At 43.4% G+C, this 72,089-nt stretch overlaps 2 protein-coding genes across 2 annotated transcripts in view; one reads left to right on the plus strand and one right to left on the minus strand.

Moving 5' to 3' along the window:
* Positions 1 to 3,300, minus strand: part of LOC310791327 (uncharacterized protein) — a 7,403-nt gene extending 4,103 nt beyond the window's left edge. Inside the window, exons 1-3 of the mRNA XM_083653017.1 lie at positions 3,174 to 3,300; positions 504 to 782; positions 1 to 257 (exon numbers count right to left, since the gene is read on the minus strand). The exon at positions 1 to 257 is cut by the window's left edge and continues 34 nt beyond it. Of these exons, the coding sequence (XP_083509143.1) occupies positions 1 to 257; positions 504 to 782; positions 3,174 to 3,240 (603 nt within the window). The 5' untranslated portion in view covers positions 3,241 to 3,300. The remainder of the gene's footprint in view (positions 258 to 503; positions 783 to 3,173) is intronic.
* A 12,350-nt stretch (positions 3,301 to 15,650) lies between these two features.
* On the plus strand, positions 15,651 to 29,228 carry apip (APAF1 interacting protein). The gene is made up of 8 exons (XM_083653021.1): positions 15,651 to 15,739; positions 17,103 to 17,177; positions 19,503 to 19,597; positions 21,298 to 21,346; positions 22,023 to 22,140; positions 24,596 to 24,731; positions 26,881 to 27,048; positions 28,224 to 29,228. Exons 2-8 carry the CDS (start codon positions 17,106 to 17,108, stop codon positions 28,321 to 28,323), a joined length of 738 nt encoding a protein of 245 aa, XP_083509147.1. The 5' UTR covers positions 15,651 to 15,739; positions 17,103 to 17,105; the 3' UTR covers positions 28,324 to 29,228.
* Positions 29,229 to 72,089: the final 42,861 nt, after the last annotated feature.

A 72,089-nucleotide genomic window follows, 5' to 3' on the forward strand; every position in this document is an offset into this window, starting at 1 on the left:
GTCTCCTAAGTCATACTGAGCATAAATGTTGACTTCGTAGCGGGTGAGAGGGGTGAGGTGGGTCAGGATGGTGCTGAGGGAATCCCCGGGGACGGGGATGGATGTGAGACGGAAATAGCCGTCGATGTCCTCTGCCGGGTTGCACTGAACCAGGTAGGACTGGACGTTAGTGGCATCGGTTTCCCACGACACCCTGAAGTCTCTCGAGCTGACCTCAGAGAAGGTCAGGGACTTTGGTGGGAGCAAGCCTGGAGAAGCTGGAAGGTAAATTAAATTGCTATTTTCGTTCAGAATCACCCAGTGAAAGTGAAAGTTGGCAGAAATATAAATACTCAAGTAAAGTACAGATACTCAGAAAAAATACTTAAGTACAGTACTTGAGTATTTATACTTAGTTACATTACACCACTGCTATCAGGGTTGTCACTCTAAATGCCTAAATGTAAATGCACACAGACTACTGTATAAATACATTTGGTGTGTATAAGAAAGAAGCAGCTGACCTAAGGTATGCTGGTAGCCGGTCAGAGGCAAGCTGTCTCCTGAGTCATACTGAGCGTGAATGTTGACTTTGTAGCGGGTGAGGCGGGTGAGGTTGGTCAGGATGGTGCTGAGGGAATCCCCGGGGACGGACATGGTGAGACGGAAATGGCCGTCGATGTCCTCTGCCGGGTTGTACTGAACCAGGTAGGACTGGACGTTAGTGGCATCGGTTTCCCACGACACCCTGAAGTCTCTCGAGCTGACCTCAGAGAAGGTCAGGGACTTTGGTGGGAGCAAGCCTGGAGAAGGTGGAAGGTAAATTAAATTGCTATTTTCGTTCAGAATCACCCAAATATCCTGCCGTGTGAGAGCTTAGCGGGATGATCCTGGTCTAAAAGAACAGTATAAATAGATGTATTTTTTAACATTTGTCACATCTATGCAAAAATACTTAAAGGAACACTCCGCCCATTTTCAACCAGCTTTGTATCATTAGAACATCAGTAGACGGGCTTGTCCGTCTGAAATCGTGTTTAAGTATATCAGAAAACTGTAAACGGTTTTGAAGTCTGTCATTTAATTTGACAGTTATTGAGTGTTAAAGTGTGGACCAGTGACATCACTGGTCCACACTAACTCTAATTAATAACTCATTAACTCAAATCAACTCTCAATAACTGTCAAACTATTCATCATTCATCTAGTTTGACAGTTATTGAGAGTTGATTTGAGTTAATGAGTTATTAATTTGAGTTAGTGTGGACCAGTGATGTCACTGGTCCACACTTTAACACTCAATAACTGTCAAATTAAATGACAGACTTCAAAACCGTTTACAGTTTTCTGATATACTACTGATGTTCTAATGATGCAAAGCTGGTTGAAAATGGGCGGAGTGTTCCTTTAAGTACAGTACTTGAGTATTTATACTTAGTTACATTACACCACTGGCTTCGCCCAACACTCTTGTCTAAACTTGCTGCGGAGTCTTTTGATGAGGTGTGGTCAGAGACAGGGCGAGTGTAATGATTAACTCGGGTGACTAATCGTCAGTGTGTGCGTTAACAAAGGCGAGAGACAGATTCATCAAATTATTTATTTTCATTAAAAGCGCACCACAAAGACTTTGACACACCCAATGAAACAGACTGTTCAATTTGCCTTGTTGTGCTTGGAAAGAAGCCATGGTTGGGGTTTGGCACCACGTTCGTGTTGCTAGCTCGTGAAAGTGGAAGTGAGAGACAAATAAGGCAACACGCTTTATCAGCCAACTGATGCAGGAATTCATTGGTGGAGATCGCTTTTTTAGGTCATTCAAATGTAAGCCTTATTTCATGTTTAAACACCATTGTTTCCGAAAATTTGAGTAATATTAATAAGGTGGCTGGTGGCGGTTCCGCGGCGCACAATCGCTGAAGTTCAGTTCAGTCGAGTGGGCGAGGCCGAGCAGCGGCCGAGCTGCGATATATCTGCGAGCACGTACAGTGTGCGAGGCCAGGGCGAGCCCGCAAAGTGGGCGGACCTCGAGGGCAAACCCAACAAGGCATGGGGTACGAATGAACGCTGCCAGTTGAGTGGGCGAGGCCGTGCAGCGGGCGAGCTGCGATCTATGTCTGCGAGCACGCGCAGTGTGCGAGGCCGGGCGAGGCCGGGCGAGCCCGCGAAGGGGGGGCGAGACGTCGAGGTGCAAAGCAACGAGGCACGGTACAAATGAACGCTGCCAGATGAGTGGGCAAGGCGAGCACAGCCGGCCGGGCGAGCTGCAGGCGAGGGACGCTAGAAAGGACATTTGTGCAATATTTCTGTGAAATGGTCAAATGGTATTTTTGTTTGTTTGTTTGTTTTGTTTGTATTATGCACAGATTTTTTTTCGCGTAATGCTTAACAGAGCCATTTGCATGTGGTCTGTTGTGTAATAAAATCCCAAAAAAAACTAGAGGGAAACGTTACGTCGTTAAATCATTGCAGACTCACAGCATCTCCATTCAGCGTTTCTGCCCAGTCATGTTGGGTATTGGCGATCGCTATGAAGTTACCGTTTGCCCGGACTTGTGTAGCAGCCCTTGACTGATCTTTGGTTTCACCTTATTCAGGATATACACATTAATGCACCTTCTGGAGGAGCTCAGCACATTTTGACAAAGACCTCTGTGTGTAGTCTGGGGGGGCCCGAGGAAACCTGCGCACCCACGGCGAAATACTACTCTGGAATTCTTGGAGATAGAGTTTAGGGCCGCGCGAGTTTGGCCTGAAACCCAAGGAGCATCTTAGGTGAGGGTGAGAGAACTGCTGACTCACAAGGTAAGCAAAAGGACAGCATGGGAATGATTTAAATTCCACACGTCTATGGAGGAGGCAAGTTATTTGACACTAATACTGACTACAAAAAACTACAATATGTCCTTAATAAAAGGCTTTATGGTAATGCTTTATTCATATTATGTTGTCCAATAATCAGTATTATAGATGAGAATGATGGCACAGATTGAAATGCACATAACGTTCCAGCAGCATTGGAAAGTGTCACACATTTCTGTCTGGATTTGAATCCAAAATTGACACTTTGCATCGTAAAGGCAGAATCACATGAACATCCAAGGTGAAAGACAGAGTGTGCCTATGTGAGGAACAGAGAGAGAGAGAGAGAGAGAGAGAGAGAGAGAGAGAGAGAGATTGAGAGAGAGACTTACCATTATAAGGCATTGAGTGAACAAGGGCCAAAAGTCCAAATGTAACCCCAAGAAGAAGAGTCCTCATGATGAGACCAAGAAATCAGTGATTTGAGCGATGAACTGATGTTTGCTGTTTGAAATCAGCTGCTGATTTGAGGCAGGTGAAAGCTTTGCTTCACTTTTTATACACAGCAGCAGAGTAGGACAGGTACAATGGTTGGCGTCGACATGCTGGAGGGCTGGCACACCTGTGTGAACACACCTCTCACACGCCCACAGCCTACGCACATTACAGGAAATGATGGTGCATGAGGAGTCACGCCATGTGAAAAGTTGGTTTGTTTGTTTCCTTATCTTTATTGGCAGTGTTGTTGGGGAAGACAATGATTTGCCCATTGTTATACTTCATATTGGAGGAAGAAGAATTTCAACAAGCTATGATCAAGAGAAATATTAAAATAATAATAATAAAGGTAATAATAATAATAATAATAATAATAATAATAATAATAATAATAATAATAATAATAATAATAATAATAATAATAATAATAACAACAACAATAATAATAATAATAATAATAATGATACTAATAATAATAATTACACTTTATAATGGTGTTATTCAAGTATATTAACTTATGGAAAAGGGAACAGTACTTTGTAGATAGGCTTACTTGGAATACATAAGGTGATATAACACTATTGAAATGTCTTCATTAAAACAGTGTTGTTACCCCGGATACAGTGTATGTATTAGGGAGGTGTTAGTCTCGCTTGCCAGACTAGGGAGGTGTTGGTGTGAGTGATCTTGGTTTGCTGTGCAAAAATGTCTAAAGGCTCTTTGTAACATTTGACTTGTTTATTTTTTTTATAGCCTGTTAACAGTTTTCTCAACATGACAATAAAAGTAAAAGCTTAAACCAGAGAAACGACTCCCTACCTAATTCAAGTTCAATCACGTTAATCTCTTGCAGCCATTTATCATAATCCTGTCAAAAAAGAATTTTAGAGGATGAACGTACTGTAATAGGATCAACAATCCATCATAGAATAAAATGATGTAAGACAAACTCAGGGAAGCAGACCAAAGCACAAGACACACAATAGCATATTTTAGCAAGACATATCAAGCCCTCTACATAGTTTATTGATTATTAAAGAGAGGGGGAAAGCTCTCATCAGTTCTTGAATTTCATTTTAAGACCCTGGGAAAGTAAGATTTGAGATATTAGAAGGCGCCACCAGTGGATGTGTGTGCAACTCTGAGAGGCCATTTACACCTGGCGTTAACATGCGTTTTGGGTGATCAGATTGCAATCTGATGGCAATTTGATCACCCAAAATGGATGTCCTCTCAATCATACATTGGCTGTATCCAGATTGAGAGGACACATTGCATTTACACTTGTGTTCAATGTGTACACAATGCGTCCCTGACTCCCTGACCACCTCCGGAGGTGGTTTGGCTGATTCTTCAATGTGTCTTGGGGTCGTTTACCCCTGGCATTTCAAGTGGTCAAGCACAATCTGATTGCAATCTGATGGCAGAAAACACATGTTAATGCCAGGTGTAAATGGTCTCATACTGTCAAACAATATGCAGGGCAGTGTAAAATCTGTTGACTCGCAGTTGTGAAAATAATAAAAATTGATTGAATATTGTGCTACTACTAGGGCTAGGCTAGTGAGTGTTGATGCTATCGTTATTGAGCACAGAGTCAGGACGTCAGTTTAACGTCCCATCCGAAGGAGGGTGCATTGGGAATTGGGATATTATTATTCATGAGACCGGAGGAAAGAGCACCTCCTACTAGTCCTCCAACACCACTTGCAGCACCAGGTGGTCTCCCATCCAAGCACTATAACCACAGCCTTAGCTTCCCAGGCAATGTGATTGGTTAGATTCGACCTTATACCAACAGCATAACAACGTGTGTGGTTCAGGAGAAAAAGCAAAAACAACACGCCCATCAATACTTTCATATCTTTATTTTCCCACGCCACAACAGCAGCCACAGGCACAAAACATTGATCTTAATTGTGTGTGTGGTGCATTTAAATATTGTAGAAATCATGATTTCGCCACATCACCAGCAAGATTTCATCAGCGATTCATCTTTGAATCAGCTCTTTTCAAGCATTGTGTGTATTATGGTTGCTACGAGACACTGATCTGACAGAAGCTGATGCGTCATATCCTGCCCTGGGGAAACGGGGGCAGGTTTTTTCTCTCTGCAACCTCCGTCATTTATGACTCACAAGGAACGATGATGTTAATGTGCAAACTCCGTGTGGGTGAGCACCTGTCTGGTCTTGCACTCCACACCCACAGAGGAAATGTACAGTATAATATACCCATAGAGAATCATCGTGGCAACGAGCACGATTCAAACGCACAAATCCTATGTTCACAAGCATTTGATACTCTGCAATAGTGAGCTCAGTGATTATGCAACGCGGTGATATTAGCTCAGGGATCAAATCATGCGTTCAGTTTGGATGGCTCATAGGCCGCAGAACAGACACACAACACAACACAGAGGTGGAGAAGCAACTTATTACAAGTACTCAAGTTACTGTAATTGAGTAGTGTTTTTGTGTACTTGTACTTTTTTGAGTCATTTTGAGTCATTTTTACTTTTACTCAAGTACATTTTGTTTGAAGTAATGTACTTTGTTACAGTATAAATTGCTTCAAGAGTAAAATAAATCCAAAGTTTCCACACAGGTTTTCTATGAACTGCGCACGAGAAACTGTCCAATCTATCCCTGCTACTGCCATGTGTTGCCAAGGAGCTAATGGTTGCTCAAAAAGTCTCTATAAGTTGGCAGTTGGCATCATATGCTAATTTGCATATGAATCGCCTACAGTCCCCGCTCGCAATGGAGGGAGGGGGGCTGTGCCGTGTGTGAGAAGCACTGTGATCGTCAAACATCTCTGGACGACAAGCAGGGCAAACTGCTATCAGCCATACCAAATGCTTTGGGATTCAACAGAAGGTGAACGACAGACAGACAGACAGACAGACAGACAGACAGACAGACAGACAGACAGACAGACAGACAGACAGACAGACACACACACACACACACACACACACACACACACACACACACATACACACACACACACACACACACACACACACACACACACACACACACACACACACACACACACACACAGACACACACACACACACACACACACACACACACACACACACACACACACACACACACACACACACACACACACACAGACAGACAGACAGACAGACAGACAGACAGACAGACAGACAGACAGACAGACAGACAGACAGACACAAGCAGACAGACAAGCAGACAAAAACAGACAGACAGACAGAGAGACAGACAGACAGACAGACAGACAGACAGACAGACAGACAGACAGACAGACAGACAGACAGACAGATACACACACCCCCGCACGCCCACAAAAAAGTAAACTAGGTAACTTTTACTCATTTTAAATGAGCTACTTTTACTTTTTACTTTTACGGGTTAGGGTTAGGGTTGTAGATTTTTTTAATCAGTAGATTTTTTAAATCAGTCATTTTACTTACAGTAAAAATTCATCAAAGTAACAGTACGTCTACTTGAGTAGACTTTTTGTGTACTCTTCCCCTGGTCTTAAGAGACTAAAGTTACAGTAATATAGAGCTGAACAGTCACATGACATCTCTTGCCCCAGAAGTGAATTTCCCATTCATTTTCTCCATAGACATTTCAAAAAAATTCTTATATAACGAGTTTGAAGACTGGAACCAAGCCAACCCGTGACCTACTGAATCGTGAGTGACCATAAAACATTTCAGTTGGAGCAAAAACAAAAAATAATCGAATCTTCGACCCCCTCCCCCTGAAACTTTTATTAACATTTTATGTTTAATGTCATTTGTCTCAGTCTTTCCTATTTTATTGTGAACTTGCCTCCATGTCCCCTCTGTCTGTCTGTCTGTCTGTCTGTCTGTCTGTCTGTCTGTCTGTCTGTCTGTCTGTCTGTCTGTCTGTCTGTCTGTCTGTCTGTCTGTCTGCCTGTCTGTCTGTCTGTCTGTCTGTCTGTCTGTCTGTCTGTCTGTCTGTCTGTCTGTCTGTCTGTCTGTCTGTCTGTTGGACAATCAATCTGAAACTGCACATTGGGCTTAAGACTGATAATTTAATTTTCCCAAATTTGAGCTGTTTTTGTGCACACATCATCACCGGAGGTCTGCACGTACAGTATGTGGTGCGCACATCCCCGGCAGGTATGAACTAGTAAGGCATTGAATAGCTGCTCCCTGACTTGAGCGAGTGCGTTTACATGTACATGCAAACAATGAATGGATAACTGAGAATAATCAGGTAACTGGCAATAATCTGATTTCCATGTTTACATGCACTTAGTAAATAGTGTGAACTCACCTCAATGTGCATGAGTGGACATTGACGGCAATGAATAAACCTGATGACTCAGCAGAAACCTAGGTGTGTTTATCAGTTTTCTCATAAACTGATAACGGCCTTTATCCGGCGGGTAAAGGATGATGTTTACATGACACTTGAATCATCAGGTAACTCTAGAAATCAGCTAATAAACAGTTTATGAGTGTGCATGTAAACGCACTCATTGTTATCACTGGTGTTAAGATTATTTTCTCCAAAAATACAAGCAAATTCACAGACAGGCTGAATTTAAAAACAAGCGTGAATTTGCAATAGCTGCGACCACATAATATGTGAATTTCCAAAATGTAGGATGGCAGAGGCAGCCCACCCTATACTCTGCCTCTGCCATCCTGTATTTTGACATTTGCCCTCCTTTTAGCCAATTGGCAGGAACACATATACAGTACACACACTTGACCTTTATGCCAAATTTCGCCTCCTATAGGGTGAAAACTGTGGCCGCTAAAGGGTGGTGAACTTTTTGTGGACCGACCGACCGCCCAACCCCCCAACCGCCCAACCGCCCAACCGCCCAACCGACCAACCGCCCAACCGCCCAACCACCCAACCGACAAACCGACAGTGACTTAGCTGCTGGTCGCAGATACAATGGAGTCCAACGGTCTGAACATGAGGCCTAATTTATGCTGTCTAATGAATACATAAAGGCAGTTTATGGATCATTTTCAGAGTTCATATTTCCATATGCACACACTGATACAGACACGCACACGCAGCACACATACCAGATTTGCAAGTTCCAAAACAGGTGCACACTCAACACACAGGAGATGGATATCCGCCCCTTTTTATGACTCTGTTGTTCCAGTTTTGTCCAGTTACTATATTAACATTTCCTTATGTAAGAGTAGTTTCTCTGGGTCTCATCTTCTTTAAATTGTTATTCCATAGCTGTGTGTAATGCACCCTGTGAACTATCAGAGGCTCCTCTAGTGTGTCCCTTCACCTGATGAGGGCCTGTCAGCCTGACGGTGGTGGGGGATACCCTTTCTTAAATTTAGCCTTTGCTAAGTTGGCCCTGTTTCCACTATTGTCCCTTTATGTGGGTGGGAGGATAGTAGGGTCACAGCTCAATGTGTAAATATTGCTACTGTGACTGATAGTATATTAATTTATTTTGATGGTGTTCACTTTTTTATAGAATGAATTCCATTCAGTTCTATATTTCCTTTCCCAATGGGAATGGTAGATGTAACTGCACTGATTTACTATATCTACTGTATTTACTGTGGTTTATATGTCTTTTCATACCTTTACACATTATGTCAATGACACAGGTGTTTTTCATCTCATCTCATTTCTTCATGTGACTGCCTCATGATGTGACTGTATACTGCTATATCTAATACTTTAGTCTGATGAAGAGCATCTAGCTCGAAATGTCACTTTACTTTTCTCTGGTGCAATAAATACCGTCAAAGGAGCCCTGGAGTGTGCGAGCAGTTTTGATTCTTTTGTCACACTCAACACATATGGTCATCATAAGGAAAGTAAATCAAATCTGGTAAACAGTAGAAAAACTGCAGAACTTGATCACGTCTTTCGAGGGCACGTCCTCTGGGAATGCGCAGACTAATTAGTAGTCATGGTAACGCTTTTGACAATTTAAGTTCAGCAGCTGCTCATTCAATCTAGGAATGGGCCGTTTCTGATGGCTTCTGTGTAATTACTGTAGCATAATAACTGACTGTTACTGCGCAAGTATCAGCGCTAACAAGGTAACAGTCTCTCTTCAGAAAAGTGTGTCCGTGCAGCCTCCATGCTTGGTGCATCTCTTCCTCTCATGAGACCTTAAATCAGGCATGTCCAAAGCCCGGCCCTGGGGCCAATTGCGGCCCGCGGACAGATTTTAAGTGGCCCTCGGCTTGTCTCTCAAAATAGACTATATGTGGCCCTCCAGAGTCCACACAGTATTGGTGAATCAAGCAAGTTCAATTTGCATTTTTTCCCCCTTCACCTAACGATGACAGCTCTATCTTACAGTTTGTAGACAAGCAGCAGGTAGGAACAGCACATGCAGAACTAATGTTTTCAGATATTAAACAAAATACAATTGTATGTGATTTTTTATTTTATTTTTTTATAACCCATATGATGCGAGAAGCACCTGCCCCCCCTGGCATTTTCACTTTATCTAATCTGGCCCCCATTCAAAAAAGTTTCGACACCCTTGCGTTAAATCATCATTAAATATATTCAAGTAAGCTGAACCTCGGACGCAAAAACTTTACTTTAGTTTACATCAGTAACTGACACATGCACTCTCTCACCTCCCTCCCTGGCTGGCTGTCATTCCACCGTTGCTCCAGCTGCCTCGAAAGCCCCAAGGCAACAGAGCTCAGTGACTTCTGCCCCCTGCAGCAGTCATGTCATGTCTATTGTCTATCATGAGGTATCAAGAGAAACTAGTCGTAGCCCCTCATCACCTCCACTTTCCCACTACCACACTTCAGTTTGCATATGGCCCCCGACAGACCCACGTACGGAACACACAGTAGCACTTCCCACTGACATCTCTCACCTGGACCGGTGGAATACACATATTATTGTCGCTGTTGGGTGAGAACCTTGCATCTCGAAAATGTTTTAAGAGCTATAAAAAACAGCGCTGTTTTTAAGCTTCTATGCAATTTTATCCAATATGGTTTAGAAATGGCAAAATTTTCTGAACCTTTGCATTTATACAGCTCAAAGTAGAGAAAGACAGGAAAGTTCGACAAGTGTCACTCCTAGGTCTACCGTTGTTCTCTATTTATGGTGATTAATGTTCATTTTCACTGTTATGCAGATGATAGGTACATATTGTATAAAACCAGGAGACAACCAGCACTCGTGCTTAAATAAGTCAGATGTTGCTTTGTTTAGCCCACCAAACCAAGCAACCAGATCAATCAACAACATTAAGCCTACTGTAACGTAACAGCCAAGACTGGGTGCGGTATTTCATTCAGACTTTCAATGATCAGATTAAGATGGTTGTTCAGTCATGTTTCCTTCAGTCAAAAGGTATTCCTGAAATACAGTATATTTTTATTTATTTATCCCTCGATGACCTTTAAGCTCCCCAGCCCCAGCTACATCTCAGACTTTTTAACCCCTTATCAGCTCACCCCAATCTCTTCAATAATAGTACAAAAAATAACACACTTTTCCACTATCAAATAGTGTCGAGTGAATATGCCAAATGACCAAATTGTGCAATCAGAAGTTCAGCGGTTCGATTCCACCTCTGTTTTAGCAATGTCTGTCCCAGGCTGCGGTTTCGACTTCGTCAGGTCCGGTACTATGTAAATACATACAGTATGAACTACATTTGAATAGAGATCGCTTCATTTTACAGGTCCAGTACCATGTAACTACATATGAACGCAAACATTTTATTTTGTAACTATCGGTGCAATTAATGTGTAATTACTTTGGTGTTGCGTTAAGTTACCCATTATGTATCCCCATGGGGAAATTCATCCTCTGCATTTGACCCATCCCCTACTAGGAACCTTCCTAGAACTAGGAGCAGTGGGCAGCCGCAGTGCAGCGCCCGGGGACCAACTCCAGTTCTTTTGCCATTGCCTTGGTCAGGGGCACTGACAGGAGTATGAACCCTAACATCAGTGTTGGGTGTAACTCATTACAAAAGTAACATATTACATGTAATATATTACTTTTAGCAGTAACTCAGTAATATAACTAATTACTTATAGATTTCAGTAATATTATACCAGTTACTTTGTCAAGTAACTCAAGTTACAAATTCAGTTACATTTGATTAATTCAAAGCACCGATTTAAAAAAGATACAATAATTTCCCAATCAAACTGTGTGTTTTTATGCAAATAACCACTATAGATGACAATAACAAAGGAAAATAATAACATTTAGAATTTGGGATTGTTTACACTGATTTCAAGGCAGTTGAAATTATTTTTCGGGATGGTTCCACTGCGGCGATGTCATTCTGCTGCTGCTGTTGTTTTGGTGAAAGTAATGCAAAAGTAGTGTAATAAGTAACGAGTTACTCTACACAGACAGTAATATTGTAAAGTAACTTATTACTTTCAAATGAAAGTAACTAGTAATAAGTAGTATATTACATTTTGAGAGTAACTTGCCCAACACTGCCTAACATACATGTCTTTGATGGTGGGAGGAAACCGGAGCAGCCGGAGAAAACCCACACGAACACGGGGAGAACATGCAAACTCCACACAGAAATAACCTGGGACAGACTGGGGTTCGAACCCGGGACCTTTTTGCTGTGAGGCAACAGCTAACCACTGAGCCAATTACAAATATTTCATATGTTGTTAGGGACCTGTGAAATGAAGAGCTACCAAAAATTATTGTCTTAATGTAAGTAAACAACTGGGGAAGTTTCATGGTGATATCTATTATTAAAAATTACCCTATTGTATTCACCTGTAGTGTGTCACCTTAAATACCTTCTCAAAGCAAACAGAAAAGCCTTTTTAAAATCTTTATCTTTGAAGCCTTTAGCCCCACGTCTTTATTCAACTGTTTTGTGTTTATTTATTTATCTTATTTGTTTGTAATATTGTTTGAGAAGGTGCAACAGTAGGCTATATATTTTATTATTATTATTATTATTATTATTATTATTATTATTATTATTATTATTATTATTACCTTTATTATTATCATTATTATTATTATTATTATTATTATTATTACTTTGTTATTATTATTGTTATATAGTTATCGTTAACACAGGCTGTGCCTTTGCTGTTCTGTGGCCTGCATGTTCTTGGCCAACTCCTGTTTTCCCATGGCCTCATTATCATTGTAGGGCCTACATGAAGGCCTAAATTGTAGGCCTTCAAATGCTGGAACAGTTGGAGCACGTACTACACATGCAGCAAAGCTGAGGAGCACATGTCTACGCAGACACACCCCGCCCCATCAGCTGTTCTCACACAAAAAGAGTCGCAGCTCCAAGCTGCAAGCCGTCCTCCCATGAGGAGGGGCTGATTTCCCTGGAAGAGATTGAGCAAGTGGGGACTCTCCCAGATAGGGATCTAAGCAAATTAATGTTACAGATAGCACAACATGTTGAGACAAAATGTCCAAAAAAGTGGAAAAACGAGCACACTCTCAGAGAGTCAAACATAAGGGTCCGGTGCAAGGCACAAGCAACATTTTATTTACCTCAGTCCGGGGTGGGTACAGCACAAACAAGTTTCGGCACTAGGCCTTCATCAGTGTAGAAGGCCTGATGAAGGCCTAGTGCCGAAACTTGTTTGTGCTGTACCCACCCCGGACTGAGGTAAATAAAAAACGATAAAAGAAAGGACATATCGTGTGCTGGCTTGTTCTACGTTGAGACAAAATGTCCAAACATCTGTGAAATGCAATCACTTTGATTCTTGAGATTCTACAGGTACACGTTGCAGTGGTCTAGTCTACATTTCCAAGAAAGCATAGGACATCTGATTCAAATCTAAAACAACATTGGACAGAATCCAAGCAGGTTGGTCTTCTCATCCAAGAAGGAATAAATGCTTCACTTAAATAAAGTGAAGGAGGGGGGTGAGGATGGACTCAACGATGGAGGTGTAGAAGTGCACCATCGTTGCCTTTGGCACTTTGGATATCCTCTGTTGCTCCTTCTTGGTCAGAGCTCTGATGTTCAGCTCCCATTTCAGGTCCTGGCTGATGACCTGAGGACACCAGGAAGTGATGGGGGAGGAGGGTGGGGCTGCGTTCCTGCTGTAGTCCACAACCATCTCCACTGTCTTTTGAGCATTGAGCTCCAGGTTGTTTTGACTGCACCAAAAAGAAAAAGAAAATGGTGTTAGTTCATAAGACCACATAGAGAGTTAGAGTGGGTCAATTTACCACAAACTGTTTATTGTTTATTATTACTATCACTCACACTGCTGTATATATAAGATATTAGAACACGGCTCTCTTGAATACTCGATTCTGATTGGTCAATCAACAATATTCACCGGTCATTATTTCTCGACAACCGACCGCTGCTCTGCCACACCTGGATTAATCAGTTGATAAGAGCCTTTTGTCAGCAAGCCACTACTAATTAGGCCAACCAGTTGCAGCTGTGGTGTCTTGTGTGCCAATTACGAATGAAACCGCTTTGTCGTTGAAAACGCTATTAAAAAATATATTTGAATAATTATTTTTGTCAGATTATTGAATGATTTAGTTGTAGGCCGTGTTCTAAGCGGGATAATGTATATTGAGGCGGTGATTACTGGGAAATAATGACCTTCAGGTGAACGATTAAGCCCTCCGCTACGCGTCGGGCTCAATCCACCTGTCGGTCATTATTTCCCCCGTAATCACCGCCTCAATATACATTATCCCTTACATATTATATACCCCACATATTCACTTTTATTCAATGGTATACTTGACAATATTATTATATTCAGTAGGCTACATAACTTCTATTATATTCTATTCTATTCTATTGTTTTTTATGGTCTATTCCTATGCTTCATATAATGTCTCTATGTTTATATTCTTCCCTTATCTGAGCGTGAGCAACTGTATCATGACTAAATTTCCCCTTGGGCATCAATAAAGTTATTCTGATTTTATTATGGATAGAAATGTGACGTTTCTCCTGCCAACCCCGGGAACAAATCTCACCCCAAGCTATCTGCTCCAGGCTGAAGTCAAAATTTGGCAGCCCTGCATATTAGCTATTAGGTATGATTATGTCATTTTGAAAAATATGTTTTAATTAGATGGGATGACATGAATAAGTCTCTCTTTACTGTCTATGGAATAAGCATAACGTTGGTACAAAAAATGCTCAGTGTGGACACAGTGGACACTTTGTTTCCTCCAGCTGTCACTTTAGTGCAGAGCTATGAAAAAAGGTATCTCAGAATTTCAATAATGAGAGACTAGAAAGAAGGTATAACAAACTTTAATAAATGGACAAACAACATTTAGATTTGGCATATGACTCCTTTATGATGTGATGTCGCTCCTCCTGAGCAAGAGGAGGACGTCAGTGATGTAGTCAGTAGCCTATATACATGAGGGTATGACTGGAGGTTGACATGAACATGACCATAGTAGACTTAACGTCCATGCACAGAGAGGACTCTTCACATTGAGTCTGTTTGTATGTATAGTTAGTTAGTTAGTTAGTTAGTTAGTTAGTTAGTTTGTTTTTCTGTGTCATGCCATTTCTGGCCCATCCCACATGGGATTGCAAGACACTATCACACCAAAATATATAAACATCGAGCTGTACCTCAATATACAAACAAAAATAAACAAAGTATATACTAGATACACATACACACACATACTGTACATACATATCCACATATACACACATACCCATGCATACATACATTTTATTTTTTTTACATTGCCTTTTCCTGATAAAGAGCTTTATTTCTCATGTCCCAAGCTTTTTCCAAGTAACAAGCCAGTCCAAAAGTTTCATATGTAAACAACCAACTCAAATTATAAGTGATTTTGTTACATGTGGTAAATGTGGGGAGAGGGAATGTGAGGGAGGATGTGAGAAAGATCCAGAGTGCCTTTGTGCAAAGAGAACCATGCACCGTGGGAGGATAACTGTCCAAGAGAATAAGCAGCAATAATCAGGGAGAGATCTAAGAAGAGATCTAAACGTGAGGAAGTGAGACGAGAATTAAGCTAGAGGATAAATCAGTCAGGAAACACGATTAATTTTGATAGTGTATAAGGATCAGGTGAGGTTTTTAATTAACTGATACTGCTGGAGTGGAAAAGAAGTCGTAGAAAATTGATAGCTAATTGTGGATGCAGCAAGAACATTTCTGGGTGCTGTGGGGGAGCAGGTGTGCAAGAGCTGTTAAGCTTTTAAGCTCTCTCTCAAACATCTGAGAAAGAGAGAAGTTCTAGCAGAATGGGAAATATTATTTTATTTATTTGGCTAGTTCAGTGTAAATCCAGTAGTTGGCGGTAATGCCACGTTTTGGATGCCAACCGCCATTAAAATCCAGAGAAGAAGAAGAAGACGTTCTGACTGTCGCATGTTGATGATGACACGTGTCAGGCTGCCAGCTAAAATTATTTCCTAGTACAGTACTTGCGAAGCTTTTACCAGGCTTCAAACAACATATTAGGTAAGTACCGCTAACCTCTGTAACGTCATATATTTTCCATTGCATACTTGAACGAAAGAGGCTAAACCACAGCGGTTATGCCGCCGCTCGTCCCAAGTTGTTGTTGTGTTGTTGTTAACTTTGGCTCCGAAGGCACGAGTTGTTTTTGTAAGAACGTTAAAACCGCCGCTCGCATGTGGTAACTGTGAGGTAACTACGAGTAAACGACATTTAACGTAGGCTAAAGTATTGCTTAATCTCAAACGGCATGTCGAAGTAAGGTAACGTTAGTTCATATTGCTCACAAACAACAAACGCCATGCCTACATTACCGCAGACGGATCAAAACAAACCACAACAAGAGAGACAGCATGTAAGTCTCAACGCGAGACTCCTCATCAGTCATTCAGAATGACAGAATGACTGATGAGTGACTGAATGACTGATGAGTCTCGCAGGCATGCAGCAGAGAGTGTGGGAACCGTCTATTGGTTCCCCGAAGACAACAGGCGATCCAGATTTAAAAGCCGACATTGGCATGCGGAAATTTGAGTGGATCCTATCTTGACTTCTTGGATGGCCAGCAGCATGCAGCAGCAGGTCATTTCAGTGATCAGTTCCTCCTCTGTGGTTGGAGGTGTTTGTTCTTCAGGTTCTTCAGTGAATGGTGTTTCTGTAGACTTTTTGTTGGAATGGGAATTTGCATAGCCCTCCCCATGTCACATAATGTCCCACGCATCTCTGGTCTAGTTCTACCAGCTGAGTGTGGTGACATGTAGCCTAATTTGCATGTGAACAAGGAAATGATTTACTACTGTATCAAAAATTAGCCCTGGGCCTGACCGCCAGAGCCAGGAAGAAGAAGAAGGGGAAACATTTTTTTGTTGTTGTCTTACTAACATCGAGCGATCGCTACGTTTAAGCATGCCAATGTGGTGAACAAGCGAGTTTGTGTGTGGACTTGGACTTACCGTTACTTTGACTAGCCTATATTTGAGGTGAAATGCAAACGTTGCCCATCAGAAGGTAATGATAAGAAGAACACAACTTATACTTTATGATCAAATGTATCATCTTAAATATTTCGGCGACCCTCTGAAATCGGAAATGCGTCATTCCAGCGTAGATGCCATCGCAGGTAACAAGAGGACTGATTTCAGGGGGGAAATAAATGCAGGAAAGCCTAGATAATTAGATAATAAAAAAACAGCATATTTGCATATTCCAAATCCTCCATGATGCATTAGTTTCACCTATTCTGTCACCTTGAGAGCACCAATTCTGTCTCATGTGGCACTAAAATAAATATTACAACAACCACTTTGCAGAGTTTTTTCTCTCTCTCACTATGATGTCATTAAAATGTACGATTTGTTCCTTTCAGGAAATGTCGTCTGCGTGTGGCTCAAGCAACGGCTTCCAAGATGCAGGTCAAGAGTCTGCGGAGAAACAGGCAAGTGTTTGGGTCCACTTAAAAAAAAAAAACAAATCAAAGATGTCTCAGAGGAGGGGGGCATGGTGGTGCAGTGGTAAGCGCTGTCGCCTCACAGCTAGAAGGTCCTGGGTTCGATTCCCACCTGGGACGCTGTGAGCGCTGAAGGAATGCGTGCCCGTCCGCATGTCCTCGAGTGCCCGCCGCCCGGGTGGGGTCGTCAAAAGGGCCTTTCTGTGTGGAGTTTGCATGTTCTCCCCGTGCCCCCTGGGGGTTTTCTTTCCTTCATATAGGAACCCCTTCACCAAAATATGCAATATCCTGGTCGCTGATGTGGTGCCTCCTCTGGTCGTTAGGGGCGCCTGTTTGGAGGGAGGGGAACTCGTTGGAATAGCGTGATATGTCCTACCGGTGAAGCTTCCCCTGTCAGGTGAAAAGAAGCGGCTGGCTAACTGCCCATGTCTCGGAGGAAGCATGGAGCCAGTTTCGGCTCTCCCCAGATCGGCAGAGGGTGGAGCAGCAACCAGGATAAATAAATTAAAATTAGCACTAATGGGGGATAAAAATGGGGGGGGGGATTATCAAATATGTCTCAGAGGGAAACCACAAAATATACTTTGGTGTTTCCATTACATTGATACAGTAGTAGTGCTACAACACTACTAGGTTTAGATTAGGGTTTGGGCAGTATCCTCGAATTAAACCTTCCCCTCCCCAAATTTGACCACATTATTTGTCGCTCATGAGCTGTCAAATAACGCGCAATTATGGCTGCTTGACTCGCTTGTAAATATTTTCTTTTGACAGGTTATTCATTTGACAAATTACCCATTGTTTACAACAAGTTCTTTCATCACTTTCATAGCATCTTCAACCACACAGACAGTGGTGCTGGAGAAAAAATCTGGCGTTTATTAGATACAGCATAACAGTCAGGTGACTGTCACAGGTGTTCTACTTGGCTGTGTGACTAATGCATTCCAGCATCTGAAATTCATTCCAGCACATGAAATAAAATGTGTGAGAACTACGGATCCAGTCACCTTCCATTTGTGTGTTTGTTCATGCATGAGCCAGTGATAATCTCACACGCCACTAATTGGATTTTGGTTAAACTCCTGGTCGGTGCGTCTGACGCAACTCACCAACTCCACCACTCTCCCTGTGGCACTATTGACATTACACTGACTCACAGCGGGGGCGCTATGTTGTTTAGTGGTTACTGACTGGCAGCATTTTTGGGAGCTGGCATGGTTAGTGTTTTGCCTAGTTGAACTTTTGATGTGAAGTTCTCATGAACGCTTAGTGTTTTGGCAGGGTTTTTTCCCAGCCATTATAATACTTGGCACGGCACCTAAGAGTTTTTGCACCACAACGCCCACGCCGAATGAACGGGAAATATGAAAAAGAGAGAAAACGTTTTCAATATGCAGCGTTCAAGCGGAAAAAAAAAATGCAGAGGACGAGGACTCATATGGACGGCATAGCGCTGCAACGTTACACGTGTCTTCCCCCAGTGGCGGCATGGAGAACCACGCACACAGCGCTTATGCTATATAGTAATATATAGTAACTGACTGAATGATTATAGAAATATATTCTAGGCCGTGTGTCTGTGTGCCGTAAGCATTATGATTCAGCTGCAGCCACACTGATCCATCAGAAAGGCTAGATTTCTGTCTGTTGGGTTGTTTTGGAACATCAACGCTATAAAAAAAAAATCCTCTGATTTGTGACAAATCCGTCACAGGATGGGTTTAGCACCCCATCCTGGCTCTCTCGTGAGGGAGAAATCCACAAACGCTACGGATTAGCCTCCTGAAAATCTGTGCAAAGATCGGCGCGGCCTGGGGTCCTTCAGGCTAGAGCGAGGTGCCCGGCGCAGGCGAATGGCGTGCAGCGCACAGGCCCTCTTGAGGCGTCCTTGAGGCATCCACTCTGCCTCTGGATTGCCTTTGCCCCCGTGAGGGTCTGGTGAGACGAAGGAGGAGCGCGGCCGGGAGTCACCCACAGAGCCGAGATCCTCCATGCACCGAAGTGCCAATACTGCGGCGTAGCACTAGCTCTATTGCAGCGGATTGGGCGTTCTCGCTTAGCCCTTCCGCGGGCAACGTTGCAGACAGAGTAGGAAGGCTGATCCGTGAGCGGCTTCTGGGACGGGGTCTTAATTGGCCTCGGCTGGGTCTATTTGGGCGAGGGTGTATGATGTTGAGAGACCCGAAACACCTCACGACCCCAGTTAACATCACTGATGACGCGTCCTAGCGCATGCTGTAGTGTGTATTTTAAAGCATAGTGCTAATAATACCATGTGTCTTTATTCTGTTGTTTGTGTGATTGTTGCAGGAAAAGGAGCATCCTCGCGCGCTCATCCCGGAGTTATGCCGACTCTTCTACCAGCTGGGATGGGTGACGGGGACAGGCGGGGGGATCAGTCTGAGACACGGGTTTGTCTGCAGAGCTATTTTCCTCTTTCCCATCTCCACCCAGACTACTGACGTTTCTTCCATTACTTCACATTTAGTTGAACTCATCGCTCCCAGTGGCTTGTCAAAATCTCTCGGTCGAATACGGCTGTGGAGATGTTTTTTCCCTCCACAAAATTGATTTGTAGGCTACGTTCCAAAATTCTCAAAATATCCAATGAGGTTGACGCGAGGTCAGTTTTAACATCGCTCAAGGAAATTAAGTCGTTGGAAAATAATATATGTCTCCACTGCAGTGCCGTGGTTACAGACTAAGCTTTTCTCAAACCGCTATATCAGTTCTTAATTAGTGTTAATTACTACTTCCAATCTATTTCATCTCCTGTATTTTTTGTTGACAGTGAGGCTTATTTCATGTAGTGCTCAAAACTAACCCGGAGCTCATATAACTCGACTATGCAAGAGAGGCTTATTTTGGGCCATTCTTTGGGCAATTTAAATATATTCAGACATCTGTCATCTCTGTTTTGAGTTGGGAATAGGGCCATATGATTTCTGCAAAACGGAAAAAAGGGACGGAATCATGGAATATGGTAATAAAAATGGAATCAACTGTAAAACATGGAATATTGCAGAATTTTCCATCATTTGTCTGAAATTGATAAAAGTAGGCCTGATTATCAAAATAAGAAGTAGATCTAATTATCGTAGTCACCTAAATGATTTCATAATTGTAAAATAGGCCTAGAAATGATTCAGTTTTCGATTGGGGTGTTTTGAGAGGGGGGTCGGTCTTGCGTGGGACCCTTACTACACCTCACAACTTAGTTTTCAACTTGAGAAACATGTCGAAGAGGCTGTTTGAGAGAGCCAAGTCGTCAAAAAAAGAAAAAATATCAATCCAAACGCCTTTAATTCAAATTAAAATGGAAAAAACTGAATTTGGGAAAAAATACAACAGAATTTGGAAAACAATTTCTGTTTCTCTAGTTGGGAAGCATCTGTTTTCACTGTTGCATTGGCCTTTTTGAAAGTGAGCTGGAGTCTGGAGGGGCCTCGCCAAGCCTTCCACTGCAGATCAATACTCATTTAGAGACAGGTATGATGCCAGATAGCAGAAGCGTAGAGTGATGTTCTACCAGAAGATCAATGGCAAAATGTGAAGGCTCTTTGACCTTCAGGCGAAAAAGTCAACTTCACTTGAGGGGATCAAGTGAAGTTGGCTTGTTCTTAAGTCCCGAGGAAGGAAAACTATCCTCCAGTGAGCAAACGGCGGCTTAGGGGAGATATGTTGTGCTGCTGACACATTGTGGGGGTTTCATATGGTCGACTTTAGCGCCGGCTAAAAATATACAATCTAGAGGGAACACTGTCACAGAAGTACAAAACAAACAAACAAATAAATAAATACACAACTTTTAATAACCGCCTTTGGGATTGGGGTTCTTTTTTGATGGTTGAAAAGGCTTGCATGAGCATTTCTTTAACAGTTTGTCTTAGTTTGAGCTTGGCAAACGCCGTCATATTTTGGTTTGAAGCAAAGAAGAAAATAGCTAACAAGAGTCCAGGTTTGTGCCAGCTTTGGGAGGCCGTGATGCTCACTCATTTCATAACAAACTTGTCTCCTGTGAGAATGACACTGGCATCCCTAGTATTTCTATTGTCCTCAATCCCTCTCCGTGATATTAATATACTCGTGTTGTTCCTTGTCTCACCTATAGAGACGAGATCTACGTTGCGCCATCAGGGGTCCAGAAAGAGAGAATACAGGTGAGCGGGTTGAGGGTTTTCACTGTCCACACTGTGCAGCTTTGTTCTACTCATTAGCAGTGTTGGGGGGTAACTCATTACAAAAGTAACATATTACATGTAATATATTACTTTCAGCAGTAACTCAGTAATATAACTTATTTATCAGTAGGATACCAGTAATATTATACCAGTTACATTGCCAAGTACCACAAGTTACAAATTTAGTTTTTTTTTTATCAAACACATATTTAAATAAAGATGCAATAATTTCCTAATCAAATTGTGTGTTTCTATGCAAATAACCACTATAGATGACAATAACAAAGGAAACCGATAACATTTATTAGAATTTTGGATGGTTTACACTGACTTCAAGACAGTTGAAATTATTTTTCGGGATGGTTCCTGGGCTGCGATGACATTCTGCTACTGCTGTTATTATGGTGAAAGTAATGCAAAAGTAGTGTAATAAGCACCAAGTTACTCTACACAGACAGTAATATTGTAAAGTAACATATTACTTTCAAATGAAAGTAACTAGTAATATGTAGTAGTATATTACATTTTGAAAGTAACTTGCCCAACACTGCTCATTAGAGATGATGATTCACAGTTTTGATTACAGTAAGTGGGATTCTGATGATGACGTTAGCATGTTTTTTTTAACTTAATAATAATTGTTTCTGTCACTCAGCCAGAGGACATGTTTGTGTGTGACATGGAGGAAAGGGACATCAGCTGTCCGCCTGCCTGGAAGAAGTTGAGCAAGAGCCAGTGTACCCCGCTCTTTATGAACGCCTATACGATGAGAGGTGAGACTCTCTGATACACTCACCACCACTCTGGGAATTACCGGTAGTGATGAAATCCATCAATAAGGCAATGCCACTGAATGTTTGTCGTGAAGTTTTTATTTTATTTTGTAATTTTCAGAACATCAACAAACAAAAACAAACAAACTCAGATACGGGAAAAGAAAAAGGGGAAAAAAACAGACATATACACACAAAAAACTAAAAACATAGATCGACACTCCAATATCAATGTGGTGCCACCAGCCGCTCAAGGTGCTTATGTGCCTGCAAAATACGCTATGTAGGGGATCTCACACAAGGGGGTCCATGAGAGACCAGCGGGGCGAGTCACCCGTCGCCCCTAACCTCATCAAGGTAGACCAGAAACGGGTCCCAAATAGTTAGAAATCTCTTAAGTGAGTTGGTCCTCAGATACCTGAGTCTCTCCATCCGTATAACAGAGATCATGTCCGCCAACCACAGCTGAAAAGAGGGTGGAGAGGGGGACTTCCATTCCTGCAGAATGAGTTTCTCGGCGACAATTGTCGTTTGTCGTGAATAGTTGGATTTTTAGAAAAGTGGTGACGCTGTGGGCTGTCATAACTCAAACTGTACATACAAACAACAAAAATGTTGCTACAGTTCGCTAGCTAGTGAAACAAATCTAACCTGATAGCGGGCAACTGCCTTTTCTGGCTTTTAAATGAAAACTATTTCCTTGATTAATCACTCGTATGGACAGTTACTTTCTAATATTGCTACAAAACGATACAATGATCCAAATGTATTTCGCCAGCAAATCCTGGCAGAAAACCAAAACAAACCCTGAACTTCTCTTTCTGGGGGGCTCGTGCAGAAGACCAGTTTCAAACTCAGAGCACAATCAGAGCGAACCTTGGCTCAGCAAGGTCTCATTATCCCGTTGTGATGAGAATTTATCGAGACTTGTGTTGTTTGTTTCACCGCAGCTATGCAAGATTACCCACACCATGATGCACTGCTGCACAGAGAACGACTTGGAAAACATAGCAAAGTTTTCTAAAAGTTTTATGTTGACTTAATGTGGAATGTTTTTTTTCTCATAAGAAATTATGTGACAAATAGTGATAGAAACACATTTATCTAATTAATAAGATTGCAAACTTTCCTTTTTCTTTTAATTGTGTGCAGCTGTTTTTATCATATATATAGAAACACTGTTTAATAGCCAGAATGGTTTTGTGTGTGTGATAACTGTACTCCGGTCATTTTGAAGTTAAGACAAGCATTATATTCAGTCTACAACAGCGATGGGCAACTAGGCTAAATTTTGTCCTGGAAAAAAAACTGGCATGGTCCTTTTCAAAGGGGTCCTCTGGCGTCTCAGTTCAAGATATCAGTGTGATACAGTGTGGGTATGGTAAGGCCTGGCTATTCCCAGGTGAGATTGGATGCAGAGGATTCCAAGGACAATCAGTTTGGAAGATGCTTACAGCCTTGGGAATAGCAGGAAAGGAGAGGAAGATGGTGGCTCGCAGGCGAGGCAGCAGAAGGAGCCTCATGCTGGCTATGGAGCAGAAGGGATGAGGAGATGAGCTGGAGGTCTGGAGCTGATGGGCAGTGATTTGTCCACTATCGACCCGAGGGGGGGTTACGGTTAAGGGTTGAAACACCCGGTGAAGGTCGGGCACCGTCTGACGACATCAGCTCCAGGCCAAAGGCTACAGTCACAGCATGAGTGACTAGTGCAGATCAGGCACCACATGATGTATTGAAGAACGGTACCCACGACGAGGCTCCCCTTTACAGATAAGGTAGCATATTTCGATAGGGTAGCCCAACCCTTACCAAATGTATTTGAATATGAAAAATAAAAATGTTGGTATAATAAACATTGATTACCAGTATATATTTTGTACATTACAGTTGTCTAATGAGGGTGCTATAATTAATTAGATTAGTTAATTAGTGATTCATTAATCAGACACCGCTTGTGCAATTTTGATTCAACTTGTTTAAATGAAAACGATTGGCCCCCCGAGGGAGACGCTATAATTAAAGGCCAAAACTGCTCCACCAACCATCCAGCCTGGTTTTGATGAAGGTTGGAGGTATAACAGTAGCCAGTGGGTAGTGCTGTGTGCAGTGAGTAAACCTCACGCCTTAAGACCTCAAGGATCAAGAGACGTTCTAGCGACAGACGCTAGCTAGAGCCCACGGGCATTAGCCTCCTCGCTAGCGCGTCCACCTCCCATCCCAGAGGTTCCGAGTTCGATTCCCAGCTGCGGGGGGGGCGGACGTTACACAATGCGGCTTACAGAGTTGAGCGATACCTCTTGTTCCCGATTGCCCCACGGGCTGCCTGCGTCATTCGTACGGGACAACTTGTGTTTACCGTTGCCTCGTCGCAATTAAGAACCGCCGAAGACGACGCAAAGGAGAGAGAGAGCAGAGCACACAAGTCTAAATCTGCATTTCCCATGCTAAAATGCAGGGGCACAGGCAGTTATCCACACCCACTCCAAGGCTGCTGTCATGGCAACGCTGCTGTATGCTGGCAAAGAGTTCAGGATAACGCACCAGGAGATGATCAAGGGGATCCGTAAGGGCACCTCAGGCACCAACTATCGGTACGTAATGGAGTCTGGAGCGTCACACATTTCCAAAGAATTCCCAAGCAGTTTCGTCTCTGAATAAACTCTGTGTTTTTTTTGTCAGCGTCTTGAGACCAGTGAGCATGATCTCTGTTTTCCATTATTTTCCTGATTCTATTTTCCCTTCCACTTTTCTTGCATGTATTTATTTATTTATTTTTTCATCTTCACTTTAGCCTTTTTTTCCTCTCTTTTTGTGCGATTCACTGGTTGCTAGTTATAGCTTATGATTAGGCATTTCAAGTGTATGGAGAATGTGTTGGTAGTGTTGTATTGTACTCTGCATATTTGTGCATAGAAATTAAAATGTGAAAAATGGCATTGAAAATTGGCCTCATATTGGCATTTATCAGTGCACTCCATTCATTACTAGAGAATGTTTTATCCACTTCACCGGCCTTGACCAGTGAGCTAAAACTTAAAGTGATTAACAAAACTGAGGACAATGTTAAAGGGACAGCTCACCCTAACATCCAAAATACATACTGTATCTTTCCTCTCACCTGTAGTGCTATTTATCCATCTATATCGTTTTGGGATAGTTGCCTGAGTTTTGGAGATATCGGCCACAGAGATATGGAGGAACTATTTTCTTTTGACCGAACTACACCCGCTAGCTGCTAGCTAGTTCCTACATGAGACTGCAAAAGAAAATAGTTCCTACATGAAACTGCTCACAACAAAGTCTGTGCATTATCTTGAGTAACCGGGTCATGATTTCTGGAAAGAGACAATGCTGTTGAGTTCTTCAACATGTATTTCTTTGGTGCTTCGAGCACCACAAGCCGAGTGCCATCCAGTTCCATTGTATTCAAGAGAAGGCAGAAACTCTGCGGCCGACATCTCCAAAACTCAGGCAACTATCCCAAAACAATATACCGTAAATTCCGGACTATAAGCCGCACCTTTTTTCCCGTTTTTTGGGCTTTTTTGGCCCCTGCGGCTTATATAACGGTGCGGCTTATCTATGGATTTTTTCAAAAAAATAAAAAATAAATCTCTCTTTTTTAGCACTCTTTCTAACTATAAATCCTATATAACTATAATAAGTTTTAATTTCCTCTCTTGCCCTCTTTTCACCACACTGTATGACACTGTATGACACTGTGTGCACTGTAAAAAACAACACAGGTGGTGTTTTGTTATGTTGTTTTGTTGAAATGTTAATAAATGGGAGCTTCCTCAAACAGCCATCTCTTTCCCGACAATCCCCTCTGTGCATGAACCCTTACATATGGTAATTAAACATAAAAAAAAAAAAAAAAAAAAAAAAACATTAAAACACCCGCGGCTTATAGTCCGGTGCGGCTTATATAAGAAAAAAATAGTCAACTTTGCAGGTGCGGCTTATACACCGGTGCGGCTTATAGTCCGGAATTTACGGTAGATGGATAAATAGCACTACAGGTGAGAGGAAAAATATGTATTTTGGATTTTAGGGTGAGCTGTTCCTTTAAGTAAGGTTTCAAACCGGATTCCTTTTCTTTCTCATACTCCAAACTCGTTTGCTCAATTTCCTATGAGATGGGACATGTTACCTGGTATTAGCCGTTATTACTCTTATTAGTCAACTCATTTGGTTCTGGTTGGTGAAAGTTGACACAGCCTATAAATCTCGTTTGATGACTCATGGTAGAGGCATGCAGTTTAGCACAATGCTACAGGCTCACACCACCTACTTTCCTGATCACTTAATCCGAACCAAGTTAGATACATACAAACACACAATAACAATGTTGGCTTTATGTTTGCCTTTGTTTGCTTTGTTCATTGTGTTTTTACACACCCACCACAAACAAATCGCACTTCTTTACCACCCAAAATAATTGGTATATGTTTTTCATGGGAATATGCCCCACCCTCTTGCATTGTTACTTTGTGTAATCCGGTACTGTGTGAAACATTGAGGCATAGTTTTTAATTTAAGGCCGTCTTGCTTACGGGCAGGGAGAATGTATGGTGGTCAGCAGGGACAAATTTAGAGACATCAGAGATGGCATTAAAATGTTATTGCGAAATGTACCAGCCAGTGTGGTGAGCGAAAGATCTTTTTTTTTTTTTTCTTCTTCTGCCGTACGGCGTTTTGAAGGACGGCACAGTAATGTCGTGACGCTGCCCCCCGCAGGTACGACGACACCCTGGTAGTGCCCATCATCGAGAACACCCCGGAGGAGCGCGACCTGAAGGAGCGGATGGCCCGGGCCATGGAGGAGTACCCAGAATCCTGTGCGGTCCTCGTCCGCCGACACGGCGTCTACGTGTGGGGCGAGTCGTGGGAAAAAGCCAAGACCATGTGAGCGTTTTGACTGACGGCACTAAAATACACTTCTTTGATCTCGTTTTATGACTGGAAATATTCATAGTATTCCCATGTGCATTCTCACCATGACCATGTGGTGAGGTAACCGAATACTATGAATAGTTTGTGTGTTTGTGTTTGTGTGCGTGTGCGTGCGCCGCGCGCGTCTGTCTGTCCGCAGTTAATCTCATACTACACGACCAATCAGACTTAATATTTTCTGTGCACATTTCTGCCTGTGCTCGACTCCCTCTGCTGGTTGGTTGCGGTGATTCTGAAACTATTTTGACTGTTTTATACTGTCATTACAATGACCGTTTGACTGCCGAGTGCTGACTGCTCCCTCTTCTGGCTGGAGAGCGCAAGCGACTACACTGTGAAGATAACCGAAACGGGGGTTTTATGCATCTCGTATATCGTGCCTAACTTTAGTGGATCATAACATAATCGGGTATGGAATTATCCGATTCAAAACTAGACCAAACTTTTCAATGTATGTCAGTTTTTGTTTGAGCCAGGACAAAGGCTAAAATGTGGCCTGCAACATACTAGGCAAGGCTTGGTTTTGCTTAGATGATGGTTTGTCTGGCTGACATTATTGCAAGTTTTAAACAATCACTCCTGTGATGTTTGATTGGATGAATACAAACCACAATTGTTGCTTGGTGCCAATATGGGTAAAGCTTGTTTATGTAAGAAGGAGGATCAGAACAGGAACGGGACAGCAGGTGATGGAACGCTTGAGAATAGCGAAACACGCTTCAGAGGATGGGATACGATCAGCCCAGGTAAAGCGACCATGGAGGAGAAGGATCAGGGAAAGAGGACGATGACGCGCTGAGCATGGCTATAAGTACCGCCACGTCATAGCCTCGGCATTGACGTCATTACCAACGTTTTATTGGCAATGTTGACAGGGGCTGATTGGCTGTTGAGGATGGGGTGATGAGTCACACGTCATAGCGGACGTCACACTAGGATTACACTTGACGTCACACTAGGATTACACTTGTCTTAGGCTAGGAGCCGATGCCTATTGTGATGTGAGGTAGCGTGACTGGTCTTCATCTTGAAACTAGGTCGAGACCAACGTTTTTCCACACATAAGATTTTGTATTTCGTTAATCCAACAACTATACAATAACAATAACACCTGCTGTATTTTCTAGGTGCGAGTGCTACGACTACCTATTCGACATCGCCGTCCAGATGAAGCAGTGTGGACTGAATCCTTCGGCGCTCCCGATGGAAGAGAAAGGAATCGTTTGACGTACGTCCGCTGCCACTTTTTCCCGAGAGACATTTTGTCGCTGAACGGTCACTGGAGTTCAGTCAGGAGTCTGGAGAACACATTGTAATCACTTGCCTTTCAGACTGTTCTGGTTCAAAGGAAATGGGCTTTGATGGTAAGAGCAGATTGAGACTTGAATGAGATTGGCTGTGATCCGTCCGAAGGCGACTTGAGGTCAAATCAACACGCCGACGCTTTTCTATTCAGCTGTGATTGCAGCGAGTCACGGTCTCTGTCTGCCATGCATGAACACACAGTACCGCACATCCAAGTTGCTCTGAAATGCATTTCAGTCGCCTTCGCTTTGACCAATAACATGTTTTGCAATGTTAATAGAGGCAATCGTTAAGAGTATTGATTCGGGGTGCACAGATGAATCGGCACGTATCTGTATCGGCCGATTTTGACCTCAAATATGCGATCGGCTGATTGCCGATATTTCTTTATAAAAAAAAGCCCTATCACTAATCAGGCTTTCCAACGATATGAAATACACCAATTGGTATTATTAAAGGGGAGAAATAATCGACCGAAATAACGTTTCCAAACTTTTTTTGAGGAGTTTATATATCGGTAATCGGTGATCGGTGGATGATCGGTTGGGCAGATATTTCCCATAGGCAATCGGTGATCGGTGGCGAAAAACATGATCGGTGCACCCCTAGTATTGATTATTCTTTATTGTATTTTCTTTTAGGTTTTGCCACGCCTTAAAGTCCCCAATCCCTCGTCCGAAAGTCTAAATGTTAGGTTTTTATAGGTGGAAATCCAGTCTTTGTAATAATAATAATAATAAAAAAAAAAAACCTGCCTTGATGCTTTGCTCACTTTGTTTGGTTAAAAACAACAACTTCTTCAAAAAGCTTTTTGAAAGGACGGTAACTGTAGTTTGTTGATTTAATTCCATGCTTGCAACACCAAAGTACACGCACAACTCAAAGAACATCAAGGAGAACACACAAAACAAGTCACATGACTTTCCATTGTGGTCCTTGTTGTCGTGCGATGTCGTGGAGGTGTGTGCGTGGAGATAGTGGAGTACGTCATTAGCAGCATATAAAAGCACACAAAAATACAGAGAATATTCACATTGGGTATTAACAGGCATTGTTCAAACTTTTCAGACAACTATTATGCTACAACTCTTTACAGTTTTGCCTTAAATGTGACTGGGGTTGTAGTCTGTTGAATACCGGTAGGAAGCTTATTCCAGTCCTGGGCACCGCACCCGATTATCTAAAATAACTTCTACTCATCTGGCTACTGATCCTTACCAGGAAACAAACTATTCTATTCTATTCGCCAAAAAAAAAGACGCATTTTGAAATATTTACTACAACAGAAACAAAATGTGAAAGTTTAAAACTAATCACAGCAATCTTTAACAGAGTTGCTGTTAATGTGACATCAGCCATAATTGTTGTAAAAAGCCCAGCTGAATTTATGTGTGTGTGTGTGTGTGTGTGTGTGTGTGTGTGTGTGTGTGTGTGTGTGTGCGCGCGCGCGCGTGTGGGGCGCTCCACCCCACCACCACAACAACAGAATGTCAAAATGTGGCATATGAGTTAGACATAATGATGACTAATTGTCTAGGATGACACATTAAAACGTAATTTGAACTATTTCCCCGTCCAAATGAATATGATTATTGAAAAAAGTCAGTTATCATTTATTTTTTGACTTGTTTCAAATACATCGCCTCTCAAACACACAAACACCAAATAAGAGATCAGAGTATGTTGTTGTCAGTCGACCGGCCGTCACATCTTCCCGCGTGAACATACTGTGGAGTGTAAATGGTTGTTTTACACGGAGTGCCTTGTCCTGCTTTGATTCCAGCTGTCGGCGAGTGATTTAGTTGCTGGCAGTCACAGACAGAGGCTGTATTAGAGGCCGCTCCGCTCCGCAGCACGCTCTCCTGCGGACTCATCTCACATGAAAGCGCGGCCTGGAGTTATTCTTCTTTTAACAAGCTCCCTCTGCTGCTGCTGCCTCCTCCTCTTCCTCTCCACTGCGCTCACTCAGAACACACAGTGCAGTCAAACACACGGCACGGCTCTTTCAAAACACAAACAAAGACAACCTGGCTTTCTTGTCGGGGGCCGACGCAGTCTCATTTCAAAGGGATCCTCTCCTGGTAGATTCACTCACAAAAGGCAATGCGACGCGTCAAGTCAAGATAGCCCCTTTATTCAGCGATACATTGAGGGATGTCACTGCGCCGGCATCTTTGAGAGGGCCCAGATTCACACAAACATGTCTACGATTACAAATCAATAATCAAAAAACAAAAAGAACGATGATAGCGCACTGATGACTTGGACTTGGACTCGAGCGTTCATGTATTTGGACTCGGAAGTTGGATGGAAGACTCGGACTTCAATTCGAGGGTCTGTGCAAAGGTTTTTTAAAGTCTGGCAAGCATTTTTTAATTATTTTGAGTCTCAATATGCTACAATAATGTAAAATGATATTCTGTCTACTTTTTTCTTTATGCTTCTATAATACGGTGGTGATGCAGAACTGTGTGAGGTAGTGGTCATCAGTTATATGTTGCTGTTTTGTTTTGTCTTTTATTTTATTTTTGTGTCTCAATGTGGGAAAGGGGGGTTTACGTTTTGTGAGTTTTTTGTCCGTGAAAAAAAATCAATAAAAATATTTGAATAAGAAGACTCGGACTTGTTAATTGCCAAAGACAGTTTTTTTGTTTTTGTTCTTGTAGTTAAGAAAGTCCCTGATTCGTTGTTAGGCGGACTTCTGCACTGGTGATACATGCACGCTCGTTAATAAATGTCACCACCAGTAGATGGCCTTTTAGTGGCACTAAGGGACTCACGATGTCACTGAAGGCATCATGTTTTAAATTCCACTGGTAGCACCTTTAAATAACTATGGTTTCGGCGCGGCCTCGCCCAAAGCTCGGCTGCTGCGTGGCCTCAACTGCCCTATTGGCATGCATGTCACAATGCCTATGACATCATCAGTGATGTCGTAGAGACAGTCTGTGTCTTGTCATAGACGCTAGGGTAGCTGGCTGGGGACGTGGTCAGGGTGGGGTAAATAAATCCCCCGTGCTATCCATTCAGCATAGTTAGCATTTAGCTGCTAGCCCAGCCCAGGCAGACAGGATCTGGGATTTAACCCCCACAGTAAACGCACATCTGAACAGACGTCTATGTAGCTGCTTTAAAATCTGCAATCTGACCCGCACCACCATCCTTTGGTGAGTCAGCCCATTGAGATATATGGGTTTTTTTACCCCACTCGCGCGCCAGCCGTAGTAACATTTTGTGGGTGTTCCCACACAGAGCGACTGTCTCTATAAGATGATTTTGGTCAATAATGTCACTGATGACATCACTGATGATGTCATAGACATTGTGACATCATCAGTGGGACAAAAATTTAAACAAACAGACAAAGCCCACTTGCTCCCTTTTATATAATATATAAGGATTATAATTGCATTCATGGTTTTCTATGGTGTTAACCCCCAGACCAACCACTCAGTGAAATAAGTAAATGAGAAATTGAATGCACTCAAATAAATATGTCTGAGCAGTACAGCTTTGCAAGGCTTTTGTTTTCTGTTTTGACTTTTGATTGTGCCAAAATATGCTATTTAAGAAGTCAATATCTCATGAAATATGCATTACTCGAAAGGTTACATTGATTCATTCTCTGTTGCAGCTGTTTCCAGTGTAATTTAATTAATTTGTCGCTTAAGTAGTTGCTTGGAAGTGGATGCAAAATATAGAATAGATAGATGTTCCCCATAGACCCAGCCTTATTGCGGTATAGCGTACATGCAATCCCCTGTCCTGCCCCTGACTGTGCAGGCTAATGAGGACCAGTATTGGGCAAGTTACTTTCAAAACGTAATATACTACATATTATTTACTAGTTACTTTCATTTGAAAGTAATACGTTACTTCACAATATTACTGCTGTGTAGAGTAACTCTAACTCATTACTTTGTACAGTACTTTTGCATTACTTTAACCAAAATAACTGCAGTAGCAGAATGACATCGCCGCCCCGGGAACCATCTCGAAAAAGAATTCAAACCGTCTTGAATTCAGTGTAAACCGTCCAAAACTCTAAATGTTATCCATTTCCTTTGTTATTCTCAGCTATAGTTTTTATTTGCATAAGAACACACAATTTGATAAGGAAATTATTGTATCTTTATTTATTATGTGGTTTGATTTAAAAAAAATAAATAACTCAATTTGTAACTTGTGTTATTTGACAACTGAGTACATTTGAGTAACTGGTATAATATTACTGAAATCATATTGCAATAAGTTATATTACTGAGTTACTGCTAATCTAATATGTTACTTTTGTAATGAGTTACCCCCAACACCGAATAAGATACATCCACTAATTCTAAAGCTTATATAGTGCTTACTTGAGCTGTTCTTTAGCAGGAGCTAGTTGGTGTGTTGCTGAGGTGCTGCAGCAGCACTGCAGTGCAGGATGATAATATTTCAGCTGCGCTTCCTGAAACGCACAACTAAAGTGTCTTCCTTCCAGCATGAAAAAAAAAAGATGCAGAAATGTCAACCCAGAAAGAAAGACAACAATAACACAACCCACCACGGCATATTGCACAGGCCTAGCTGATGAACTAATGAAACACCGCCTTCCACCATCTCTCCGGGAGGCCTGTTGAATCTGGCACAAATGAGACGTGACGTGAAGCACCTGCCCGATAACAGGAAGGCTTCCAGGCAGTGTATTCCAGTCACGTTTTGCACCGGCGTGTTCAACACTGGCTCGGTGCAGCGGGGGGTTTGTTTTTGTTGTTGTTGTCGTCGTCGAACAGGGTCAACAAGACGGTGTCATCCGAGAATTTAATGATGTAATGCTTCCTGGTTTGCAGTTGTACAGTTGTTGTGGAAGGGATGAGGACGACTGTGGCGAGTTGCCGCACCCCTGTGGCGCTCCCACAGAATCAGAATCAGATTTATTGGCCAAGTATGTACACACACAAGGAAATTCGCTCAACTCTCAGTGTACTCTCACACAAAAGAAAAGAAAGAAAAAGTAGACTCAGGCTAAAACAAACAAGAATCACAAAGGATAATTAAACATTAGCATAACTACTATATACAATGCAATAATAATAAGTGTATGAAAGAGCTTCTATATTGAAAGTGTGTCTATGAAGGGAATATATATATGTACAGTATACACACACACACTTGACCTACATGCGAAGTTTCAGCCACCCAGGGTGAAAACTGCCCGCTAAAGGCCGGGTGATGAACTTTTTGTGGACCAACTGACCGACAGAGTGACTTATAGAGCTGCTGGTCGCAGCTAAAAATACAGAAAAATGTGATTTGTTCAAACTTTTTACTGGTAGTGTATAATGTTGAAACATATCCATACAATGTTCTTTTTTCCATCTGAACAGTCTATGAACATTTAAGTTATCCTTTATTTATCCCCATGGGGAAATTCATCCTCTGCATTTGACCCATCCTCTACTAGGAACCTTCCTAGAACTAGGAGCAGTGGGCAGCCGCAGTGCAGCGCCCGGGGACCAATTCCAGTTCTTTTGCCATTGCCTTGGTCAGGGGCACTGACAGGAGTCTTAACCCTAACCTACATGTCTTTGATGGTGGGAGGAAAGCGGAGCACCCGGAGAAAACCCACACAAACACGGGAAGACCATACAAACTCCACACAGAAAGGACGGACCGGGGTTCGAACCCGGGACCTTCTTATGGCCCATTTCCACCGCTGGTATCAGTGCGGCCCCGCCCAGCTCGTCTCGCTTTTTTGTCTCATTCCACCGATCCAAAACGTGGACAGCCCGGGTTGAGTCGGGGTTGAGTCGTGCTGCTTTTGGTCCCTGCTCTGTTGAGGTTCCAGGGCTGTGGACCCGGTACCATACGGTGACGTGAAAACACTGCAGACGACTGATTGGTCAGGCAGAATCGTGTTTACTGTAGGCATCTACTGTCAATGCTGGATACCAGTTTAGTGGGGCTTACCTTCTCTTCTGTTATTTCCAGAAGTTATTTCTTTTGTGTTGCTGCCTTCGGCTCTGGGGAAATAAAATCGATCTCCTTGCTCAGCTTTAACATGACGGTGGTTTTCAATTGTTTTGAGAGAGAAAAAGTCCGCTAGGCCGCAGGCGGGGGTTTAGCGAAGCCGCGGTCTTGCCTGGTGAGAGGCCGCCGGGGTAGAGGCTTCCTTTCTCCCCGTAGCGCCTCTCCCGTCCCCCGCGCAGCGCATGCATGTGAGTTTGAGTAACAACAAAGTGATATCCAGTCTCCTAGCCGATTGTCACATTTGCCCATGTACACTGTAGGTCATTTAGAGGCACCAGTATTTCATAATCAGTTTAAAAGTTCCGTGTATGGATTTAATTTTAACATTATATGTTATAGCCTACTTCGGCTATGGGCGGAGGGCAGATATGCGGTCGCTATGACGACCAGGTGTGGGCGGAGGCGAGTAAACTTGCTATGGAAACAGAGTCTATATCAAGTAGAGCCGAGTAAGACCAGATCGAGTAGAGCTGTACTGTGCTGTTATATGTGGTGGAAATGAGCCACTGTGAGGCAACAGTGCTACCCACTGAGCCACCGTGCCAGCATGCTACATTGCTACTACATGAAAGAAAACAAATGTGGCTCTTGTCGCTGTCATCTGCTCTGGGAGTCTTTTGTTTCTGACTGCGTTGCAAAGGACACTTGGAAGTGGAATCTACTGTAGAGAGACTCCATTCATCAGCATGCCTCATTGCCAATTCCTGTGCAAGAACTTGAGTCACACACCATAGTCTGCACAAAATGTGATTACAGAGGGAAGGAGATGTGCTGGACTGGGTATTAGCCAATAATTTATACTAGCCATCCAATAGGCCAGGGATACTCAACTTGCTTTGCCCGAGGGCCACTTTTGTAAAATGACAGGAGGTCAGGGGCCACTTAATAAACACAGATTAATATCAATTGTTCTGTTGGGGATTGTAGGTTTTTGGGGGTGTCAGCCGGGGGGTTTAAGTCTGACAATGTTGTGCACACAGGACAGTTGGTTAAGATAGTTAAGTACATAAGTGGCCAGGGCCGCTGGAAGTCACTTTAAGCAGGGGGTGCTGGGAGGAAGGGACTCTTTAATTACATTTGTAAAAAAATAAATAAAAAAAAAATCATCTCGCCACTAGGGGGTGCTGCAGCACCCGTACTTCCCGCGGCCCTGTAAGTGGCTGGCTGGCGCGCAGACGGCGGTATTTGACAATTTAGCTGGAGCTCAGTTCAACTTGATTTAACATTAGTTTTCATTGTGAATTAGAAAATGGTCGGGGGCCCACTCTGCACCCTATCGCGGGCCGCATCTGGCCCCCGGGTTGCAAGTTGAGTATCACTGCAATAGGCAGATATACATCAGATCGGCAATACGTCATTTTGTAGGCGGCACAAGTTCCCGCCCCCTTTTAGGGGGAAATCACAAGCCTCTCCAAAAAATTCTAGAAAAATAACTAATTTATTAATGACCCCAAAACACCATGACATTACAACTCGTCTGGCCATAGAATGGGCAAGATACACAGGAAATATGACTTTGACCCATCTCAAATCAGGTGACTCATGTCACATGTGATGTTCTTTTGTTTTTTTACAGCCCCGTGACTCGCGGAGCCCAGCGTCATTGTAGCCGGCCGGCTACTTGGCAGCTCCTACTAGACTGACGAGTCACAGGGACATGAGTCACATGATTTTAGATGGGTCAAATCATATTTCTGATGTATCTTGCCCATTCTATGGCCAGACGAGTTGTAATATATTGTCATGTCATGGTGTCTTTGGGGTCATTAATAAATGAGATTGTTATTTTTCTATAATTTTTTCGTGCTATTTTGCATTGAAGTCACCGGGGAGAGGCTTGTGTTTACCCCCTAAAAGGGGGCGAGGCATAATTGCCGATCTGATGTATAGTTCTTCTTGATTTGGTTATTCTGGCCCAGCAATGGCTATCTATGCATTCATTCTTGAAGTATGGATCTTGCATTATGACAAATCCACTTTTTTTCCCCCCCTCCAAATGTCAAATCACTTCATAATGTCAAATACAAATTCATGTCAATCTTTTTGCTCTCAAACCCACGTGCAGGAAAGCAGAGAGAGATGGTGATCTCACTGGATCAGATGTTCCTCCTCTGATTGAATAAGGTGTGGTAACGAGTGACGTCCGTGTAGCCCTGAAACGAACATCTCTGCATACACAGTGCTCTCTGTTTCCTCCATCTCCATCATGGCACATGGTGTTCCACGCTTTGCAGACTATTTTGCTCCCATTTGCATTTCTGTTTGATCTCGTTCGAGAAGCTTGTGTTCAGTGCGCTTTTCCATCAAATGTTAAATGTTATGCACAGCGTGTCGCCTTGGTTATACAAGAAATCGCCATTTTTTTTTATTTTTTTTTCAAAATCATCGTCTTCTCCTTCATCATCACTCGAGCCATTAGTGGTCTTATGTGGAACACATATTATTAGTAATCATAATCACGCAGGGCATGGCATCTCATTACAAGCAATGCAGAAAATGTTAATTTTCCTCAGCCTTGTAAATCAGTCGAGGGATGCATAACAGTTGAAGTGCTTCATCGGCGGCTCTCAACCAATAAATTATGTTCAAGTTGTATTAGAGTGTTTGGCACCCATGTCTCGGGAGAAAAGGGAACACTCATTGCCGCAACCATATTTTTGAGGATATCGATTAAAGTGTAAATGTGTCTATGATTTTTAGCTTCAGTAAAAGCCTCGTGACAGGCCAAACGGCCATATAAATTAATATTATTGACATTCAAACAGAAATACTGTGAGCGTGTGTGTGCGTCGGCTGTACTCGGCGCACAGTCGTGCACGCAAACACGTGGAGATCACCGATGTATCTCTGATATTTCTCCCCGTTTTCCTTTCTACAGACAGACGGCGATTCAAAGTAATATACATGGTCAACATTAGAAAGATTGCTTGCATAATTACATTTTAAGTCCAGCATTGTCGCTGTCATACATGGGTGTGGTGTTTAGCACACAAGATACCAAGCAACTATAGCAGACGACAGATTGATTCTGTGTCTAATCTTGGTAATTCAAATTTAAAAATGGACTCGGAAAGTATTCTGTCTTTTTTATTGTTATTATTTTGGGGCATTTTTGTTGCCTTTATTGGACAGGACAGTAGGCAGACAGCAAAGGTGGGAGAGAGAGAGGGGATGACATGCAGCAAAGGACCACAGGTCGGATTCGAACCCGCGTCGGCCGTGCGGAGGACTTGAGCCTTTGTGGTCCACATTCTACCAGGTGAGCCATGTCCCTTCTCTGTGAGTTTTAAAATGCTTGAATCTGTAATGATAGACCAGTCTTAATGATAGACCAGTCTTACTTGTCTCCAGCATATTTGCCAATGTTTGAGTGGAGAAAGGAAAGCTATGAGTCATGACAGCTTTTGCACACTCTTGCAGTTTTTCAACCCAATTCCCCAACGCCATTGTAGCTGGGGGGGAAAAAAATAAAGTTATGCGAGTCAGTAATTGGAGAAAATTGTTACAGGGATAATGTCACTCAAGTGATCCAGTGATTGCTGTAAATCTACCGGTACAGTAAATCAAAGCTATTGTTGATAATTATATGGTGGACACAAGAATCCTTTACCTTTGTGATTTACTATTGTTCTTCAATGCATTATTCCTTGTTAGGTTAATGCAATTTTCTATGTCTGAAAACATTTTGCGTGGTTTGATTTATTCTCTTATCTGGTTGATTGAACTCACCGGACCTGTTTCTCTCTCCGCCAATTTGGTGGAGCGATTTCACCTATTAATACGAGTGCTCCGTCACTTCCGGTTCTGTCGGGCTCTGGGCTGAAACGGAGAACTCTAGTGTGGCCACGACCACGATAGCAACAGCTGGGTTCTTCCCTCACAGTGAGAGCAGTCTCTTTCCTCAGCAAAGGATAGAAAGAAGCCTGCTCGTAAACGACCTCTGAGGCCAGCTCACACATGTTCTGCTGAGACAGTGTCTTTCTCAGGGACTACATTATATGAATCAGAATCAGAATCAGAATCACTTTTATTGCCACAGCATGCAAGTTACATAAGAGGAATTTGTCTTAGTGTCTGTTTGCAGCGTAGCGGTCACATCAATATACAGAGATAAGAAGTAGGAAGATAACTAACGGCAATCGCAAGGTTGCAAGTGCAATCAAATCGAGTAAATATATATTATGTACATGAGTGGTGAAGTGTTCTGTGGATGATAAATATGAATTTACGTTGGATTTACATGAGATTTACAGACTGAGTTAAATAGACGTTAAATAGGCAGTGGATTTACATGAATTTACAGTCGGAGTTAAATAATAGTTTACATTGAATGTACATGAAATTTACAGGCTAAGCTAAGCTCTTGCATCCAGCTCTTGAACAGGGCAGTCGCTTTATTTCTCGCTCTCCCTTATCTCCCTTCTTTCCCTCTGCCTGCAACAACTCCCAGGGCAAACTTGCATTCGTCTACTCGAAATGACAAATATGGATTTATTGGATTTAAGCTGGTCTCTCAACGCAAATCAACTAAACCTTTTGGGGTCCGAGGAACCCCCACCCTCTGCCCAGACGGATTTCGCCGCGGGACACGGGAAGACAACAGCGATTGACCCTAGGCTGTGACGTCATGAAAATTGAGATGGGCGGTCAGTGAATTTGAACTGTGAATTTGAACTGTGAAAAATGGATTATATCTGGATATATCAGAGAAATTCCACTGATCTGCAATAAGGAGAATATGAACTAATGTTGGCAATCAGAGACTTGACACCTGCTGTTGACTTTCTGGTCTGTGTGACCCTGGTCTGTGTGACGGAAAGGAATTCCAGGCAACCAAAACATTTCATCCTAATCTGGACTCTCTACTGCCAAGGACGCAGCTCTCCTGATATTTTCGTCTGCAACTGAGCTCTTCCCCCCCCCAAACCCCCCGTCTTGTTCAGCTCTTGCACCATCCAGCCCACCCCCCCCCCCCCCCTCTCCCTCTTCCTCCGATATACATCCATCTGGCGCTGATCACAGCGAGCCACTTGCGTTGTTTGAGGAGCTAATGCAACGGTGGCGCTGCGCACGTGGCGACCCGGCTGAGGGCAGTAGATGGTCCTTTGGAATCTGTACATAATGCAACAAATGTTTATGTATTGTATAATATTGAAGTGCGCCTTTATTACTTTAAAACTAGTAATAATGTATCTCAATTCTGAAGTGTGCCGTTATTACTAATCTCAAACTAGTAATGATGTTGTAATTATCCACTACTGTCTGATGTGAACCAAAGTGCCCTTCTGGGACATACGAATAAACTTGAACTTGAACTTGAACTTGAACTTAAGTTAAATAGGCATTAAATGTGCAGGGAATTTACATGAATGTACAGTCCCAGTTAGACAGGCATTAAATTAGATATGAGTTCCAGTTTTATGGGGGGGGGGGGAAGTTCAGTTGAGTTTAGGAGGAGGTAGTGAGTTTGTGTGTATGTGTGTGTGGGGGGGGGGGGGGTTGTTGGTGGCCCTTGTTGGTGGCCCTTGGCGGAAGGGGTTTCCGGGCCTTGTTGGTGAGGCTGATGGCGGTTGGGAAGAAGCTGGTCTTGTGGCGGGTGGCTCTGGTCTTGGCAGACCTCAGTCTCTTGTCGTGGGGGAGTGTCTTAAAGAGTTTGTGGCCAGGGTGGGAGGGGTCAGCCATGATTTTGCCAGACCGCTTCAGTGTCCTGGCTGCATGCAGGTCCTGGAGGGATGGCAGGTTGCATCCGATTATCTTCTCAAGAATGAATGAAGAAGAAGGCTGCATAATAGTGGTAGTAGTCACACAATTCCAAACGACAGAAAATCTGAAATGCACCTTTACGACTACAAATATGGTAGCAGGAGGATTTGTGGAGGGCAGTTGAGGCTCTAGCTAGTTTCCTCTGAGGCAATGTTGAAGGTCGGCTCACTTGAGTCCTTGATCATGTGAAATCCTCCCCGTCAAGCACAGACGGATTGACACAAGGATCCGACAAGGAGGCGGGACGCTGCACAAATCCATCCTGGTTATCTGCAGTTCCCTCTGAGCTTAGCTTACTCACAGCAGTTTTGTACCACTTCGACCTTTGCATTTGCGGTGGAAAGAAGGTTGGGGCAGCTGTTGAATTCAAATAAACACATAGAGACACTGCGTAGCGCGTCATCGTTCAGAAACCACGCCCAAAACGGGGGGAAACAAAAACTCCCCCCCCAATCCTGGCGTTCTCCTATGTCACGTGTTGCACACAAAGATCATATATACGGAAGATGAACACTCCAACTTACTTTCTTGATAGCTAGAGCCACATTTTTCTTCTCGCCAATTCTCAACAGCTTCCTCGTTTTGCTTGGGAGTACAAAAAAAACTTTAATTGGCGATTTTTTTTTACATTTGTTGTCTGCGCAGCCCCACCACACAACAGCCTTTAGCTATGTTTAATTCAAGGAAAATGACGCTGGTGTTTGGAAGTGAATGGAGAGCTTTCCCCCGTGATGGCCGTGGCCTATTTCATGCAGTCTCTCTATGGCTCTTGTCGCCGCTACTGGCCCTGCTCATCCGGTCGCTCATCGTCGCCCCCTGGCCCTTCATCCCCACTTTTGTTTCCTTCCTCTTTTCGGACGGTACCACCGCTGCACACGTCCCCGCAGAACTTTCATATCACTTACAGTCTCTTCTTCTTCTTCTTCTTCTTCTTCTTTTGTCTCGTTTTCCTGAACTTTGGAACATTTAAAGATTCAATTAAGAAGATTTAAAGAGTCAACCTTAATTGACCTCGTTTGTGCTTTATTTTCTTCTTGTCTCTTGATCTACTGTCCATAACTCTGTCAATGTTTGTAATTCCGTCAATGTTTTGGTAGCTTTTGGTAACTCATTTTGGCTAATTTTGGCTTGTTTGTTAAATTGAGATCTGGTTAATTGGTAATTCAGTTAAATGCTAAAGACACAATTTTCTGACCTTAACCTAGGTTGTGATTATGTTGCTTTATCTATAGAGGTTCCCCAACTTTTTTGGCTTCAGTACCCCCTTTACCCAACTACAACATTTTGCTTAGAAAACTGCAAGAGAAAGCTATGATGCAATGAATGAATGATAACCCACCTTTTGAAGAATGTAACATTTCAAAATAAGAAATGGAGTGAAAGAGTTTCAGTTAGAGCCTCCTGGACAGATTTTAATGTTTCATTTATTTTCATTGTTTATTCTGACATTTTTCCATTTTCCACTTTCTCTCAAGTGCACCCTGTAGTACCCCCACATACCCCTAGGGGTACGCGTACAACAGTTTGGCAACCACTGCTGTAGGTCAATGAAAGTGTTCTGATTTGATGCGCACCACGGTGTCTCTGAGCTGCTGCGGGTACTTGAAGTTGCTTTGGAAAGCTGTTTGCGTGTGTCTTTTGCTTTGTGCCTGTGGTCACTGTGGTGGTAAATATGTATTTGCTCGTACATGGTGTGAAAGGGCACTGTGCTGGTTGATCTGTGTGGACGTTTCTGCGGGTTTGCTGTTGAAATCAGTTTGTAGATTGTTATTTTGGCCTTGGTGGGGGAGGTTATGCCGGTACAGTAACAGCCATAACCTATTCACCTTATGCAGCCCCGCCCACTTGCCCCATTGTATCGCGACTTCCTGTTCAAAACTCCGGCTGTTTTACCTGCTCAAACTAGCCTGACTCACCTGGTCAAACCTAGTTTGACTCACATTATGTGTCAGACTAGGTTTATGAGTCACAGGAAGTGTAAATACAATCGGGACCTCAGATTATATTCACACTTCCTGTTAGTCACTCAAGCCAGATGGTCTCTTCTACATAAGGTGAATACGAGCGATCAGCTGAGCAGCGTTTTGGTAAACAAACCGTGTTTCCGGGCGGAAACTGCAATGGGACCCTATGGAGCCAGCTTTGAGTGCTCACTCTAGCCCCGGCTGTGCGGTGTACATTTTAGAAACTGCGACAGTTCACACAACTTTAACACGACATGCATTATATTGTACATCAAACTCTTGAGCTACTTCTGCTCTCACTCAGAATGTCAAAATATAAGCGATGTGATGTATAGTTTTTTGAGATATGAACGTTTGTTTGGCACAACTCATACTAGTTAACTGCCGTGGTTCAGGGTGTTTTGCGGTGATTTGTTGATACGCTCGTATTGAGCTGGTTTATGACAATTGGCTGGATTCTTGTGTGGTTGGGCAGTTCAGGTGAAGGTTAGATTAGCTTAGATTAGATTAGAGTAGTTTGGCAGAGGGTATTTTAGGCTGAGCTTGCTTTTTTTGTTGCTAGATAGTTCAAGTTCAAGTTCAAAGCCTCATGTGCCCTCATGTCCGTCCCATTCTCATCAACGTGATATCTCAGGAGCGCCTGGAGGGAATTTCATTACATCTTGCATAAACGTCCACTTGGACTGAAGGATGAACTGATTACAATTTGGTGGGCAAAGGTCAAGGTCACTGTGACCTCACAAAAGATGTTTTTTTGGCTATAACTCAAAAATTCATATACTAATTATTATGAGATAATTTCACACGAATATCTAATAGGATAAAAATGAGGAAGTGATGCCATTTTATATCCCAAAGTTCAAAGGTCAACTTCAATGTGACATCATAACGTTTTGCTTACCACAGCAGCTGAGAAAATGATCTTCTAAAAGAAATGGTGGAAGCACTATAACTTACTTTTGCAGACAGCGTAACAATCACATTTATTGATTCGGACCACAAGACGAGTCCCTCCTCTTCACGTCCTCTCCCTGGGTGACAACCAGGACAGGTGGACCTCCTGTTCCTCTGGTAGTCCATCACAAGCTCATTGGTTTTGCTGGTATTGAGCTTCAGGTGATTGTCGTGGTACCATGTGATGAAGCTCTCTTATCAGTCCTCTGTTCTCCTCTGTAAAAAAAAAAAAAAAGTCTATGAGTCAAGACGGCATGTTTCTCACTGGAAATTATTAACTGGATCGTCATCATCAAAAAATATGCTTCCAGTAATATCCACTACGACTCTGGGCAGACATGCATGTGTAGACTGCAGCTTGACTTGTCGGCGGAGGCATACAACCACGAGGCAGTTATCCTATTTCGTTTTGATGATTACAGTTTGGTTCAATAACACGACCGCAGGCTTGATATTATATGCACCAGGAGAGAAACCAATTAAAAGTAGTGGCGTGTTCGTACTTGTAAAAATAGACCGTGTTTGTACACTTTTAAGGTATAGTATAGTGTGACCCTGCTAAAATAAGAGTGATGTTTGCTGCTCACCAGCACTGTAGCATATGCTACAAACAGGCCATTTTATTATGGGGCCCCATCTGGCGAAAGACAACTTTTCAATATCCCAATTAAAAAGAGCAGCACTTTGGAGACATGCTTTGATGGTGGTTCCCTGTGTTTAGTCAGGTGCTACGTGGGGAACGTAGCTCCGACGGACAACCATTAAATTAAGACAAAAGACTATTAATTCATCTATAAAACGTCAGTGTCCAGGAATGCGTTGATAGGTGGCTATTTGAGTTTGGGATTATTTGAGGAGGTGACGCGGGCTGTCCCACTTCAAACACGTAGAGCTCGTTACAGCGCTGAGAACACAGCTTTGACATTGTAGCGTTGGGCTTCTTCTAACCACCGGCCTGGTTCCCCGGGGGGGCTCTAATGTTTAAGGGGTCCTCAAACGGATGGATCGGACAAGATAGATGATCAGTACATGTCCACACTCTCTCACACACACACACACACACACACACACACACACACACACACACACACACACACACACACACACACACACAGAAAACTAGAGAGCCCTCAGGACAGTGCATACCTCCGCCATGGCATTGCCCCCATTGCCACGCCCCCTTTTGGCTAGTGGGCGTCGAAAGTCAATCAGTTTGTCCTTGGCCAATGAGCAGCCTTTCTGCAAAGTTTGTGGTGTTGCGTCAATCCGTGTGGAAGTTAGGCAAAAAAATCTGTCCACAGACAGAAAGTAGATAGACAAGAGACACACACACACACACACACACACACACGCACACGCACACACATACACGCACACACACACGCACGCACGCACGCACGCACACACACACACGCGCACACACACACGCACGCACACACATACATGCACGCACGCATGCACGCAGACACACACACACACACACGCGCACACACACGCGCGCGCGCGCGACACGCACAGACTGACAAGGTGAAAACAATACCAGCCACAGGCTGTCAAAATTAGTGCAATCCGAGTTCTCATTCTACTTCGTTATATTTTGTATTTTCAGCAGCAGGAGTAAAACACTAAGAACAAAAAAATAAAAATAAGAGTCTCAACATTGATGAAGTAGTCGTATGGCTCGAGTGCATGTTGCCAATTGCCTTGTTCAATTTAGAAAATTGACCAACCCTGATCTCATAGCTTCTGCTTCCATTGTGTGACAAGGGGCTCTTTTAACTGTGACCAATTTGAACTGTGACAAACTCGTCATATCTGATACTTTCCTCTCTGTCTCCTCCAGCAGCTCTCTCCTCTCTCTGTCTGTCGCACTCCACATCTCCTCCAGTCTCTCTCCTCTGTTCTCTCCTGTCCATCATAAAAAGGATGTAATCAGCATATGCCAACCCAAATCTAACCGAATCTAATTGTTTGACGATTAGATCATAAACGTGCTATTTATGAGTTTACTTTATACATAGACTTAACCAATTTGAACACATGAACCACTATGAGAAAAGTCACACAACACAGCAACACTATTGGAGGCCAGCTACAGGCCAATACTCAATGCAGCAACGTTATACGTCAATCCGCATTCTATTGCTATGCATTACTTACAGCTATCAGTAAGAGTCTGTGCTGTCTCCATCTGATAGCATCTATATTCTCATCCTCTCCTCTGTTGTGCTCCTGTTGCTCTTTTGAGTTCTCTATCTCTCCTTCGCTCACACAAAATACACGCGCACCACATAGAGTGAAGTAGATCTGCTGCTTGAAAGACACACAGAGGACCAAAACGTACATTTTTTATCAAGAATATCATTTTGAGGTTTTTAATGCATGATCGCACACACACACACACACACACACACACACACACACACACACACACACACACACACACACACACACACACACACACACACATCATACATGCAGTACATCATCATCATCATCATACCTAAAAGGGAGCAAGTGGGCTCTGTGATTTCTGTCCCGGAAGTGATGTCACTCAACTATTAGGCATTGTGATGTCATCAGTGATGTCATTAGAGCAATTGTGATGTCATCAGTGACGTGAAGTTGTGACATCATCAGTGATGTCATAAGAGCAAAGCGGTCGAGCTGCCGTTATATCTATATCTATATCTATATAATAGTGAATTAATGTAAGTTGATGCTGCACACTTTGACATTGGCATTGCATTTTGCTCTTGAAACTGTCTACTAGCACTATAAATGATTACACTAGATAGCAGCCTAACCCAGACCAAAGGAGTGGTAGCCAGAAGCACATCACTGAATAATCTGATGGTGAGAAATGCATTAATAAAACTCATTATAGGCTATTGATAACAAGTTTTGTATTATAGTTGGCTGTTTTGTATAATCCCTATAGGGAAGAGCCTAGATTAAATTGTCTGGTCCATTATTGTCTCAAGTTTAAACAGGCCAGACAGGCCAACACACATAGGCCTACCAGCTTTGTATCATTAGAACATCAGTAGTATATCAGAAAACTGTAAACGGTTTTGAAGTCTGTCATTTAATTTGACAGTCATTGAGTGTTAAAGTGTGGACCAGTGACATCACTGGTCCACACTAACTCAAATGAATAACTCATTAACTCAAATCAACTCTCAATAACTGTCAAACTACATGAATGACTTCAAAACCCTTTACAGTTTGAGAGTTGATTTGAGTTAATGAGTTATTAATTTGAGTTAAACTGTCAAATTAAATGACAGACTTCAAAACCGTTTACAGTTTTCTGATACACTACTGATGTTCTAATGATACAAAGCTGGTTGAAAATGGGCGGAGTGTTCCTTTAACTGTATCATGGGCCCCTATAGCCTAAATTATAGCGTGGAATTGTCCTTGAAAGGCTAGAGGCAGTGTGGAAAATACATCTTAACGTGACAAAGATTAAATGGATTACGATCGTAAATCCAAGTAATACATCCTCTCACATCATTTATGTTCCAGCGTTAGACGAGCCAGACCGCAGCCCCAAATGGGCTAATATGCTTATGAGTAGCCATGCTGACATTTTACATGATCTTAATTTAAAAAGAAGAAAGAAATGAATATGATAATAAATCACATCTTTTTATGAGGCCTAGATGCAGTTCTGTTTAATCAGGTAACTGCAAACTGAACTCAAACCCAAGTTCTTGGACTTAAAGGTGAATGCTTTTCTTCCGAGGGGTTTACGTGATCAGCATAGCAAAGCTCTCAAAAACTCGACATGGCAGACTGGTGCTTAGTACTGCATGTTCAGTAGAGTTCAGCACATACGTGCATATATACATATATAGCCCAAGGCTGAATTTGAAAACTCCTTTTTTTTTTTTTTGCATGTGTCCGGGCTTAGCTTATCCTGACTCGCACACATCACGGTTGAAGTTGGCGAACGCAGCTTTGATCCACAGCCTCTGGGGGAGCTTAGACGGTGACACGGAAGCAAATCCAAACATAACCCCCTACTGGACCATATAATATTACATAAGCATATTATATTATACACATTACATTATATTATTTCATATTATATTATTATATTACAAATTACACATATTATTTTATATTATATTATTATATTACAAAGTACACGCCATCTTTCAAGAAACAATAACATTTACTTCATGTTATATACTGTAAGATGTTATTTTCAAATTATATTCCACCCTCCCTCCTGCTTATATGGCTGTAAACAAAAGTCCGTGTTTGAGTAAATGTGTACTTTCTTCAGTAATTGTTATTATTATTATTGATAACTATTTATTAGGAATATTGTTTTTGTCGCCCCGTGTCCGTCTCCGTCCATTTGTCTGTTCATCATCCGTACATCTGTGCCACACATGGTGATCTGACACGACACCAATGAGCGTATTTTGACAGAACTCGGGAAAATGATGCATCTCACCTCTGTGTTTTGGCATTTTCAAAAGTAGTCTGGCCCGGGGGAGTGAGGGAGTGAGGGGGGGGGGTGCTACTATTTATATGTCAAAACAAGGAGACATATTTGTTACTGATTGACCCTGAGAAGGAAGCACTTAGTTGGTGGAGGATGACATGTTTATTGCCGCCTTGTGTTTGGGCAGATGGAGCTGACCAGATGAGCTCATTGAGAACAGAAACCCTGACACAGTCACAGATGCATCCTGAAGTTGGGTTTCTGGCACGGGAGTTATGGCGCCGGTAAAATATTTCAGTTGGAGCCGTGACAGTTTATGTGTGAAGGTGAGCTGCTCTAACGGAGACGACATCAACCGATACAACCTGTGATCGCTGCTCGTAAAACAAAGTGACAAACGAAGAACAAAAACCTTGCTGTGCTCAGCAGCCACCACCGTTCAAAGAGGAGGGAGGGGGGAAAGATCATTCACTACACTGCCAGCAACAGTTAGCCAAGTATTGTTCTTCCAAAATGGCGGCGTGTCCCACCGATTGGCAACCATTCTCTAAACTGCCTAACCAACATGAGTTGGTTAGGTGTGTTACCTCCGGCTTGGTCGGGCGTCCGTACAGGCACGATTGGCGGGTGTCTGTGGGTGGGAAGCCAGATTGTCCTGGTCGCTGCACTGGCGCCTCCTCTGGTCGGTCGGGGCGCCTGGTCGGGGTGGAGGCGGAACTGGTGGGAATGGCGTGATCCTCCCACGTGCTACGTCCTGCCTGGGAAGCTCAGGTGAAAAGAAGTGGCTGGCGCAGGTGTCGGAGGAAGCATGGTGCTAGTCTCGGCTCTCCCCAGATCGGCAGAGGGTGGAGCAGCGACCGGGGTAGCAGAGGGAAATTAGCCAAGTACAATTGGGGAGAAAATGGGGGGGAAATCTGAAAATAAATAATATTCAAAATGTTCTCTGGATATTAAGCACTTACAGCTTAACATTAACAAAGCAGAGTTATAAAACTGTATTTTCCATTACGTTCACATTTTAAACCACAAGGGATTAGCACATGCACTTAGCTGATCTTACTTCTGATGTACGGCTCAATAATGCATATCGCATCATCATACAGTAAATGCCAGCATTTATGCATTATTCAATTGTTTATTGGCAGTCTTGTATTGCTTTTCGAGTCAAAACAAGCCATTTGTGTGCAACCTTTTGACATTTTGTTGCAAAAGCAAAATCTCTATTTTTTTAACTTTTATTTATGCAGGGGGAGTCTCACTGAGAGCAATGCTCTCTTTTTCAGAAGCGCTCTGTTCACATTCACACACACATTCACACCTGGAAACTGAGCAGTACAACCACAGTCTGATCTGCTGGCCACTGAGCAGCTCCACTGGAGCAGTTGGGGTTAAGGGCCTTGCTCAAGGGCACCTCAGTGGTGGTAATGAGGGAGGGGCAGGCGCTGCCTTTTCACTTTCCCCACCCAGATTTATCCTGCCGGTCCCGGGGATTGAACCGACAACCTTCCGGTCACAAGCTCCCTTCTCTAACCATCGGGCCATAACTTAAACATAACTTTTATACATTTTTAGCATTGATGAAGCAGTGCATGAAATATAATTTAGAAATGATGATACTCATACCTATAGTTCCCCGTACATCCAAGAGAGTCGAGTCAACAACCTGTACGGACTTGAAGTTAAAGTGAGTGTGTGTGTGTGTGTGTGTGTGTGTGTGTGTGTGTGTGTGTGTGTGTGTGTGTGTGTGTGTGTGTGTGTGTGTGTGTGTGTGTATGTGTATGTGTGTGTGTGTGTGTGTCTGTGCATGTTTGGGTGTGTGTGTGTGTGTGTGTGTGGGTGTGTGTGTGTGAGAGAGAGATGTTGCCAGACTCATGATCCTCCCTGTTACAATCACAACGTTAATCCGTGCCATTTTACAGTCTGCTGACTGTCAATTCAGCTGCAACAGAGACAACTTAATATGTAAAAGATGACATTTCCAACGTCATGAGAGGCTATAAGACAAGATTTCATTTGGTTCACCAAAGATATTTATGAAGACACGGTTTGGATGAGAATCCATCTACAAGCCGGGACAAGTGTGTGTATTTATGCAAATGTAGCGTCTTCTCTGTATTGTTAGTCTGCCTGACTCAACCTTAGCTATATCCTAGCTATCATTGCAGAAGGAGGGAGTAGATTTATTAAACAAGTGTGTTATTATGAGCCCTGGGAATCCTCCCTCTGACTCATTTAGCTTGGGCACGTAGCTCAGTCACCTCCCCCTCTTCTGACACCCGTTGATGCTCATGGTTCTGTTGGATCTCATGGTTCTGGCACCCGTTGGTGCTCATGGTTCTGGCATACAAAATGCTTTTTTGCCAAATCAAATTTGAATGGATCGGGAGGGATGACAACACCATTCCCATCGAATGGATTTGCAAGGGACTTTAGTTTCTTCTTGGCACGCGCTCCTGCTTGTCTATCAGCTGCTGAAGAAGCAGTGTGCCGCACATCTCTGCTCTCGCAGCCGAACCTATAAATGTACAATATTAGAAAAGATTTATTATGCATACATTTCATACATAACATGATTACGTCAACCCAAGCGGAGATCTGGCAGACCTGTTTCTTAATCTAGTTTGCTTGCATATTTGGATTAAATGTTATGCAGGAAAGAGGTTGAATGAGATATTGTTTTAGAGAGATTTTGCAAACAACAAAGGAGAAGCTTGTTTTATCTGACATCTGAGGAAGGGAGGTTGTTTGATCCTGGAGGGGTGTTTGGGTGACGACATCGGCACTCGATTTGAACCTCGATCATGGCAGTTTACTCTAAGAGGGCTCAACAGGGCTCCATCAAAACAATAGCGCGTTAAATTATGACAGCCTATGATTTTTTTTTTTTATTATTTTAAGAAAGCCAGGAATAGCCAGCCAATAACTGTCCATTAGTGTTGCTTTTGTGTCAGCCTGCCACTTTGAGAATCGAGCTGCGCTGCTTTAGTCAGATGACAGTTTTCACTGCAGTTCCACAGCACAACATGACAACCATCTGTTATCTCAGGCTTGGCTGTCACTTTTGAGAGCCCCCTCTAGCATGTCAGCGCTTGTCCCAAAGCGTTGGCCTTTTCTCTGACTGCCCCTCGATGCATCCTCGGGGTTTCTCCTTAGCCTATATGTAACTGTCGGCGGTGCCCTATAAACGCTCGGCTGGGCAGGTGATGATTTTTCGATGCCCTCTGGTGGTGTTTTGTTGCTACTAATTGATGCTTCTAGGAGTGCTATTAATAATGTTGCGTATTTTCAACTCAGTTAAACAATTAAACTAAATTGAAACAAGACTATCCCGACTACAAGGGGGGGTCTTTCTTTTTAATTTGAGACCTCAGACATGCTCAGTTATTTCCTATCGTCATAATCAATAGCTTTGGTCAGCAAATTTCAAGTTGTATACATGGAATAGGCCAATAGGAATAATATCAATGGCTCCAATTGTAAGAGCAACACCGTTTTTTTAATGATCACGAAGCCACTTCTTTCTGTTTTTTAAACTTCTGATTCTAGTCTACAGCATCGGTGTCGTTATCTATAATCATAACATTTGCATTTAACAACATGTGCATTTAATCCAACAGTCATAACTAAGCTGGAGCTAAACTTTGAAACAAGAGGGGGCATCAAGAGAGGCAAATTTGGGTCAGTCAGTTGTGAGACTCCTCACTCCCATAATGATGTGTTTCACTCCTCTATAGCTGTCATCATCACACCTTATCATCATGGTTTAAAACCACTGGGAAAGAAATCATCGTTTTCTACATGATTGACTAAAGGGGCGTTAAGTACTTTTTTCCCCGATCTCGATCACCGACCAAGGAATTGCAGCAACTTGTACAGGTCTCTGGCAGAGTTTATGATGGCCTGTAATTTACATAAATAATGAAGTCACATCATCATAAAGGCAGAAATCTCAGTAACTGACAACGCAATCATTGGTATTGATCAACAACTGTGTGTATATATATATATATATATATATATATATACCGTATATAATATATATATATAATTATTATTATTATTATTATTTTATTTTTTTTAAGAAAAGAAAATATAAAAATGTTCACACAAATGTTACACACTCCCCAAATCCTCTTCTCACAATATGTCAGCATATTCGCAATTAACTACTCTGTCTTTGACTACTCGCGGGGCCAACGTGTGAGGGAATATCCCGATTTTTGTTTTATTTGTTTGGGGGATGCACAATCTCAGAAATCCATATCTTTCCTACCAACAACAGGTAGAACATGTTGGTCACAATAATACACAACCTTGTCTCACACGGGCTGCCATCTGCAATATTTTACAATGTGTTTTGAAATGTGTTCTTTAGCTATATGTAGCTTTTGCAAAAGCACAAATAGTTTGCTCTACTTTCTTTCCGACACCGAGCTGGCATGCTGAAACCACCCACTCGGGCCCATAGCAGACATGGATCTACCCCACATCTTACCATGAGCCTGCCTGCCAGTCTATCTGTCTAGGGGCCAGTCACACACACAGCGCGACGGGGCCCTTATCGCTATCCCATCCAACAGCAGTGGGTTTTGCCTGGAGGGAGCAGATCAATGCGTTCTTCCTGTTTGAATTAATATGCAACAGAATTCATAATTAGCGCTTGTTGCTATCAAGTATTTTATGCTAGCAGTGATTGCTCGAGACCAGCTGTTCCTGGAACATGTCAAATGTAAAAAGATCTATTAGATGTTCATACTGACTCTCTAAAGCCATGTGGTCTACATTGCTGCAACTAGAGATGGAGCCATATGAAAATTTCATAATTCACGATTATAGTGACCAAAATGATCACGGCTATCAGTATTATCACGGTTTGTTAAAATGTGCTGGAAATGATCAAAAAAGTACTAAAAAATCATTTCACCAAGTTTGATATTGAAAACTCAGACCCAAAAAGGATTGATACACTCACTGAAATCATTTCTCCAAGGCTGCGCGTCTGTATCTGGGAGACGGTTGCCAACTTTGGTTGATGATGGACAGTATTTACCATGTTTTTCAAAGAGCTGTAATCATGGTAACACGGTAATCACAGTACCACGGTTTTAATGATAATGAAAATTTGAAACGGTACGGTTATCGTAAGGAATTTGATCATGGTTATGATTAAAACCAGTTATCGTTACATCCCTAGCTGCAACTCGACAATCTTTCACAGCAGTCAGATTGGGCGTCGGGAGTGAAAAACAGATCGACGTTCCCATCTGAGATTTGAATGCGGGTCGCTGGTGAGAAGAAAACATTTGACTTCTTCTCAGTGGTGAGACGGTCCACCTTTTGCTCTGACACGCAGGTGCTTGAATGAACATCATTATGCACTAGATGGACTTCAGGATTATCTTGGCGTGAGGGCACCGCAGGGCCAGCCATCCTTCACCATTATAGCATCCCCACAAAAAGGCTCTAGAACATAGTCAGTGGCCACAGTTGTTCATTTATTGAGGTATGCAGATGAATAACTTATTTCCTCCACATAGTACATTGAAAAATAGATTATAGTCAGCAGAATGTGTGCGATGAAGCTCTTACATTTTTATATAAAAAAAAAATTCTCCATATTTTTCCTTGTTTTCTTCCCAATTGTACTTGGCCAATTCCCCCTGCTGGCCCGGTGGTTGCTCCGCCCCCTCTGCCGATCTGGGGAGAGTTGTAGACTAGCAACATGCTTCCTCCGATACATGTGCAGTCGCCAGCTGCTTCTTTTCACCTGACAGCGAGGGGTTTCACCGGCAGGATGTAGCGTGTGGGAGGATCACACTACCCCCCCCCCCAGTTCCCCTCCCCCCGAACATGTGAATATAAGAGCTCCGGTCCCGAACGCAAGTGAATATATAAGAATTTTGACATTTATCATTCAAAATAAAAGCGACGCAATGTATGTTTTTAAAAGGCACCGCTGCGCGGAAGTGGAAGTCCCGGGCGGAAGATCTGCGCTGTACAGGAAGCCTAAAAAAAAAGGTACGGCTGTTCCAGAGTCTATTAACGTGCCGAAATAGACTCTGGGTTCCCAGACTGCTAGTGCAGCGACCAGGCTCCCCACCCGCAGACACGTCCAATCGTGGCCTGTATGGACGCCTCGACCAAGCCGGGGGTAACACGGGGGCTCGAACCCGCCACCCTCGTGTCGGTAGCCAGGGAATCCACCCAGATGCCCAATTAGGCTCTTTCACGAGCTCACAAAAGCTAAAGGTCTGCAGCCGGGTTGGAATAACAGGAGACTGCTCAGAATAACAGGAGGAGGAGGACTGCTCTGCGCGCTACAAAAGACTGTGAAGCCGGGGTAATGATTTAGAGACGCTGCCAGCAGACAGGTCTTACTGAGCTCTTAGGAAGCCGTGACGGCACCTCATCTGTCATCTGTCATCCTCCTCTTCATCCCATCTCCTGGGCCCGGCTGGAGAGCATCTTCCATCTCTGCTCGCCCGCATAGACACCTCCACAGAGCCTCGAACATGATGGATGAGAGGAGCACACACACAAGCCGTACTCTTTCAACAGAGCACGACTCCATTTACACCTACAGCATTACCCACTGGGCGCAGTCTGGTGGGTGGAGCCCCGCGGTTGTCCTTTATCCGTACCGCAGTCTGATTGGTGGAGCCCCGCGGTTGTCCTTTATCCGTACCGCAGTCTGATTGGTGGAGCCCCCGAGGTTGTCCTTTATCCGTACCACAGTGTGATTGGTGGAGCCCCGTGGTTGTCCTTTATCCGTACCAGAGTCTGATGGGTGGAGCCCCGCGGTTGTCCTTTATCCGTACCACAGTCTGATTGGTGGAGCCCCCACGGTTGTCCTTATCCGTACCACAGTCTGATTGGTGGAGCCCCGCGGTTGTCCTTTATCCGTACCGCAGTCTGATTGGTGGAGCCCCGCGGTTGTCCTTTATCCGTACCACAGTCTGATGGGTGGAGCCCCGCGGTTGTCCTTTATCCGTACCAGAGTCTGATGGGTGGAGCCCCGCGGTTGTCCTTTATCCGTACCACAGTCTGATTGGTGGAGCCCCCACGGTTGTCCTTATCCGTACCACAGTCTGATTGGTGGAGCCCCGCGGTTGTCCTTTATCCGTACCACAGTCTGATTGGTGGAGCCCCGCGGTTGTCCTTTATCCGTACCACAGTCTGATTGGTGGAGCCCCACGGTTGTCCTTTATCCGTACCACAGTCTGATTGGTGGAGCCCCGCGGTTGTCCTTTATCCGTACCACAGTCTGATGGGTGGAGCCCCGCGGTTGTCCTTTATCCGTACCACAGTCTGATTGGTGGAGCCCCGCGGTTGTCCTTTATCCGTACCACAGTCTGATTGGTGGAGCCCCACGGTTGTCCTTTATCCGTACCACAGTCTGATGGGTGGAGCCCCGCGGTTGTCCTTTATCCGTACCACAGTCTGATGGGTGGAGCCCCGCGGTTGTCCTTTATCCGTACCACAGTCTGATTGGTGGAGCCCCGCGGTTGTCCTTTATCCGTACCGCAGTCTGATTGGTGGAGCCCCGCGGTTGTCCTTTATCCGTACCACAGTCTGATTGGTGGAGCCCCACGGTTGTCCTTTATCCGTACCACAGTCTGATGGGTGGAGCCCCGCGGTTGTCCTTTATCCGTACCACAGTCTGATGGGTGGAGCCCCGCGGTTGTCCTTTATCCGTACCACAGTCTGATTGGTGGAGCCCCGCGGTTGTCCTTTATCCGTACCACAGTCTGATTGGTGGAGCCCCGCGGTTGTCCTTTATCCGTACCACAGTCTGATGGGTGGAGCCCCGCGGTTGTCCTTTATCCGTACCACAGTCTGATTGGTGGAGCCTCCACGGTTGTCCTTATCCGTACCACAGTCTGATTGGTGGAGCCCCGCGGTTGTCCTTTATCCGTACCACAGTCTGATTGGTGGAGCCCCGCGGTTGTCCTTATCCGTACCACAGTCTGATTGGTGGAGCCTGCGGTTGTCCTTTATCCGTACCGCAGTCTGATTGGTGGAGCCCCGCGGTTGTCCTTATCCGTACCACAGTCTGATTGGTGGAGCCCCGCGGTTGTCCTTTATCCGTACCGCAGTCTGATTGGTGGAGCCCCGCGGTTGTCCTTTATCCGTACCGCAGTCTGATTGGTGGAGCCCCGCGGACGGTTGTCCTTATCCATACCACAGTCTGATTGGTGGAGCCTGCGGTTGTCCTTATCCGTACCACGTGTCCAATTTGACCAACAGGTGTGGACAGATGTAGGACGGGCGACGCCCCGTTGTGCACTGCGAAAAACATCTGAACAAGTCTCATATTCATCTCCTTTAAATGGAAAAAGTGATAACCAACCTGCAGTTTTGTACTTTATAGTATCGTATTCAAAGCTAGCTAGTTTGCTTTAATGTCCCCAGTGCTGTCAATCAGCTCCTTACAGTATGAGATATATCTCATGACTTATTCCCCATTTTTACTTTATTTGTTTTGAGTGCAGAAAACCTGGGGCTGCCTTCCGATTTCCCACTCATAAAAAATACATTATATTGAAATAGTCACTGTTCACAGTCATTTATTTGCCTTCTTTTGAGCTGTTTTCAGAAAAATGTGCATTCAAAAGTGCTTTTATAAGATGGGGCCACCTGCCGAAGCCCCTTCCATATTTCATATGTTTGCTTTGCATCTCGTGTTTTTGAAGCCGACACATTTTCACAGTTCTTACTTAGAACGGATAAAGAGTTGCTTATCACTACAGGAGGTATCGATTTGACTGAACCTCACGGAAGAGATCATTTATACGTGTTGATTTATTCATATGTGTTTATATTATTTTATATTTATATGTGTTGATTTATTTATATGTGTGGATATGGATGAGATACTTTAAATACATTAAATATAAACCTATTGGTCCAGGACAACATTATTGCCGCAAGACATGAGTGACTAATTATACCTCAGTGGACTTTCACCCCGCATCGCCCGTAGCAGTTTCAAGGTTCAAGATTCATTTTAATAAGCCATAGTGAGTAATCATATTGCAAAGGAGGAATTTGACTCTGCAGTATACGCAGCACAGCGATCACATGCATCAATAGCAGGAGATGAAGCAAACAGGAACAAATTCACAAATGATAAACTATAAATGTGTTAGGCTGGGGTCAGGTGGGTTTACGTGCAGACACTTGATGGCCAGTGAACACTTGGTAAGCGGGGGCGTTGAAACGCTTGATCACTTCAAAGATGGGAACTGTTGCAGAAGGTTTGCCGTAAAATGAAACTACGAACAACTAACAGAGGGCTAGCAGAGCCCAACTCTTATAGGACCTGACCGTGACATCATCACATTGCGTTGTGACATCATCAGTGAGATATGACACCACTAGTAGTGTCCTGGCCACCAGGCAGAGCCTTCTAGAACTGTATGGCGTCATCCTGGAGGGAACAGCCGAATATGACATCATCAGTGTCGACATCGTAGTAGGAATGATGACATCATATAACAAAATTATAAAGTGCAAAGTGAAAATCCTGACACATGACATGTAATTGGGGGGGGGGGGGCCTGATGACCGTGGGATAATGTCCATTAAAATGTCCATATACATGTCCAGTAAAAGTCCTTTCAGTGATATATAATGGGGAGGGAGGGGGGGTGTAGGATAGTGTCTGTGGTATAATGTGGTCCATATTCTATGCTACAGTGCCGCAGGTTCTGGAAATGAACACGTGGATCAGGGGTTATAGCGCCAGCAAGAAGGTCACGGGTTTGAACCCCCGGTCCGTCCCATGTCCTTTCCGTGTGGAGTTTGCATGTTCTTCCCGTGTTCGTGTGGGCTTTCCTCCCCCACCATCAAAGACATGTATGTTATTTAGGCTTAACACTCCTAACATCCTAATATAACATCTAGCCTTGTGGACCCCAGGAAGGATCTCTGCTGCAACTTCTCCCACAAGTTTTCTTAAACTTAGACGGTTCAAAGTAACATCTGGGAGAGTTTACCCAAGCAATTTACCCATAGAAACCCATTTGACAAATTCACAACAGGGAGCTAATAGCGAATAACCCCCAACATATTTTATTCATAATGTCAGTTTGGTTTAATTTACATCTCTGAGGTTTATAGACAAGGATGCAGCCGACAGTTAGGCAATATGCTGATATTGTGGAGAGGCTATAGGGAAACATGACAGTTATGTGTTGCTTTTGTCCACAGAACCAATCAGCCAAGTGTATGGGTACATTTAATTTCAACCTAACCCAATGGATAGCAGATTTCTCTATTCATTTCTATTCATTCAATCTGTGCTATGCAGCTTTGGGAATAAATGGTCATTCGCATTCAAAAATGCTTAAAACACAAACAACAATTGAATGCACGTAGTTATTTGTATCTTGCCAAACATAAACAAACCCAAGACACAAAAGGACCATTACCCAGGTCGACCCATGGTCACAGGCATTGATTCCTTTAGAAAAAGTGGTTCTGAAATGGGGGTCCCGGGGACCCCCAGGGGTCCTTGAGGGGGTCCCAGGGGGTCCGCTGCCAAAAGTTGAATAATTTATTTTCGCTATAATCTCATTCATTCATTCATAAGTAACACAATGACTATTTTGGTCATGGGTTTTATACATGTTCTGTAATAAAACATCTAAAAGCATCAATCGTATTATCATAATGGGGACCGTGGGATAAAATCCTACCAAATCTGGATCCGTGGTCTAACTTGTCAGTTTAGGGGTCCTTCATGTGAAAAACTTTTGAGAACCACTGCTTTAGAAAACTCCGATACTACTTTTGAGATTCTAACTCAAGAATTGACTTTTTCCCCCCCTCACTTTGAGGTGTTCAGTCTCAGAGCTAATATCTCATTTTTCTATCGATCTGATTCCAGTTCCCATGAACACCTATAAAACGAAAGACTTCACTACTTTCTCTTCATCCACCGAGGCACCAAATCACCCGCAGGTGTCTGCCCTCGCCAACGTTGTCGAAAGCTTTAAATCATACGTATCTCCTCTTCCATCTCATGCCAGAGATTCCACAGATTGAATGAATAAGATATCAGGTGGACAGAGGAGGACTTGAGTGAGGATTGCTTGTTTGCGATTGTGACCCTAGATGTTGAGATTCTGGCACGCCCCAGGAGAAGGTACCTCATGTAGGCCATGTTTTTTTCCCCAGTTGAGGTTTTGAACTATCCATTCCACATAAAATGCAGCCGTTTTGGAATCAGTAAATAAGTGTATCTTGTTCAAACAAAAAGTCCTTGTTGTCCACTCCCCCCCTTACCTGGCTGCCTAGGTGAAAAGCTTCTCCAACTTTGAGGGCCCTTATCTCTGAATGTTGCTTTTAGGAGCGTGAACATTCAAATAAGCATATCTCCTTCATTTCCCCCCCTTCAGATTACAATGTGTGACACATAATTTGAAATCTTATAATCTGCAATTTCATAATCTGTTAAAAAAACAAACAGAAAAATGACCTCCACCTACATGTGGGTCGAAATACCAGCAGCTGTCACCTATAGCAGCACAGCCCACACAGCATACTGATCCCTCAGTGTCTTGGGAGTGGGAGGGGATGTAACCTGGCGAATAGGTTGGATCATGCCAACTCCAAGCCCAGTAGCCCACCTCAAACCCTCCATGCCCACTGCCAAATAACTGTTAGGTGGCAGGTGAACCCAAGCATGGACCCAGACAGACGTCCAGCAGGGATACACGGTCAACAGGGAGTTGACTTTGGAGGGAAAAGGTCCAGAGTGCTCGGAAGTCCAAAACAGCTGTGATGAAGGTGCTCAGAAAGAAAAAAGTTCCAAGGCAATCTTCTGGCAAAAAGTAAAAAGCCTTTATTTAGATGGCTATTTCATTATGAAATGTGCATGTTAAAATAGAGCTGGGACATATAACCCACGCATAGCGGCACAAACAGCCTTCTTCAGGGTATAGCCCTCAGCACACAGTTCACTTTATTGTGAACTTGTGATGCAAATCGGAGAGGGAGAGCTTGAAGCCAAGGTGAGCTGGTCCGGAGCGGGATCCGGAAAGTAGCCAAGCTGGGCAGCCATCCAAAGCTGATGCTCAGGACTGACGAGACGTGGAGCTGGACTGGAGTCAGGGGCATGAGCAGAGCAGAGCAGACGGGAGAAACAGTGAACATATAGTAGAGTGACTGAGCAGGAACGACCATGCAAGGTGGACGTGGCAGAGCTTTGGAGGAGTCTTGATTGGATGGGATAATCACACGGACAGACAGGGAGAGAGCAACTGAGGGAGTGGCACGTTAGGACACAGAATGGGATGTGGAATGTTAGCAGGGGCAGATGTCATTTGTATTATATTATATTATATTATATTATATTATATTATATTATATTATAATGTGGTACCTTTAAGCTCACAGTGCAGTAGTGTGTGGCCATTCAACCTTATGGCACCAGGCCTGCTTCCAACACCTAGCCACGCCCCCTACCCACCCCTCGAATGCCAACTCTCTACGACCTTCCTATCCCTAGCTACAGCCTCTCTTCCTTAGCCCCGCCCCTTCCTAGCCACTCCCCCTACCCACCCCCCCTTAACTACAGCATCTTCCCCCTAGCCCCGCCCCCCTTCCTTTTACCCCCTTACTTCTGCATGTAGTTATAAATAACCTTGTTTTGACCCTTCACCTTCCCACGTTAGTCGCACTCACCTGATGAAACAGGAAAGGGGAGGAGCTTTTCTTTATTTAACGAGCCGTCATAGATCTATGATTAGACGAGTCTGACGAAGGTCCAGCGAGACGAAATGTTAGACTTTAAATAAATCAGTTGTTGGCAGCGCGAGAGCATCTCAGCATGCAGCCAAAAGCTTCTGAAGCAAAGAGCCGACGGGGAAGTTCATTGTTGTTGTCTGTAAAAAGCACACATCTCCTCCAGAGTGTCAGCTTCACAGGAGGAGAGAGCAAGAGAAACTGGCTTGATTCGAGCTTGATCACAATGCATTTTGGACATGATCTACCAGGGAGGGTTACTTTCACAGGACAGAGATTTTTTTTCAACCCTTAGTAGTGCGTATGGCATAATTGTTTAATTGATGTGAAAATGTGAAAACCACAAAAACAATTAAGTTACAACGTTTTCGACAATAGCAATGATGCATATTTGTATTGGAGGATAGGCAGGAAAGTGTAACCAGCATCCCAGCAATTGCCTCCTGAGAACAGTTTATTTATTCATGAAGGCCATATTGAAAATGCTTTTTGACATTTCACTTTTTCAAATGTCCTCCCTAAAACTCCAATAATCAGTAAATGTGCTGAGCATACCTGGCATATTCACTTGATTATTATAAGGGAAAGTAAAATGGCAACAATCCACATTTTACATTAATGGCATCTCTTCGCGTACCGTGATGATGAAAATGCTGTCAGATCTGTGGGGTAATTCATCACAAGCAGACTAAACGGCAGACTGCCATCCTGAAGGATGACAGCATGCACGATGAGAAAGCACCAGGACTAAACCTCATCAGACTTGACTTGACAACTTAACTTAACTTGACTTGACTTGACTTAACTTAGTCAAGACCACCCCGTCTGTGTCCGAGTCAAAGCGCAAGACCAGTGAAGTGCTAGGTGTAACATTACTATACTATACTCTAATCTAATCTTATATACAGTAATACTATATAAGGTGTAACATTACTATTCACCTTATGCAGCCCTGCCCACTTGACCCATTGTATCGCGACTTCCTGTTCAAAACTCCGGCTCTTTTACCTGCTCAAACTAGTCTGACTCACCTGGTCAAACCTAGTTCAACTCACATTATGTGTCAGACTAGGTTTATGAGTCACAGGAAGTGTAAATACAATCGGGAACCTCCGATTGTATTGACACTTCCTGTTAGTCACTCAAGCCAGACGGTCTCTTCTGAATAAGGTGAATACTATAATCTAATTTACTGAATACAGTTACAAACTAGAGGGCACTCGGTATAGAGTGCATACCACCGGCAATCTTACAGTTTTGTGGTGTTACATGAATCTGTTTAGACGGTGCCATTTTTGTGATTGTCCACGCCCACTTTTTGGCCAGTGGGCGTGTACAGTTAATCAGTTCTTCCTGCTTGGCCCCTGGCCAACTTCTCTACAAAGTTTTTTGCGGTGATCTGTTTAGAAGTTAGGCACCTTTTCGTTAGTGGCCACACACATTACCATGCCCCCCAAGGGTTCGTTCCATTCAGCGCCCAAAGTGCGTGACACATCGCTGATATATTACGCGGCCAGAATGTGTTGTCTGCTCTTTACTGGGGCTAAAAACAAAGATATGTTGTTATGTGCACTACACTTAGAGGCCATTTACACCTGGCGCTAACATGCGTTTTCTGGATCAGATTGCAATCAGATTGTGTTTTATCACTTGTAATGCCAGGTGTAAACACCCTCAAAACCCATTGAAAAAGGATTGCAATCTGATCGGCCAAACCACCTCCGGAGGTAGTCAGGGATGCATTGTGTACACATTGAACACAAGTGTAAATGCAATTTGTGCTCTCAATCTGGATACACCAACTTTATGCGGATTGAGACAACCACTTCTGCAATCTGATTGCAATCAGATTGCAGAAAATGCATGTTAATGACAGGTGTAAATGGAATCAGGCTGAAGTGATAAAATACAATCTGATTGCAATCTGATGGCAGAACCCACATGTTAATGCCAGGTGTAAATAGCCTCTAACATTGTTTATGTATTTGTTTTAAATTTATTTTTGATGTTTGTTCTCTCTCAGAAACAAGATGTCGTTATCTGTGGATACATTTCCCCGCTGATTTGCCCCATTTTCTCCCCAATTGTACTTGGCCAATTCCGCCTGCTGCCGCGGTCGCTGCCCCGCCCCCTCTGCCGATCTGGGAAGAGCCGTACACACACACACACACACATGCTTCCTCTGATACATGTGCAGTTGCAGTTGACACATATCCTCATTCCGGCTTCCCACCCGCAGACACAGCCAATCGTGGCTGTATGGACGCCCAACTAAGCCGGAGGTATCACGGGGGGGGCGCAAACCTGCGACCCTCGTGTTGGTAGGCAGGGAATCTACCGCTACACTACTCGGACGCTCCGATAAATTCTGCTGTTAAGTGCACTAGCACTATTTATTTTTCATTCATTTTTTTTTTGTTTACCTGTGGTGTATTTAGTTGATATTTAAAGTGCAATGTTCATTTGAGTTGATCAATTTTGTGAATCATTTGTTATGATCAAATTGTATTTTATCAGATGAAAAGAACACATGATATTGACATGTATCTGCTCTCTAAATATCGCCATCGGCCATTGAAAAACCCATATCGGTTGACCCTACTGTAGCCAGGGCCGGTTCCAGAACAAGATGACTAGGGATGCATCCTCGATAGGAAGGGGTTCGGCCGGCCGCCCGAAAAATTTGACATGTTATTTTACTAAAAATAATGCATTTTACCATCATTTCAAGTAGAATGATACCAGCCAAGCAAGAATATTTCAAGTGTTTCAAGTGCTTTACTGAAATATTTGGACCATGTAATGATAATACAATTACCTCAACCTTAAAAGGTTACATATAGGTGCCAAAAAGCCATAAATTCACATCAAAGAACAAAGAAAAACAAAAATTATAATTCAAGTTTAAACAGTAAGTGTGCAGCTGCAGCAGTTATAAAAAAAAAAAAATCTTTTCAACTGAGCATGCAGACAATTAAAATAAGGGTGCAATGCGTGCTTTTGCACCCCTGTAAAACCGGGCCTGACTGTAGTTAAAAACATCCGTCTGTGTGCTCAAGTGGGACTTAAGGTAGTCTCACGACTGAGACCAGACTCCTACACACCTGAACCTGTTTACAATACACATTCAAATCTATGACCTTGTACAGTTGATGTTGTGTGTAGCTATTCTTGACTAAAGAAGACTTAAGAATACCTGATGTTCTGTACCAATGAAAACCCTTATGTACCCATGTGTTTGGTGCACCCGCATAACGACAACGTAAGGCAAACAGAAGTACAATAAACACATAATTCAAACATGGGTGTTGCATAATAAGATCCATCTGGAGGAATCTGTTCAATTGAATATGACAGCGTGAAAATAACAAATGAACATGTTTTGACTTGAAGGTTACGATGAGTCTGAAGGATTGCATTCGCTCGCCACATCGTCTAACACGGGTCGTATCTATTCCTCGCCATCCGTGGCGTTTTCTTTCTTTCTTTTACTTGATCTAGATTTTGTGTGTGTGTGTGTGTGTGTGTGTGTGTGTGTGCTGATCCTGCTCCTATTGATCGGCTGCACTCTGTTGCAGCTGCAGAGGGATGGGTGGGTGGTGTACGTGGGCGTTTTATGAGCCGTCCTCATCCTCCTTCCATCCTGTAAAGTGCTTAATGACAATCAATCTTCGCTCCCCCTCCGCAGGAGATAACGTCGACCATGAGGGCACTATTGATTTGTGAAGAGGCCTCCAGGTGATCTTTAGTCATTCCGCAAACCTCACCTCAACCGACGGAGAAAAACACTGATTTAAAAGGAATCCAGCAATCCGTGAAGACTTGAGCGTGCTACCATTCATAATAGTACATAATAGTACAGCTGCTATGGGGGGGGGGGGGGGGGGGGGGCGCAATCAAAACCCCAGAGACATGGCCTGTAGCAATTAGATCAGGTGCACACAATGTGACATTTAACATTTAACATTTAGCATGTCGTTAATTAGTGGGCCATGCTGGCTTGTCTGATGGTCCTGTAGATTTATGATGACGTAACCCGATGTCCTCTATAGTTGGCATTTGGTTTAGTATATCATTCTTTTGACATCTGAATCGGGCGTCGCTATGGATGCTCACCCTGGATTATGGCACAAAGGATTGTAACGATAAATCCTGCGTATTGATAAGTGCAACCCAATAGATCATATCGGCCATATTGGCTGCATTTATCATGTCGGCGGCGAGAAAAGGAGGAAATAATCTCCACAAATTTGGTTAAAAGCTACAATTTCAAGTTTGGCCGAATGCGTGTTGCGTTTGCTCAGGATGTAAGTGACGTTGGGAGTGTGTCGGTACTGACCAGATCAATGTCGCAGGCGGCTGGCCAATCCTCTAAATGGAAGGTCACTGCTTTTGGTCCTTTATGATGTCCCGACAGCGTCCATTCCTGACTAAGCAAGACACTGACCCGCGGCGCCAATCTGCACCCTGATCCCCGCTGGGTGATAAACGCACATCTATATGTGTCTCCCGGGGAACAGTTTCCCTCGTTACACTGGCGTGGTACGGGCTTGGAATGTATTTAATTCTGAAATTATGAATTAAAACTACCATAGAGAGGCCAAAGTACGGGTACGCTCACTTCCGGTTTAGGCATATGCACCAAGAGATTTCATCCACAATTCTTTTTCCCATCTACATTTCGTAAAACGCTTATAAAAATAGTTGTACTTGGTCAAACCAGGCGATTCAGCTATATTTGAAATCACGAGAGGCCGTAGAACATTTCACTCGGACCAAAAGTTTAAAACAAAACGTAAATTTTTTTCATCTGCTTTTCTTTTAAATTTTGGTCTGAGTTGTCATGAACTTTATGACGTTATAGATTCAAGATTCAAGATATGTATTGCCACTCCATTGTACAAGCACACACGTGATAAATTTTAGGGACTCCATTACAAGACAATAATACTTTTGTATGTAAATAAGGCAAACAATGGGGGAAAAGCTATAATAACAATAAAATAGAATAAATAATAAAAATAGCACCACGTGTCAGTGGAAGTGCAGTCAGGGCAAGTTGTGCAGCAGCATTGTGCAAATGGCAATACCACAGATTCATTGCATTTATGGTGTCATTGGTAATCCTTGACCATTAAAACATAGGGGTACATCACCTTTTTCTGTTATCATTTTTGGTTATGGTGGAAAGTAAATGGACGCCATGGCAACCACGAGGCCTCTTTGCGATCCTTCCCGTTCTGAAAATGTTCAGAACCCCAAACTGTACAAGTGTACCAAGTTTCATGCTTTTATGAAACTTTTTTTTACACACATCACAGGGCTATCAAATTGGTGGGTGTTGTTGGTGAAAACTATAATTTTGAAGCCTCAAGTCCAGGATGCCAGCATAAAATAATAAAATGGGCGGGGCGTGTGGCTGGAGGGCCAAAAATAGCACTTTTTTCAGTTATAATGGTTTCTAATGGGAATTCTATTAGGACATTTTTGTCCTTAGGGGTTGGAGTGTTTTTTTTTTTTTTTTTACACGGGACAAAAATGTCAAGGGTAAGCGCGCACCGATGGCGGCGAGCGACCACGCAGGGTGCCGGCGTCACCGTCGGGAGCAATTTGGGATTCCGTATCTTTGCCCAAGGACACGTCGACACGCAGAGCGGAGGAGGAGGAGGCCGGGGATCAAACCGCCGGGCCGGTTTTATTTAAAGCGATTAGTGGCCGACCCGCTCTACCTCCTGAGCCACCGCCGCACCCCCCCCCCCCCCCTCCTCCTCCATGCCATGGCGGCTAGCAGCCACAAACCTCTCTCTGTCTTCATGTTTATGCTAATAAGGGCTCATTATCATGCTTTATAGAAATCTGGGGCCTGTACAGGAAGTCACGTGACCACCACTCGGTACACTCCTTTGGAGGTCATTCAAATTCAACGGGGACGTACTGTAATTAATCAAAATAATGTATTCTGGAGAAACAAGGCTGTTGGACAGCGGCGTACGACTACGAAGGGAGAAAAAGAGTGCTTTTGACTCCGTGCCAAGGCATCCGTATTGGCGTGGAAGGGGAGGCAGCTTTGCATAACTCTTCATTGTTTGCCCGTTCCCAAAATAATTTGGCCTAGAACCTCCAAGAAGGGTTAAAACATTGTTTGTTGCCCCTTCCTGCCTCTTCTTTGCTCTCTTTTGCAAAATGTGTCGGGCATCAGAAGACATTTAGGAATATTCCCTACTACAGCACATCAAGACTAACTACAGCGACAGACGCCTGCTAATACACATATTAATATGTCTATGTGGTAACAATTCTACGTCTGTATTGCAACTTACTGACAATATCATTTGAACTGGCTGCTGTAAGAGATGAACTCTGCAGGGGTCTGGTGTCCAACCAAAGCGCAACTAAACCCCAAAGCCAAATACTGTATGTGCTCAGACCTGCTACTGGGTGATCGTTGGTGCCAGGTGATAGAGTGCAACAGGTGGTGTGATCACCTGACAAGATCAGCCAATAGCAGATGGCAATTTCAGCCTGCCTGCTTTTTACCTTTAGATGTCAGGCTTTACCGATTAGGGTTTGGCGTTAAGTTACTTTTTTAATGTCTGTTCTAAAAAGTTGATCAATTATGGGTCAAAAAAGTAGACTTAACTGGTTTGTTCATATCAGTCACAAAGACCACTTAGAAAATCAGCTTATCTTAGCAGCCATGGCAGGGTGATAACATGGCAGATATCTCCCATCTTAATGGAAAATAAAGCCACACGTCATTGAATGTTTTCTTTCTTTTATAGATGACCCAGATACCAGCCCAGTCAAATACAGACTATTTTGGAGCCTTTAACCTCGGAGAGGACAAAACAGCCCCAAACCAGGTTACACTGTATTAACACAGGTTACGCTTTATTACACAGGTTACACTGTATTAACACAGGTTACGCTTTATTACACAGGTTACACTGTTATTACACAGGTTGCACTGTTATTACACTGTTATTACACAGGTTACACTGTTATTACACAGGTTACACTTATGGAGCGATCAATATTTGTACAAAGAAATGACAGACCTCTCTATATTTGGCTAGATGAAGTATGTGAGTTCTCAGAATTTTGTCTTGATAACTGAATTTTTGACACTATTTTGAAATCTGTCTTTACATGCATAGATCTGTTATACGGTACCGTGGTGGTTGGCTAAGTCCTACTGAAGCCTCCTCTGATTTTCCCACTTCTCAGGTATAGCTCAACTAGATCATGGCTTACCAGGTGGCAAAGGTTATGAGTTGGAGCCCTGGGTGATGCAGAATAAATTATGCTTATGCCTACGCATGTCTACTGTGTGTGGGTTAGAGACAACATTATTTCAAATATATTTCAAGGCGTATATTCATGATTTTGGTCCGGAAAGTTCTACTGTTGGACCCTTATTTCTCATGTGTCGTCCACTTCCTCTTGCTTCTCAAAATGGCTGGCCCCGACTCACTGGAGCGCAGCAGCTATTATATATTTATTTCTCCTGCAGGCAGGGAATAGTTTCAGCAACGTTTATGCTTCACATTCACACGGACTTGGCTACTTAGCAGCTTCACTGGAGTAACTGGGGTTAAAGGAGAATTTATTTCCAGCTTAAAATATGATGTTTTACTCACCCAAATAACTTTGGTTTCATTCGGCTGCCCACAGAAGATATTGAGCTCGGAGTAGCATCCTCAAACAGGCTATAACGGGCGCAAACGGGGCCAGCTGCATGCGCTCTGTAAATTACACATTTTCTGTCACATCGCGGTTCATTATGGTATATAATTATGAGAACAAGAATTAGGCAGCCGAATGAAACCAAAGTTATTTGGGTGAGTAAAATATCATATTTTAAGCTGGAAATAAGGTCTGTGGTGTAAAAAAACAAAATTCTCCTTTAAGTACCTTTTTTCAAGGGCATCTCAAACTGGCAACGTTTCCATTCAGTTCACACAGTGGAAGCAGCCGTTAAAGCCTTTGTACCAGTCACATACGTTTTGGTTTAACCCACAAACACGCTACAGTGTGATACACATTCCCTAAATTGCCACTTCTATCAGCTGGGAGTTGGAACTGGTGTAACGAATGAGGGTGCTTTCTCACTGGCGCCCAGGTTCCGTTCCCGAGCACACTTGTCCCCAAATTGACCCCAGTTTCAGAACGTTTGATGAGTGTGAACATTGTGTTCCGTTCCGTTCCGTGCTCGGGGGCGCAACGGGGAACCGTGACAGGATCCACTTGAAAAGGTGGTCTGGGGGGTGCTTTGGCGTGCCCGGGCACGGAACACTTGCGAGTGCGAAAGCCAACCGTTCCGAACCTCATAGAACCTCATAGACAACACACGGGCGAGGATAAACTCCAGGCATGGTTGAAGTGCACTCTGTTCCGTTTCCGAACGCGGACGAAATGTTGTAATGTGAAAGCTGACCAGCGGGGGAGAGAGGGGAGGGGGGGCAATCGTTCCCGGGTGTGGAACAGAACGGAACGGAACGAAAGCAATCGTTCCCAGTGAGAAAGCAGCCTGAGAATGTGGACCTATCCACCGGTGACTATTGCTATGAACATTGAATGCTTCAGAAAATATATTAGTTTGTGGTTTCTGTGAATGTTGTGGCCTTGGCCTCTCGTCCAAATTGTATGTTCTTTACACTCTCTACCAAATAACATAGTCAGCAAGGCAGTACTACCTCACTTGCATGGAATCGATTTCTTGCCTATAAATAATGTGTGTGAAAATGAAACTTATATATATATATATATATATATATATATATATATATATATATATATATATATATATATCAGAATCAGAATCACTTTTATTGCCACAGTATGCAAGTTACATACGAGGAATTTGTCTTAGTGTCTGTATGCAGCGTAGCGGTCACATCAATATACAGGGATAAGAAGTAGGAGGATAACTAATAGTCCATGGGCCAAGGCAAAAATCGGTACCACCTGAGGTGACCGCACGATTTTGTTATTTTTGTCTTCCTACATGTCTCTAGTTTATATTTTGGTATGATAACCCTGCTGATTTGGTAGCTTAAGGATAGTTATCACTCTGTAAACAAACCTACCCCCATATAAATGACAAAACCCTGATTTCTGTGTATTAGTCCAGATGATATGTGAAAATGATGTTCCCTTTTTCGTAAAAGCATGAAACTTGGTACGCTTATAGTTTGGGGCCCTGTACAGTTTCAGAAATTGAGCCATCGCAAAAATGCCTTGTGGCGGCCATTTTAATTCTGCCATAAGCAAATTATGTAGTTTGCATCATATCTCCTGAACCACACATGCTAACACTGAAAAGGAGATGTCTATCCCAATGTTTTCATGGTCAAGGATTACAATGATACCATATAGAACATCATAAACTGTTAAAGTTACTAATCAATGGTGAATTTGATGACGTTGTGAGAAGGAAATGACAGTATCTGATAACCGATGCTATAACTTCAAAGCCATGACCATTCTCTGGCTAAGATGTTTTGATGAGTGATTTGACTTATATAGACCTTTTGTTAAAATAGCGCCCAGGTCCCTCCTAAGGATCCTGGGATTTTCCTTGCCAGATGGCCAAATCCAAGATGGCCACTGGCGCCATGTTAAAAAATTGACTTTTGACCCAGAGCACATAGAATAATGTATGAAGACACTTTTCGGTGTAAGTCAACCACGAGGAATCCGATTCTGACATCAGTTTGACATTATGGCATAGTTTTGACCCAGAATTCCAAGATGGCTGCCATCCAGTATTGTGTAAATGTAACTTTTGAATGGGAAGGTATACTGTGCGTTTGGGGTTTACCACAAGGAAGGAGATTAACAATGGTGGATGTTTTGGGAGTCATTTCAGAATTATGTTCACTGAAAATATGTTAATGTCAACACCCATTTTACCTTGGTACTGCTGTACCAACTACCCCCAGGATTTCTTGCATTAAAATATTTAATGAATGTATGACAAGATAACTAAAATAAGCTCTTTTTATTAGCTGTAGCTATAGATTCTGAATCATCAGATTCTGCTCATCATCTTTAGCCAAGTATGCTGTGTCATACCGGTCGATCACACAGATATGTCAACATCACCATGGCGGACAAGGATGATGGATGACACCTTGTGGACATAGTCCGACCACTTGTATGGGGTGCCATCTTGTGTCTGCCAATCCAATTGCTGATGGAGTTGCCATCATCTCGATCATGCCCATGTCAACGAGAGTGATGTAGGGTTCTTGCAGCCCTACAGATTGGAGATAGAGCTTCTTCTAGATGCGCTTGCTCTTCTGCGTCTTCCTGTATGTGATGTTGGAGTTGAATAAAACCACACATTCATCAAAAACACAATGTTCCAGCAACTCGTGGAGGTTTACAAGTTGACCACAACCAGGTCAATCACTGCCTTGGAGCGCTCCACTCCATCTCAGCAGCTCCTACCTTGAGTTCCTTCCCGGGTAGTCTCGCTTGCCAGACTCCCTCCCTACAATGGCAGAGTCTGGCTGCTAATACCTCCACCCTGGTATAGGGGAAAAAGGCTCCGTTCACCTTTACAACTATCCACCAAACGTATCAAGCAGGCCTGCTTTATTGCACAATCCAGATCCAACCGTTTTCAGCATGTAGCAACGAGCTAGCATTGTTGATGTTGTTGTTTCACAGTGGCACAGGCATTTGAGATAGACAGATTCGACACGGAGGGAGTGGAAACGAAATCCATAAATGGTCGCCACCAGTCAGTCAGAGCGGGTTGGAGCATGCATGCAGGGAGGAGGGTGGAAGATGATTGTGATGCTGCAGACGCGAAGTGCCGCTGTGTGTAAATTCAGCTCGAGCAGGACCCTGGCCATTCACACCAGACGCACTGCTTTGCTCCGCGCCGGTGACCACTTGTACTGACTTCCTATCTGGCTTCACACAATCACTCGCGGGTCTCACACAAAAATAGATCAGACGCCGAAACAATCTCTGCATGGGGCGAGCCGGCCTCATCACGGCTGGTCTGACGGAACGGTCTAATGTGCTAACAAGTGCACCAAAATGAAACTGGCTGCGCTTCCAGATGCTTCGTCACTTCAGCGTCTGGTGTTTTTGCTCCTTTTCGCATCCACTCATTGCAGACTTAAAATCAGCCCATGCTGCAGGAGAGGAGAAGTTGACCAGATTCTTGCAAGTCCCGGGGGCCCTATCTTCGCAAAAGCGGTACGCCGCGCGCAATGCAAATTGGGGGCGTGCACAAGCGCATGCCTGTTATAATTTTACTGGACATAGGCGTGCCACAATCAGCCGTTTCTGCTCAGAATACGGGGCAGCACCTCTTACACGCTAAAAAAAAGCACCTCTTACGCGCTAAATACTCTGCTGCGCTTGAGCGCACCATAATCTCTATGCTGTGCAGCGCAGAGTAAAATTCCTTTTGGATATGTCATTACACACGGACGTGCCCACGCCAGGACATCAAATTCTGCTGCTAAAATTGGATATTAGCAGATAATTCAGTGAGGCAATGCAATCAACTATAACTCACTGAGAAACTTTTATCACATCGCAAAGAGGGAAATTAATTGAGAAAACTTGTTGGACAATGGACATAGGCTATTCACCTTCACCTTTCCCATAGTCTCGCTGGCCAGCCTCCCCCCTCCCACGCAGGTCTCCATAGTGGGATTGCGATGGGCGGCGCTTAGCGGCAGTGCCCTTGGAAAATAGTTTCCAACAATCCAACTTGCCCTTTTCAGCGTGTAGCAATGAGCTAGCGTGTAGGTTTC

Source organism: Poromitra crassiceps (assembly GCF_964638095.1).
Source record: "Poromitra crassiceps genome assembly, chromosome: 16".
Lineage (NCBI taxonomy): Eukaryota > Metazoa > Chordata > Actinopteri > Beryciformes > Melamphaidae > Poromitra > Poromitra crassiceps.

Excerpts from the sequence above, each read along its gene's own strand:
- apip (XM_083653021.1), top strand. The coding sequence starts at position 17,106 with ATGTCGTCTGCGTGTGGCTCAAGCAACGGCTTCCAAGATGCAGGTCAA. Across the intron at positions 19,598-21,297 it reads GGGATCAGTCTGAGACACGG|AGACGAGATCTACGTTGCGC; the intron begins GTTTGTCTGCAG and ends TCTCACCTATAG. Across the intron at positions 24,732-26,880 it reads ACCTCAGGCACCAACTATCG|GTACGACGACACCCTGGTAG; the intron begins GTACGTAATGGA and ends TGCCCCCCGCAG.